Source organism: Heteronotia binoei, chromosome 13 (assembly GCF_032191835.1).
Source record: "Heteronotia binoei isolate CCM8104 ecotype False Entrance Well chromosome 13, APGP_CSIRO_Hbin_v1, whole genome shotgun sequence".
NCBI classification, from domain to species: domain Eukaryota; kingdom Metazoa; phylum Chordata; class Lepidosauria; order Squamata; family Gekkonidae; genus Heteronotia; species Heteronotia binoei.
This window is the reverse complement of record NC_083235.1, coordinates 39,738,965-39,811,053: the sequence shown is the minus strand read 5'-3', so window position 1 is coordinate 39,811,053 and position 72,089 is coordinate 39,738,965. Positions and strand designations below refer to the sequence as shown.

General features: G+C 43.8%; 1 protein-coding gene across 1 annotated transcript; it reads right to left on the bottom strand.

The window, feature by feature from the left end:
* Positions 1-18,792: 18,792 nt before the first annotated feature.
* Positions 18,793-68,456, bottom strand: LOC132581046 (uncharacterized protein K02A2.6-like; the record flags this gene model as incomplete). The annotated part of the gene is made up of 6 exons (XM_060252084.1): positions 67,883-68,456; positions 23,318-23,460; positions 21,799-22,128; positions 20,134-21,246; positions 19,565-20,004; positions 18,793-19,405 (listed from the first exon to the last, which is right to left on the bottom strand). Coding segments are annotated over exons 1-6 (3,213 nt in total), but the record flags the coding sequence as incomplete, so codon positions are not given.
* Positions 68,457-72,089: the final 3,633 nt, after the last annotated feature.

Here is a 72,089-nt window from a genome sequence, read left to right as displayed (position 1 = left end):
AGTCTTTTTACATATGTCGACCTAAAAACTTTTTTTTTTACAGCTGGGCTGTAATTAGTTGAAGCAGACTGGAGGAGGGGGGAGACAAATCATAACACACATGTCTTTTGCGTTTCCACCTGTGATGGATGTTTTTCAAAGCTCTCATTCCTGCTTGGAATGCTCAAATTATGTTTGCCCAGCTAAAAAATTTCAACCGCCAGCCTACTTTTGGGAATAGATTGGCCTACCATTGTTATTGCACCCTAGCTGGGGGGTTTGTTTTGACTTCTGTCTGGCTTGAGGTATTTAGGTTAATACCCTTAATGTGTGCCACCAAATGCAAGTTATACAAAAGGCATTTTCTGCCAGCTCTCCTGTGTCATTCAGGTTGAGTCTCAGCAATATGGATTTAACTCCAATAAAATGCAAATCTTTAAGGGCTGAGGCCTTCCTAAAAGCTTGGTTGTACTCTGTACTCACTTTTAGCCATATTTTTCTCTTTTTCGGGACCTAATAACAATTCTACTATTTGGGTACCTGTAGTTTTGCCAACCAGCCTGTATTTTGCCTAATGAAACTGCATTTTTGTTAGGTAACCAGAAGTACTGATATCTGAAAAGCCAGTGAACTGAAGAATTTCACAAGCATCCATCCTGACACATTAGATTCCTCCAGGTTCAACACGGCATTACATTCACTGTGGGATATAAACCCTGTGGTAAGTATCTCAACCCCTGTCCCCTGGCATATTGTCCAATCGAACCCACATCAGCAATCCTGCCCATTACATGTTGAGCAAGATCCACATGATGAGTTCCACCAAGCAATACCCCAGACTGGGCAGAGGGACTCGCTACAGAGATTTATTTGCTTATTTGAGGTTAGCTGTGACTGTTTCCACACTTGTTATATGACTTGTGGGCCGGTGCTGTTAGGAAGCAGGTGTTTTCCCTTTTCCCCAACAGCACTGTGCTGCATTTGTGCACCTTCCGGGGTTTCCTCACCATTTCTCTGATCTTTCCCAAACCTGCTTTGCTGCAACATTTTGGGAAAGATGGCAACAAAGCCTGGATGGCTGCTCTATGGGTGGAAAAGTTTGAATTTTCCCAGTCCCTCCCACACTAGGGCTGAGAAGCTTGCCATGTGCTAGCCCTGTTGTCCCTGATCTCTATCCACAACTGCAGAAGCAAAACTATACAAGCCTGTCAGGGCTTTTTTGGTAGAAAAAAGCCCAGCAGGAACTCGTTTGCATTTTAGGCCACACCCCCTGATACCAAGCCAGCCGGAACTGTGTTCCTGTGCATTCCTCCTCAAAAAAAGCCCTGCCTGTCCCCATGGGGAAAACATCCAAATGTTGCCTTTCTGCTTAAAAGTACATTTGGGATACTTACATGCCTCTTTTCCATTTAAAAATGCTCACAACCACAGTGAACGCAAGCATCATCATTAAGACAATGGGATTTAAGAGATTAACATAATTTTATTAGAAACTAGGTAAGAATTATAGGTCTGAAAGACTTTCCGAATTAAAAAAAGCAGGCTTTCACTGGCACTGGATGGTCTGTAACAGGGGAAACGAAATATAGTTTCTGATTGAAGGATTCCACAGGTTGGGGGTCTGACCTGCCTTGAGACCTTAGGTCAAATGACTTGACCATCAAAGGTAAAGTTAAGGTTGGGGGGCCCTGAGAAAAAAAGATCAACTGAATCATGCCCCCCTATTGAGCTTCTCAAAGCTATCTCACTGTCCACTCTGAACAACTTTTGGTCTGATTGCAGTTAAAGCAGTGTCTGGCTTCTTATTCCATAGCTTGTCTGTGCCCAGAACTATTGTTGGTGTCATAATGTAAAATGCCATTTCAGTTCAACTGTGAGTCAAGCCACTGTCAGCTTTAGACAGCTGTTGGTCTCTGCAGGCCTTTAAAAAGAATGAAGATGGTTGGTGTTGTACAAAAACCTTCACAGTTGTGGTAAGGGATTACATTCAGCTCTTCAAAGCCTCAGCAGCTGTGCGAAAGACAGATCTCTGTGGATGGTTAAATGATGTACAGCAGAACACAATCACTCTTCTGGCTTTATCCAGCAGATTTCTAAAACAGGAGGGGCCAAAGCCTCAAGCTGAAGTGTGGAAGTGACAGACTCTGAGGCTAGTATACTGTGGTGGCTAAGACAGTGAGCTTTACTCTGGTTCAGCCTTGTCTGCAACCTTGTCTCTGCCATGAGCTCAGTAGCAGTGCAGAGTTATGCCCTTCTGAACACCTTACCTCCAATGTGCTTAGAAGGGCGTAACTCTGCTTAAAATGGCATTGTAAATAGGCAGGCAAATCGCTCTCAGCATCAGCCTGCTGACTGCAGTAATAGAACAGACTCCTGTTACAAGGCTGTTGTAAGGGTATGTTGTACCCTTTGAACACTGAAAGTGCTATATGAATTGTAGGTAAAACATTTGCATGCCTGTTTTTCTCCCAGACAACTAGTACTCAAGGCTGTAATGTCAGTAAAAGCAGTACAAAACATATTTCTTAAACAACAAAATTAAAACAGCCATTCAAATAAATCTTTTTTTTTTTTTCCAGAGTTTATTTATTGTAAATTTTAGAACTTGTTATATAAAGAAGACACATGAATAATACAGAACTAAGCATATATCTAGTTAGAGAGTGAATTGAGTTACATGATTCAACCATTCATTAAACTCTATTATATTTAATCAATAATTCTATATATTCAACTATTTATCTTCAAAAGCAATCATATTTCCTGTCCTTAAATAAAATTTTTCCCAAATCTTAATGGCCTCACATTTTGATCTCCCTCTTACCATATTTGAGAGGATATCCATTTCTGCTACATTCAGAATCTTTTGTATTAACTCATCACGCCGTGGAATTATTTTTTGTCTCCAAACTGAGGCATACAAAATTCTCGCCGCCGTTACCATGTATATTACAATATATTCATCCTCATGTGGTACTTCATTTCGAACCATCGACAGTAACATTATCTCTGGTTTAAATCTAATATTCTTCTTTAAAACTTCTATTAACAGTTTATGTACCTCAATCCAATATCTTCTGGCCTGCTCACAACTCCACCACAGATGGAAGAAGGAACCTGTCCCTGAATTACATTTCCAACATTCTGGAGGGATGGAGGGGTTTATTTTGTTCAATTGTATCGGTGTGACATACCATCTATGAAAAAGTTTAAAAGCATTTTCTCTGAAATTTATCGGTTTGATGATTTTATAGCTGTTTCTCCAAAATAGACCCCATTGCTCTAACGTAACAGATCTCTTCAAATTCTTAGCCCATTTTAGCATTGTTTCTTTAATTATTTCATCTTCTAATTTAATTTGCAAAAAATAATTATATACCTTCCTAATTATTTTATGTTTTCCACCCATTAAAATCTTATCAAAATCAAAATTCTGTTTCGTAAAGCCTAGTATTTTATCTTTGTTATATTTAGATGTGATCTGAAGCATGCTCCACCAATCTATCTTGACCCCTCGGGTCTCTAATTCCTCTTTTTCCCTCAATTTGTCCTTGTCGTCCAATAAATCATTGTATCTCATCACTTTTGCTGATTGCCAAAGTTGTGGTAAGATTGCAGCCTCTTCAGGTGCAATCCATCTTGGTGTCTTGTCCCCATATATCTTATTCTTAATTTTATTCCAGCCTTCATACAAGGCCTTTCTAATCAGATGATTTTTAAAGTATGTCTGTGGCTTTTTAACATACCATAGATTGGAATGCCAACCCGTTTGCAGGTCAAATCCTTCTAGTGCTAAAATACGTCTGTCTTCTAAGGTTACCCAATCCTTTATCCATACAGTCAAACATGCCAAATGATATACTTCTATATCAGGCAGGGCTAGGCCACCATTCTGTTTTCCATCAGTTAATATTTTCCACTTAATTCTGGGTTTTTTCCCCCGCCAAAGAAAGTCTCTAAATTGTTGATTAAGTTTGATAGAAAAGGGTTTCTTCATCGCAAAACCAATCATTTGTAAAAGAAATAAAGCCTTTGGCAGCAGCCCCATTTTAATCAATTCTGCCCTCCCCATGAAGGACAGTCCTAAATTACCCCATTTTTTAACCAACAACTCTACCTCTTTAAGTAAAGGACTATAATTATTTTCATAAATGGAGCTGCATCTATTAGTCATTATTATGCCTAGGTACTTAACTTTTTTTTCAACTTTGAAACCCGTTCTTCTGCCTATATCTAAAGTTTCTTGTTGAGTCATATTTTTCGTTAGAATTTTTGTTTTTTGTTTATTAACTTTTAGGCCTGACAACTCACCAAAATCACTTAATTCTTTTAAAACCTCTTCTATTGCTAGCATTGGGTCTTGTAAAATTAGCACCATATCGTCCGCATAGGACAATATCTTATATTCTTCTCCTCTTGTTTTAAGACCAGTTATTTTCTTGTTATCACGTATAACGTTATTCAGGACTTCTAAATATAAGATAAATAGTAGAGGGGAGAGTGGACAGCCCTGTCTAGTCCCTTTAGCTAATATTATATCATCTGTTTGTTCTCCGTTTACTATTATCTTAGCAACTTGTCTGTCATAAATTGCCTGAATGTTATTAATAAAATCTTGCCCAAAATCCATTCGCTCCAAAATTTGAAACATAAAATTCCAGTCTACGTTGTCAAATGCCTTCTCTGCATCTATAAATACAAAGGCCACTTGCTTATCTCGATTACTTTCATAGTATTCCATGGCATTTAAGAGCATACGTATATTGGTTCTCATAAATCTCCTAGGTAAGAAGCCGGCTTGGTCTGTATGTATTAAGGTAGACAATATTTTTTTTAATCTATTAGACAAAATTAAAGAATATATTTTATAGTCAACATTTAGTAGAGATATTGGGCGGTAAGATCTAACATCTTCCGTTTCCGCGCCTACTTTGGGGATAAGACTGATATTACTGTATCTCCATGAGTCCGGCAACCTAGCAGTATTCCAAACTTCTTCTACTAAATTTTTAAAATAATCTATCAGGTTGTCCTTAAATGTGATATAATATTCTGCCGGTATGCCATCCGGACCTGCTGCTTTATTTTTCTTTAATTTGGACCAGGCTTCTTCTATTTCAAATGCCGTAATCGGTTCATTTAGTATCTTTTTCTTGTCTTCTGTTAATTTTACCAAAAGTCTATTAGCCAGATATTCATTCTGTTTCTCCTTATTTATCTCCCCTTTTCTATACAAATTTGTATAAAATTCTTTAACAATTTTCTTTAAATCTTCAATTCGTGACTTATAATTCCCTTCATTATCTCTTAGTGCCTTTATTATTTTTTTTTCCTTTTCCTTTCTTATTTTATAGGCTAACCATTTTCCTGCTTTATTAGCGTGGTCAAAATAATGCTGTCTGGAGTATGCTATTTTCCTCTCCATTTCCTCCAATGCTACTAAATGCAGCTTATGCTGTAAGTTCCTAAGTTCATCTTTAGTTTCCTTTTGTAGGGGGTTTCTTTTTAATTGAGCTTCTTTTTGTCTTATTAAATCCGTTAATTCTGTCATCATTTTATTGTCTTCTCGCCTCTTATGTGCCATAAAGTTAATAACTAAACCTCTAAAATAGGCCTTACTTGTTTCCCATACTGTCGTCATTGATGTATCTTTTTGCAGGTTAGATTGAAAAAAGAAAGTCATCTCCTTATTTATATAGTCTACAAACTTCTTATTTTTAGTCAAGCCCGGATACATTCTCCAGCTTGATTTCTTCTTACTACCCTTCAACACCAGAGAAATAGGGCAATGATCTGCTATGATTGATGGTAAAATATCTGCTTCCTGAACTATTTTCATCAAAGTAGTCGATATCCACATCATGTCTATTCTTGACCATGATTTGTGCCGACTAGAAAAAAAAGTATAATCTCTGCTACCTGGGTTTAATATTCGCCATATATCCACTAAAGCTAATTCTTCCACCATTTCTCCAAAAATCTTCGGCAACACATTACTTCCCGTACTTTTTTTTTCATTTTTTTTATTATTCATTTTAGTACTTCTATCTAAATCTTTAAAATTCACTGCATTGAAATCACCGATTATGCAAAAACTTTCATATTTATAACTGGTCACCTTGCTACATAAATCCTTGTAGAAAACTCCCTGGTTAGCATTAGGAGCATAGACATTCACAAATAGAATTTTCTGTTGTTCTTTAACAATTTCTATTCCCTGGTATCGTGCATCCTTGGCTTCAAAAATTAGTTTTGCCTGAATCCCTTCTCTAATATATGTTACTAATCCCCTTTTTTTCTTTTTCTCTTCCGACGTTATTATGGCCCTTCCTAAACCTTTATTAACTAAAAGATGTTCATCTCTCTTTCTCATGTGGGTTTCTTGTATACAGATAATGTCTGCCCTTAATTTTTTGAGTTGAAGGAATGCCCGTTTTCTTTTTTGTGGCGAGTTCAATCCGTTAATGTTTAAAGAAATAATCTTCAATTTATTTATCATCTTTGCTTCTCAATCTATCTATCACTCTACCAACTGAGCTTTCTTTCTTTTCTGAAGTCTTGTTTCTCTATATAAGTTCTCCTCCGCTTGTAATGCTTCCTCCTCCTCCTGTTCACTTAATCTTGAAGGGTCCACTAAACCCTTAAACTCTGTTTGTGGTGATTTATCTCCTCTCTGATCTGATTTCTTTAGTCTCTCTTTTCTTTGCCAATTCTCCCCATGAGCCTTCATAAAGTCATCTAATTTAACCATTGAATCAATTCTATATCTAGTATTCGCATATGTGAATAACATTCCTTCAGGGATTAGCCATTTATATAAAATACCCTTCTCCCGCAATTTCTCCGCCAATTTCGAATATTCTCTTCTTCTACTCCTTATTGACCATGGAACTTCTTTCACTATCTTAATTCTATTACCTCCAATTGTTAGTTGTTTATCTCTAGTTTCCATCCATAACCTTTGTTTCATTACTCTCCGTACAAATTTTACATGTACCTCCCTAGGGAGGTCATTTTTCTTTGCGTACAGGGTATTAACCCTGTAAATACCATCTATTTCTTTTTCTATTTCTTCAGTTTCCAGTCCTAATATATCTTTTAAAGCAACCACCATTGTTTTCAATAAGGGTTCATTCTTTTCCTCCGGTATGTTGAGAAACCTGAGGACATAATCGGCCTGCTCCATTTCCATTTGTGCTATTTTATCATTTTGTTGCACCTGTTTTTGTTCTATCTCATCAACCCTTCTTTCAGTCAGTTTTAATTTGGTCTCTATTGACTTACTAATTTTCACCACTTCAGTCAAGTCCTTCCTAGTATCTTTAAGTTTACTATCTACATTTTCTAATTTGACTGCTAGACCATCCATCTGGCTAGAAAGTTCACTCTTCATTTGATTTAACGCTTCCATAAAACTTGACTGTAATTCTTTAACGCCCTCTTGAGATATAGAAGCTGCTACAGTTTTAGGTTGTCCAGGTGACGCCCTAAATTTCGCTTGTTGAGACATAATAAAGTCGAGCACTAAATCAAAGACCAAATCTTAAGGTAAATATTTCCCACCACAATAGATTATATTCCTAGTTTAAGGAGCAGACATAACATAAACAGCCTTTAACTTTAACTTTAAACTTTTTTTTTTTTTTAACCTATTCAACACTCCAAAAGAGCTCTTTGTCTCTTTGCCTCTCTCTTTTGACTTTCCATATAATATCTTCGCTTCCCACAGAACTAGTAGTCCAATGTCCTCGCGTCTATTTCTTTGTTTATGATGCTGTTTGAAGTCACTCCCAAAAGCTGAGTCAAATTCCGCAGTCTAAATTCTAAGCATTATACAGCATACAGTACCCTACAGAGTCTTACTTGAAGCTGAGCACTTATCTGCTTTCAAAACTTCCCTCTATCCACCTTCTCCTTCTGCAATGCCTCTGGCTGGTCAGAAAGGCTTCCCGGCCACCGTCCAAACCGCACCCTTTCACTGTAGTCCGTCCTTAATACACACCAATAGAGGCTTGTGTTTCTCTCAATTTTGTGTTTGACGGCCTTCAGTCTTCATCGGCAGACCACAATCCATATACGAGCAGGTAAACAGAGAACAAAGAAAGAAACTTGTCCCGTCGCTGCAGCTGCCTCTCATTAACAATGCCTGTGCCGTTTACGGCTCCTCTTCTCCTTCTCTTCACCTCCTCCCACCCTATACGCTAGGGGGGGGGGGGGAGGCTCTATCTCCGAAAGTCCAAACTATCCGTAGCAAACCAAGAAAAACCAAGGAAAACGAGAAAAACAAAAGCGTGTGCCAACGTCCCGTGCCCAGAAAAAAAAGCTGGATTAAGGTTGCTGTCTCTCACCGTCTTCAACTCACCACCCTCTGTGGTCCGGTGGCTGGAGCTGTAACGCCCAAAGACGCCTTCTGCCTCCGGGATTTGAGGGCTGAAGGCAGCTTCTTGGGGGGGCTGGGCACTCTCACCCCTTCCCCTCGCCCCTCCTATGCACCTAAACTCCACAACAGAGTCGTGCGGACCCGTCACGATCCCCCAGCAAGGCAGAAAATCGGCAGGTCTTCGCTAGCAGCTGAAAACCCTGCCGCGTCGCTCCGCCGGATACCGGAAGTCCCCTCAAATAAATCTTTAACACTCAAGCCGCGCACAGGATAATTATCTAGAAGAGCCAAAGCCATTTTACAAGCAGTGTTCCCTCTAAGCTGAGTTAGCATGAGCTAGCTCACAGATTTTTAGCCTCCAGCTCACACATTTTTGTCTTAGCTCAGGAAAGATGACCCCAGAGCACACTAATGTCTGCAGTAGTTCACAATTTTAATGCCAGTAGCTCACAAAGTAGAATTTTTGCTCACAAGGCTCTGCAACTTAGAGGGAACATTGCTTACAAGCCCTTGGTAGTTCACTGAATCTTGAAAACAGGTCCCAAGGTTATACCTTTGTATCCCCTCGCTTAGATTAAACAGTTTTGGCTGGCAGCTGTGGAGTATACAGATATGCAGTGTTTTGCAAAATGTTTTGCAATGTTTGTTAGTCTCTTGTCCTGGCATAGATTTTTGCAGGGTATATGTGTACTTGTTGGTTCCTCCAGGAACCAAACTGTAAAATGACTGAAGACTGTTCTTCCCATTTTAGTGCCCCCCCCTTCCAAAGTGTGTGTTCTTCAATCCACTTGCCTCCTTCCTGTGCTCATTGTCAGGAGTCATTTTGTAGAAAAAGAGGTGCCAGAGTTCATTGGCACAACTCATTTGCATATGCCACACACCCCTGGCATCAGCGGAAGGTGTACTAAATTATATTAGCTCAGCATCTACCTTAAAATGCTCGTTGAATTAGAATCATCATAATAAAACCATGCTCCCATCATACTTTTTAAATGACTTTCTCCTATGTGGTCACAGTGGCATGATGAAGATTTCCATCTGTCTGCTTTATATGTTTTGGTTATGTTCCCATTTTTTGGTGGGGAAAATATTAGAAAGTTTGTCAAATCTTAGAGTTCAGCGAAATTTTCACAGGGGGGGGGGGGGTTGAACAATGGAACCCAGAAACAAGTATGGGGGGGGGGGGGTTAAGAAAGAAAGAACACAATAAAATGTAGAGGTTCTGGAGCCCTGTTCCTGTGAGCTCCTGCCCAAAAGGAGGCCTGCTCATTGTACAGTCTGACACATGAATGCAAGGGCTTTTTTTTGTAGCAGGAACTCCTTTGCGTATTAGGCCACACACCCCTGATATAGGCAATCCTCCAAGAGCCTTCAGGGCTCTTAGTTCAGGGCCTACTGTAAGCTCTGGGAGGATTGGCTACATCAAGGGTGTGTGGCCTAATATGCAAAGGAGTTCCTGCTACAAAAAAAGCCCTGTGAATGGCACATGAATGGGAAGCATGAATGACACAGCTTTGTGTTATCTCCTCCAAGGCAGGATACTTTAAATGTTCAGGTCCACGGGAAGCTGCACTATTTCACAGCTGCGGCAGCTGCCTTGACGTAGCTCCGATGCTCTTCGTAGAATACCACTGACAACACTGTAGCCTGAATTTGTGCCTTTGATCAAAAGTATCAGTGTCTTAACTACATTTGCTTTCCAAATGGCTTAAACAGCTGGGACTGCACTGGGGAAACAAAGCTTTGGCATTTCCAAAAATTCTCAAGCATTTCTTGAATGTATGTACTTGCTTTACACCAAAGTATGCCAATGTTGTAGATTGCCAATCCGCTGCTTTTCTGAACAGATGGAAATAGCCCTGATACCCAAGATCTTTCAACTGATAACCACAGGGACTAAACTTGAAACATTCTGTATGTGAAGGCAGTGCTCTGACGCTAAGCAGTGGGACATTCCCCTTCTGTCTGACTTGATCCTTGTGTATCCCATCCTGGGAAAAAAGAGGCTCCTTTTCAACCTTGTTTGCAAAGAATAAAAAGTTATGCTGTGTCTGCTGTCACCTCATGCCTAGTGGGAGTGCTGTGTTCTATATGGCTTCTCCCTCTTGCATCTTGTTTTGCTAAGGAGTGGCCTGTTGGACCAAACTGAAACAAAGAAAGAATTCACATTATCCATAAAGCTACAGGACTTTTTTTCATGTGCAAAGAAAAGCAGTAACCACTCTTTTATGGCTTATCTCACACTTCTGTTAAGTCTGGCCAGTTTTATTGATTCTCCTTGTGATAAATATGGTGTAAATAAATAAAGCTAATGAGGATGGAATTCAGAAGATTGGAAGTGAATATGTTATGTGTTTTGGGATTCACTTGGAAGTGGTTGGCTATAGGCTGCCAACTCTAATCCTGTACACCATATGTTGTCTGCCAGTGGGGGTGGGAGAAAAAGCATCTGTGGTTCCTTCATGGCTTCTTCTACTCTTTCCCACTATGATCCTTTCATCTGTTCCCTTTTCACCTGTTCTGATGCACCTGGAGATTTGCTCGCCACAGCCATTGAAGGAGAGGAAAAGAGCTGTGAAGAAGACTGAAGAGGGGGCTGAAGATGCCATTTTCTGCGCTTTAGTTGAAGATTTAAAGAGGAAATGCTTAAGATTGCTAATAATCATGGATAAGGTATCTGCAGCTGGGGTGTTCCAGCTTCCTGTTTGGCGGTGGGATCTGTTGGGCCATGGGATGCCCAATCAGTCAACCCCTTCTGGGCAATGAAAGACCATGCCCTGTGGCTGGCAAACTAAGTTTGGAGTTCAATGTCCTGGCAACATTATCAGAGTTATTGTACTGCCAACTGGCTAGGATGCACAGGGGGAGAGAAGCCATGGGTTTAGCTATGAAGGTGCCGGATTAACAGAGGAAAGACTGAGAGATCATTCTACACTTCTGGGGAATGGAGCTGCAAGGACCATGGGTATATTTAAACTTTCTCAGTCTTAGGCCAAGTGGAGTCTCCTGCTGTTGTAGCTTACCTGCCAGAGATACAAAGGAATCTGAAGAGAAGGAACGAGGAGGAAGAACCAGGTGCAAAAACTTCCTCCACCTCTGAGCTCAAGCGGTGGAGAATGATCCTTCGTCCCTCAGTAAGCAGTGAATCAGCCTTTCAGGTTAGTAGCTCATGAAAATTGTGAGTCTACACATACCTTTGTTGTTTGTGGCATATTGATGGCCTAAGAGAAAGGGGGGAGGGAGAAACCAACTAATTTCCAGTATATAAGACTTCTCTATCTGGTTGTCTATGGGTGTGACCTGGCTGGTGTCTATTTACAAGACTATGCTAAGTGCTTCAGTGGGCACATTGCATCTGATGTATCGATTATACCAGTTTGATCCTGGCCAGACAACTTAAGCAACCTACCAGACATCGTGACCAAGCATCATGTCCTGTTCTGAGTAGAATTATCAGCCTAAAAGAGAATTTTCCAGTAGGTTTTCAAATTGAGAGCTGGAAAAAACAAGTCCTGCTGTGAAATTGGCTGTCACATCTGTTGCTTCTACTCTCTGAGTACCAGAAAGCATTCAATGTGATGCATCACTATCAGACACATGCACTTTATAAGGCTGTGTGACAGCAAAGAATGAGTCTGCTGGCATTCTCATGCTGCAGTGTGCAATATAGGGAAGAACTATGTCTGAAACACTGGCGGCGATGAAAGGTGGTTCCTAAAGAAATGGAGAAAAGTATTTCTTACAGTTGGCACAAGTTCAGCTTGCACAAGTCTGGAATGCTTTTCTTTAAAAATAAATCCCATGCTTTCCTACAAAGGCAATTTTAATATGATTTTTACCTAGCAAAGTTGATTAATGCACATCGTGCATTGACCTGAGCTTTGTCTAAGGGTGCTTGACTCAACCTCAGCTTGTGTTAAGTATACTGGGAATCAAAATCCTCTAAGAAAACCTTTTGCTCTAATGTTGGTGGAGGAAGCATAGTCCATTGATCAAGGCATGGCATAATCCATTTTGGCCTAAATTGAGCACATAAGGACACTGCAGGAGAATACGTACACGAGAGTCCACTGATTGGAGGGGACAGGGACATAACCGATAAGGAAAAGGGATCCTTAGCAGATGACACAGCAATACAATTGAAAAGGGGCAGCTGAACTATGAAAGCATAAAGGTCCTACATAAGTTGGGCTAACCAAGGAGTCTAAATAAGAAGGGAGTTTACCCTTAGGTGGAAGGCCCAAAGTAAGTGGAAAACATGTCTACCAAGGATCAAAATGAGTATAGCTCTTATCTCTGGCCACATTTTTTAAAATTGATTTATAGAGGACAAAAAAAGATCCTCCACCTTAAGATTTACAAGAGATAACTTCTGTTCAAAAGCTGGAACCAGGGAGCCTTATAATAGTCCCTGAGAGGTAAATTTACCAAACTACTGTCAGGGGCCACACAAAAAAATAGATGAAATAAAAAAATTAGGCTCGTACCTAAGTGCAGGCTTCTGTAGAACTAAGATCAATTCACATTGAAAGGCTGATGATTAAATGCACCTTGGGAGCCCTCCGATTGTCCAAAGGAATGAAGACGGTACTGTATTTATAGAATCATCAGCAGAAATGCATATAGGGACACCATACAAAAACTGTGAAATCACCATTGAGTTAAAAACTCTAATAGCAGATGGAATATAATGTGCCCCATTAGAAAAAAAATACATGGAAAATTGCTTTCATAGTGGCTATAAAACACAACATCAGGGTGTTTAGCGTTTGTGTCACACTATTGTTTAAAAAGTCGAAGCAGAGTGGAAGAAGCAGGGTATGTTTGTCAATATCACACAGGCTGTGGTAGGAGCAATGAGTCAACAACTTCAAGTAAACTTTAATTAGAGATAGTGGGATGGAAGTGGTTTTAATAAATAAACAAATTGCAATGTCTGTGGGAACTCTTTTTATTTCTAAGATGAGTGAGAAAGGCTTTGTATGTGAAGTAGAATCTTGTGAAGTCTCAAGCAAAGCATTCTCTGTGGTGACTTTGGAATCATCTCAGCGACTTTGGACATCTTCTCTGGGATGGCAACAAAGCCATAGAAATCTGCCTTCTACTGAGTTAGTCTGTCTCAATATAGTCTATTCAAGACTTTGACAGCACCTCCTCAGGGTTTCATGCAGAGTTCTTTCATAACTCCGCTACCTTATTTCAGAAGTATAGACCAACATTATTTTGTTATATATTTGGTCTGTTTTTTCTTTTAAAAACCCAGCATTTTCTCCCATTTTCCTTATTGTCTGTATTGTACATTCTGAGGTGCTTTGTTTCTATTGCATTCAATGAGGGACAAATTTTTAGCTGTAACAATTTTTAAAAAATCCACCCAATTGGGCTATACTTACATCCCTCACCAAAGGAATCCACCTTTTCAGATTTCAGGCAGGTAGTACAAAGAATCCCTGTTTGATAGGAAATTAAAATTCTCACTTGGAGAATATGCACAGGGAGGCATTTGGCATGCCTAGAACAATAGATGCAGGTTACAAAATAGGCAGGGTTGCATTTTGCCAATAAGGCAAGAACTAAATCATGCTTTCCCAAACATACAGCTTAGCAATAGCCCTACAGAGTAAATGGAGGACCTGTAAAAAAAAAAGTTCTCTCTGAGAATTATTCCAAAGGGGCAGGCAAATGGCAACACTGCTGTGCCCTTCTAGGGTATCCCCAAAGCATTCCCCAGTGGAACAAAGATTGGTAGAAATTCTGTGCATAGAACTCTATTGGGATAATCCTTTTTGGTAGCAGGATAAATATACCCCTCATGGTTGATAGATATGTCTGCCTCTCACTGTTGGGTGTGGTGTAATGAATGGACTATGATCCAGGAAGATCTGGGTTTGAACCCCCACTCTACCAGGGGTACTCACTGGGTAAGTTTGGGTCAGACTCCTTCTCTTAGCCTCACCTATATCACAGAGTGGTTGTTCTGAGAAAATGGAGGGAGGGAGAATGGTGTTCTGAGCCCATCCTTTGTCCCCATTGGGGAAAAAGCAGGAAATAAATGAAATGCATAATGCTTTCAGCTTCTGTGATTCACTCTCTCCTTTGTCCTCTGTCTAATGCCCTTGCAGAACTGAATCAACATCAGCAAAGCACCAGCATATAGAGGATGAAGTACTATTCAGCATTATTTGAGAACAGGTGTGTGTGTGTAATTCCTTCCTCCTATTCTGTTCTGGCTGTGATCCTCCCCCAGCCATCTACCTGGTTTTTCTCCCTTCCCTCCCCCTCAGCTACCCATCTGGTTCTTCCCCAACCTGTCCAGGCTTCCAGTTTGCCCATCCTTGTTCACCTGTCCACCCAGGCTGCAGTCAGATGACAGGCACATTTAGTTCGATCGGGTTTTCTTGTGCTAAAGATTTTGATCCAGACATCCACCCTTAACCTGCATCACCTCACGTTCACCCCATGGTTGATTGCTCAGATTTTTGCTGCTTGGAAACCACGTGGAGTGTGGCTGGGCAGAATTCTTTTTTTTGTTGGTTTTCGCACCTGCACATAAGCACATATTCAGAGCACTGCTCTCTTTTTTTACAGTTCTGCAATTCCTCTGCCAAATAGGTAGGATGGTCCCCTGTGCAAGCACCAGTCATTTCTGACTCTGGGGTGATGTTGCATCATGACATTTTCGCAGCAGACTTTTTAACGGGGTGGCTTGCCATTGCCTTCTGCAGTCATCTACACTTTCCCCGCAGCATGCTGGGTTCTCATTTTACCAACCTCAGAAGGATGGAAGGCTGAGTCAACCTTGAGATGGCTACCTGAAATCAGCTTCCACCTGGATCGAACTCAGGTCATGAGCAGAGAGTTTGACTGCAGTACTGCAGCTTTACGATTCTGTGCCACAGGGCTCTGCCAAGTACTGGGATCTCATTGGTTCCTATACAACTCTTTTCTCCACTAGAAATAAACTGCCTTTCTCAATCATTTCTTTTTTAAATGTTGTCTGTCAGATTAGTCAGAAGCAGAAAAATGGATCCCCTGGAGAAATTTTTCGGACCTCTCATGCTCACCCTGCACCTATGTTTGGTGCTTCTGCAGTATCAGCACCAGAGAATGACACTTGCACGAAGAAGGAGGGTGATTCTTCAACAACGGTACCTGGCTCGCCGGAGAGTGAGACTCCAAAATTTCCTAGCCAGACGTTCCCTTGACAGGGCATGCTTTGTCTGGTTGGCAGGTAAGTGTTACCTCAAATGCTATTGGTTGCCCAAAAGGGGCACTGTCTTCTGTCTTTGTTGGAGAAATTAGCCAGGAGACAGAGAGCTTCTGGGGGCAGGGTTAACTAGTGAGATTCCCACCTAGAGAACTCTCAGAAATAAACAGTCTGTTACTTTAACCAAGAAAGGTTGTTTTATCAAAATAAGGGGAAATGGTATCAAAATAACACACATACAGAAGACAAGAGTACAGCGAACACTAACGTACAAGACAGCAGAAAAATAGCAGTGAGAGGAAGTATGACAAGAGGTTCAAAGGGTGATAGCTACCTGTCCAGGAGAGCAGCATTACATGGAGAGAGGCTGTAAAATGTCTCACAGAAGACCCAAATGGATTTTTTTTTGGGGGGGGGGGGAGTTGTCACTAGGTGCCCAAGACACACCTCAGTGGGACTGCACATGCCTAGTTATAGGGCAAAATGCTACCTGGGGGCATGGTGATGCAATTGGCCGCTGAAACAATGTACTGATGGGATTAAAATAATAAATACGGGAGTAAAACAATATGTTGGGACTATGCTGAATGGAGTTCCCAGTAATGGACAAAAACAGGAGATGGCTGGGAGGATTTTCAAACGTAAAACAAAGTTTTAATTTAAACTCATAATTGCTTCCTCTGGCAATTTGGTGTGTTAATGGCTCACCAATTAAACTGAAAGTAGTGCTTGGCGACCCTTCTTTTGTGTCCATGTTTGTGGTAGTCTTTGTGAAGTAAAGTGTGGGTAAGGAGAAGACGATAGGAGGCTGATAGGATTAATGACTCAGGTAAATAATGATAGCTCTGGGGTGAGGCAATTCTTTTGTTTCATCTGATGCATACCTTAGAGTGAAGGGAGAGGCAGCAGCATGGTCAGACCAGGATTTTACACCTTCCCAGGGTCCCTGCCTAGACATGTTAGTGAGGTCTGCCAGCCCTGGCATCCATCTTGTGTGCATACAGTCCAAACTGCCTGGTATTTGAACTTCAGGGAGGCTATAAATGAAGGGTACTTGTTTCCAAACAACTAGGGTTGCCAAGTCCCTCCACTGTTATGGCAGGGGACTTGTTCCTTGCATGCACTTTGTGTATGCAGTGCGATGACATCACCTGGAAGTGACGTCATCATGCCGGGGACATCGCACTAGGGACACTTTAGGACTCACAATAAAACTCTATGGTACCATAGAGTTTTACCACGATTCCTAGAGCGTCACACCAGAAATGCTCTAGGATCTGCAGTAAAATTTTGGTACCACAGAGTTTTTAGTATGAGTCCTAGAGCGTCCCTGGGCTCATGGTGAGTTGGCACCAGCAGGGAGTGTGACTTTGACTGAGGAAACAATTTATAGACGGGAAGTCAGTGGTGGGATCTCCTTCTTGGGAGATGGCATCTTAGTGTCCATGAGATGGTTGGCAAGGGACTGTAAATCCAAAGCGGCACTGGGAAGCCACAGACAGGCAAGTTCAGACTGGCAGGGGTCTTTGCTGGACCTGGAGAAACAGTTGAAAACAGGGAGACAGCTTGAGTATGGAACAGAAGGCTCCCAGAAAGGTGACCTTGGCAAGATGCTGGACTGGAAACTGGGCAGGAAGGCCATGGTGTAGTCTCCTGTATTTGAAATGGGAGCAATGAAGCTGGATCAGCTGACAAATTCCTGCTTGAATGACTGCTGGAGGATTGAGCCTTCCTGGATAGTTGCTAATGGCTGAAGGAGCCTTTGGGAGCCAGCAAAAACAGCCAAAGCATTGATTTCTTTGAAGTGAAAAGTTCGGAGGCTACAATGTCCCGTCAAAAACGGGTGAAGTTTGAAGGCCCCACTAGGTCTGGAGACTTTGAGATTGGGGTTGGTGCATAGTCTGATGGTTATGCAAATATGGGTTCATGTTCAAAAAACATGAACAGAAATAGTAAAAATGGCAAAAATAAAACCTTGGAAGGAAAAAGTAGTAGTATTGGGGAGTGATTCCTTCCAGCTATACAGGAAACTGGTTATTGTTGCTGGTCACCATATCCCATAGGTACACAGTGAGAGCAAGGGACCACAGAAAAAGGGATTGTTAGATTGAATTTCACGTATTCCATAGTTTTCAACATTTTCACGGCATGCGCCACTATACCCGAACCCTTCTTGTCTAGTGACAGCAAGAAGAGGAGGAGACTGGATTTATACCCCGCCCTTCACTCAGCATGGCTTACAATCTCCTTTCCCTTCCCCTCCCCACAACAGACATCTTGTACAGTAGGTAGGGTTGCCAAGTCCAATTCAAGAAATGTAACGTACTCGAAGCGGAGACGAGAGTAGGGCAACATGGTTTATTAGGAGCACGTTGCAAGAGAGAGAACACGCGGGCCGGGTCCCGCTTATGTACAATCCCGGGTACAGCCTACTGGGTTGGTTGGACCAATCCAGCCCCGTTGAACTTCCCGCCACAGCTGGAGATAGGCGGGGACAGTTGCCCCCCCCGTCGGGTCGCATGACATTTCTTGATACACTACACCCCTCCCCCCCTGGTTAATGTACAAAGTCCTGTAAGTATGCGGGGGGCCGGCGCTCCCGAGTGGACCGTCTGGGGGGTCCCGGTGGCGGCGGCGCGGCCGCCGAGGATGGTGCCTCGGTAGGTCCTGGAGTGGACGGGGGCGGCCCGTCCGGTTCCGCGGATCCCTCGGTTTCGGTCGGTTCCGGTACCTCCGGCGCCCGCATCACGGATGTTGGGATCGCGTCATCTAGGCGGTCTCCGTTAGGCTCCTCGCTGGATATAGCCTCGTCCGTGTCCGTGGGGGCCTCCGGAAGGGTGCGGCGCCTCAACTGATCAATGTGCCGCCGTAGTACCTGGCCCCCCTCCGTTGATATGTCGTAGTGGCGGGACCCGGTTACCCTCAGTACCCGCCCCGCCACCCAATCGGGGCCCCTTGCATAGTTTCGGGCGAAAACTGGGTCGCCCGCGAAGAAGCCCCGGGCGGCGTCTCGGACTTCGGGGCTCCCGCGGGTGTCTGAAGCCCGGTCGGGATGCAGCCGGTCCAGCCGGGTTATGAGTTTGCGTCCCATGAGGAGCTCAGCCGGGCTGACTCCTGTGACCGGGTTAGGGGTGATCCGATTATCGAAGAGGAACGCGGCCAGCCTGTGGTCCCAGTCCCCCTGTACAATTCGGCCGAGGGCCTCCTTTGTTGTGCGGACCATCCGCTCCGCCTGGCCGTTGGTGGCCGGATGGAAGGGAGCCGACCTTATGTGCCTGATCAGGTATCTTTGCAGGAACGCCTGGAAGTCGGCTGAGGTGAAGGCGGCCCCGTTATCAGAGACTATGGTGTCCGGGATGCCATGTGTGCATAGGACCCTGCGCAGAGCTCTGATCGCGGCTGTGGACGAGGTGGACCCTACGGGGATGACCTCCAGCCATTTGGTGTAGGAGTCCACTATTATGATGAAGGTCTGCCCCTGGAATGGGCCCGCAAAGTCGATATGGAGTCTCGACCATGGTTTCCGGGTGGACTCCCACCTAGTGACGGGGGCGCTGGGCGGCTCGGGCCGGGATTCCTGGCAGGTCTGGCACCCGCGGACCCAGCCCTCGATCTCCCCGTCCATTCCCGGCCACCAGACGTAGCTCCTGGCCAGAGCCTTCATTCGCACTATGCCGGGATGAGTCTCGTGTAGGGATTCTAGAACACGCTTTTGGAGCGGAGGTGGAATCACTACCCTACTGCCCCAAAGTATGCAGCCCTTGTGTGCGGCTAATTCCTCCCTCCTCGCCTTGTAAGGCTTGAATTCTTCCCCCATGTTTCCCTCTGGCCACCCCCTCACCACCCAGTCGAGCACCCGTGCCAGTGTCTTGTGTTTCTGGGTGGCCTTGGCCACCTCCGTTGCGTGGAGGGGCGGCTCTGGGAGGCTCTCTATCATCATGACCTGGTGTGCGGGTGCGGGGTCCGGACCCGTCTCCGGAAGCGGCAAACGGCTAAGCGCATCCGCGTGTCCCATAGCCTTGCCGGCCCTATGAACCAGTGTGTACGTGTATGAGTTGAGGAATTGGTTCCACCTCAACACGCGCTGTGAGAGTATTTGGGGGGTTTGTCGGTCTGGGGCCAGTAGACCTAAGAGGGGCTTGTGGTCCGTGGCAATGGTGAACCTTCTCCCATATAGATACTCGTGGAACTTTCGGACCCCTGCCACGATTGCCAGGGCCTCTTTATCTATCTGCGCGTAGTTGCGCTCGGCTGAAGTGAGCGTGCGGGAGTAATATGCGACCGGTACCTCCCTCCCGTCCGGAAGCTGGTGCCCCAGGACTGCTCCCACCCCATACGGCGACGCATCGCAGGCCAGGATGACGGGGAGGGCCTCGTCAAAATGGTGGAGCACCGCATTGGACACCAGGACGTCCTTGACCGCCTGAAACGCCGCGGCCTGTCGTTTGCCCCAAACCCAAGGGGCTTTTTTGTCCAGCAGCCGGTGAAGGGGCTCCGCCAGGGCTGCCTTGTGGGGGAGGAAGGAGTGGTAAAAGTTGAGCACCCCCAAGAAGCTTTGGAGCTCCGCTTTACAAGTGGGAGCCGGGGCTTGCACGATGGCTCGGGTCTTTTCTTCCGTGGGGTGGATTCCTGCTGCGTCAACGGCGAACCCCAGAAACTCTACCCGTGGAACCCCCAGCAAGCATTTCTCTCTCTTGACCTTGAGCCCCGCTGCCTGGAACCGGCGGAGCACCTCTCGAAGGCGGTTGCCGAATTCCTCGGGGTCCGGGGCGGCGACTAAAACGTCGTCGAAAAACGGCTGGACTCCTGGGATCCCTTTAAGGAGAGCGTCCATTAGGCTCTGGAAAATCCCCGGAGCGACGCTAACCCCAAACTGAAGCCTCTTTACCCGGAAAGCCCCCCTGTGGGTCACGATCGTTTGGGCCTCCGCCGTCTTATTGTCTACTGGGAGCTGCTGGTAGGCCTGGGCCAGGTCTAGCTTCCCAAATATCCTAGCCCCCGCTAGGGCGGCCAGGACATGGCTCACCACCGGCACTGGATAGGGGTTGTCCTGTAGTGCCTTGTTTATGGTGCATTTATAATCGGCACAGATCCGCACCTCCCCGTTTGGCTTGATGGGGGTAACGATGGGGGTTTCCCAGGTGGCGTAGTCCACCGGCTCCAGGACGCCTTGTGCCGTGAGGCGGTCTAACTCTGCCTCGATCTTAGGTTTCAAGGCGAACGGAACCCTCCTGGCCTTGAGCCGAATCGGTCTGACCGTGGGGTCTAGGGGCAGGGAGATGGGCGGCCCCCGGTAGCTCCCTAGGGACCCATCGAATACCTCGGGGAATTCCTTGCAAATCTCCCCGAACCCCCGGGGCGTTATGGTCTGGCCCACCCCCTCCACGCGGATTCCCAAGGGTTTGAACCAGGCTAGACCTAGCAGGGTGGCCAGCTGGCGCTTAACCACCAGGATGTCCAGCGGGCCGTGGAAGGACCCCCGCTCGACTTGTACCCGCGCCCACCCCGCAATTTGCACCGGGTTCTTCTGGAAGTCCCGGAGTATGAAGTCTGCCGGCCGAAGTTGCAGCCGCTGGCGGGGACACAGTTCTCTTAGGGTTTCTTCCGCAATAAGGGAAATGGAGGACCCTGAGTCCACCTCCATTTGGCAGGGGTTCCCCTCTATAAGGACCGCCACTTTGATTTTATTGGGGGAATCGTGGGGCAAGTTCAGTACCTGTAGGGACGTGGAGTCTACCGCGTGGGACTCCGCGGACTCGTGGTACGTGGTCGGCTTCCTGCGGTTGGGCTTGGCTCGGCAAGCCCTGGCAATGTGGCCGGTCTTTCCGCAGCTCCTGCAGTCCCAGGTCCGGTATTGGCAGTCTCTCTGCTCGTGGGGGCCGCCGCAGCTGGCGCACTTGGTGGCCGGGGCTCTCTCCGACGCTGGTGGTCGGTCGGTCGCTCGGGGGCGTTGGGTCGCTCTGTTGGGTGGCCCGGCTGGGCGGCGTAGCTGATGGGCTTCCTCCTCCTCGGGGCCGTCTTGGTCCAGCTCTCCGTGGTGGGCAGCTTCCATCTTGGCCCGGGGAAACGTTCGTGCGGTTCGTTCCCATGCCACCGCTTCGCTGAAGGCGGCCTGGAGAGTAAGCTCTTCTTTGGCGAAGAGCTTCTGCTGGAGCCTCTCGTCGCGGAGGCCCCACGTGAATCTATCCGCCAGGGCTTCCTCCAGTTGGGGGAGGTTGCAGTTCCCGGCGAGTTTACGGAGGGCCGCCAGGTAGTCTGCGGCGGACTCGCCCGCGATCTGGTCCCGTTTGTGGAACAGGAACCTGCGAGCCACCCGCGAAGGCTGTGGTGAGAAGTGTCCCGTGAGGAGTCGGATGATCTCGTCGTAGGATTTCTCTGCCAGACGGGCGGGTGCCGAGAGACCCTTGGCGATCTCGAACGTGGCAGGCCCGCAGACGCTCATGAGAACGTCCCTCTTCGCTCCGGCGTCAGTGATCTTGTTGGCCCGGAGGTAGAACTCGACCCGCTCCGCGTAGGACTCCCATCCCTCTGGATTGGTTGGGTCGAAGGGCTCGAGGTAGCCGGTGATTCCGCTTTGGTTGGCCATGATGGCGGCGACAGTCGCTTGTTGCCCAGATCTCCGTCGTAGCCGCTGCGGCTAGGATCCCATCCTCGTCGCCAGTGTAACGTACTCGAAGCGGAGACGAGAGTAGGGCAACATGGTTTATTAGGAGCACGTTGCAAGAGAGAGAACACGCGGGCCGGGTCCCGCTTATGTACAATCCCGGGTACAGCCTACTGGGTTGGTTGGACCAATCCAGCCCCGTTGAACTTCCCGCCACAGCTGGAGATAGGCGGGGACAGTTGCCCCCCCCGTCGGGTCGCATGACATTTCTTGATACACTACAAGAAATATCTGGGGACTTTGGGTGTGCATCCAGGAGACTTTGGGGTGGAGCCAGGAGATATTGGGGGTGGAGCCAGGCCCAAGGGTGTGACAAACATAATTGAACTCCAAGGGAGTTCTGGCCATCACATTTGAAGGGGCAGCATACATTTTTAAATGCCTTCCTTCCATAGGAAATAATTAAGGATAGGGGCACCTTCTTTTGGAGCTCATAGAATTGGATCCCCTGGTCCAATCTTTTTGAAACTTGGGGGTATTTTGGGAAGAGGCACTGGATGCTATACTGAAAATATGGTGCCTCTACCTCAAAAAACAGCCCACCCTCAGTTACCCGCAGATCAATTCTCCATTATTTCCTATGGAAATAATACTCCATACAGAATACTAGAGTTCCCAGCAGACATTTCCCTCCCTTCCCCTTGCTTTTTGATGACCCTAAAGCCATGGGGAGGGCCTCCAAACCGGGAAATCCCCTGCCCCTACCTGGGGATTGGTAGCCCTAGCTACGCTGCTCTCTCTCACACACACTCATACCCACCCACTTACTAGCTCTAAAACGAAAGCAAAATAAATGGAGGGGCTGTGCTCTGAAGAGCTTCTGCTACTGACCCTTCCCCGTGAAGTACATCCTGCTTCCTGCTCAACTTTAAAGGCACACACACACAGGCATTTTGAAATGGGGCCTGTTTGTAGGTTTCTAAACCTGCCTGAGATCTATAGGTACATGCAGGGTTGACTCGCCCACTAGGCAAACTAGGTAGCTGCCTAGGGCACTGGGAGGTGGGGGATGCCAAATTGGGCTCCCCCCCACCTGGTACCCATGGCCTGCCTGTCTCCCTCTTCACCACCACCCTCCCTCACTTACTCCCTTCACAGCGCTGCAAACCAATGGCTCCATCATTTCCGCCAGCCCACGGCTGCTCCTTACTGGCCTCGATGTGGATGGTGCGGCTTCTAATTCTTTGAAGAGCCTGCGAGAAGAGACTTCACTCCCCCTCACTTCTGCTTCTGGGAAGGAGGGGAAGCAAACTCTCTTCCTGCAGTGTCTCCAAAAGATAAGATACTGCACCAGCTGCATCGAAGCTGGGAAGGAGGGTGGCGGTGAAGGACCAGCTTCGTGGGAGGGGGCCCAAAGGAGCGTGGGGAAGGGAAGGAGACCGACGGCGGGGGGTAAAGACCAGCAGCGGTAGCAGGGGGAAGGGAAGGAGAGCAGCTGTGGCGAAGGACCAGCTGCGGTGGTGGGTGGGGGAAAGAGGGTGGCAGCGGGGGGGGCGGGGTTAAGGACCAGTCTCGGTGGGTGGGGGCAAAGGGGAGGAGGGCAGGGGGTGGTGGGCAAAGAGCCTGCCTGGAGCGTCACGTGGCCATGGGCCGGTGCTGGGTACATGGTGTCTGTGGGGGTGGGGAGAAGCCTGTAAATCCAGGGGATCCCCCTCTGGGACCTCAGGATTGGGAAGCCTAATGGTAGGTGGGGCTAAGAGAGTTCTTTGCAGAATTGCTCTTGGGAGGAACAGCTCTGTGACAACTTGTAACTGTCCCAAGGTCACCTAGCAACTGCATGTGGAGGAATGGGGAAATCAAACCCAGTTCTCCACATTAGAGTCTGCCACTCTTAACCAGTATGCTAAACAGGCTCAGCAAGCAGCCTGACAAGGCTTAATTTTTTTGGGAGGGGGGCAGCGGTTCCAAAGTGAAATATTAAAAAAAAAAAAGGCACAAGGAAAAATAATAATTAACAATACATATCATGGACAAAGAAATGCAAGTAGTCTGCTAGTAGCTGGGGGAGGGAGGGTAGATGACCCATGAGAGTGTGAGGCTCAGTACAAAGCTACTTTCTTTGTGATAAGTTTGGAGTAGTATTATAAAAATCTTTGGCTTTGGTCTTGGAATCTTTGAGAGAACTAGGAGCAAAACAATGGCTTAAGGCCAGCTGATGTCATAGGAGATTGACACAAGTATGAAATTTGTCCATGGAGCAGAGCTAGAAATTGACCCAACTGATATAAATTGGAATATAAAAAGTTTTTTGGATCTAAATGCGTTGATACAAAGACTCTTAGAGTGCTGTATTGTCCCTTATTGCCAGAAAAAGGAACCTCTGTTCTGCTGCAGCGGCTGTAGATTTTTTAAACTTTGCACATATGAATTGTTATAGAATATAATAGAATCATAGAGTTGGAAGGGGCCATACAGACCATCTAGTTCAACCCTCTGCTCCATGCAGGATCAGCCTAAAGCATCTCCAACAAATCATCATCCAGCCGTGTTTTGAAGACTGCCAATGAAGGGGAGCTCACCACCTTCCTACCCAGCTGGTTCCACCTCTGAACTACTCTGACCTTCAATTCCGCCCCCCCCCCTTAATATCCAGCTGATACTTTTCTGCTTGTAATTTGAGCCCATTGCTTTGGGTCCCATCCTCGGCCACCAAATGGAACAGCTCCTTGCCCTCCTCTAAATGACAGCCTTTCAAAGAGAGCAATCATGTCACCCCTCAATCTCCTCTTCTCCAAACTGAACATTCCCAAGGCATTCAGCCTTTCCTCATAGGGTTCTTCCTCCAGGCCCTTGATCATCCTTGTTGCTCTCTGCTGCACCTGCTCGATTTTGTCCACATCTTTTTTGAAATGAGGCCTCCAGGAAATTGTTATGTGTTATGGACATAGTTTGTATTACATTTTGCACTGAGTGACATTTTGAGCACTTTAATCTCTTATATATGAACTGGGTTGATGAAACGATTTAGTAAATATTTTGCATTGTATAGAGAATCTTCATTATAATGATGCTGTGCAGATACTCATTATAGGCCTTTGATTGAGGCAGCAGATGTCAAGGAACATTGGCCTCCCCTGCCTTAATTCCCTCAATTACATGACAGTGTTATTACCTCTATTAGGAGTGGTTGAGTTATTCCACCAGAACAATCCACCACCTTCCCTGGCATAAACTCAGTGCATTCTATAAGTATTAACCACTGAGCTGCCTGTTAGGTAATTTTAAATTCATTATTTAAATCTGAAATGGTTGGAATTAATGTTTTTATGGAACTGTTTATTAGATATGATCTGAGCCACTTCTAAGCCCACTTGTGGGGTAGGGTGAAAATATAAATAAACAAATAAATCTCAAAGTGTAGAAATGTTGCAGTAATATTCTTTCTTTTTTAAAAAAATGGGGGAATGAACACTTTTGTAAGCCTCCCTCACTTCAAAATTTAGTCTGAAGTCCACTTGAATGCTGTAGAACATGGACATTCCTTCAGAACACCATTCTCGCCCTGACTGCAGTAGCTTGATTTTCAATGTCAGCTATATCATGAGGTGCTCAAAATCTCTCTCAATGTAACTGTTATTCCATTTTGGGAAAATTTATTCACAGTGTAATATTGATATTACTGGCAAACATGCAGTTGTTAGCAGTTGGATAACATTGCTGGTGTGGAACTGTGAAACACAAAACATGTTTAAGATCTTGTAACTTGTAAATATTAATCACTCATTGCAGGCATGCTATCAGAGGGGGAGGGGTCTTTGCATGAGGAACATGAGCCCGAGGCACACGCTCCCCCTGTGGAGTCCGCTAATGGTGGGTACTGCATCCAAAACCTGAGTTTCCATGCAATCACTGTGCACTGACAGGAGACAATCCTTTTTGACCAGGGGGAAGAGAAACATGTAATCGGCACTCTCAGAGGGAGTAACTCAGGAGTTCTTAGCAGAGGGCCTAGGCAGTGTCAACTGGATTTGTAAGTGGATTCCTCCAGTGTTATGTGCTGTATAGCTCGCAGCTTGGTAAAAAAATGTGCTACAAAATTGTCAGATAGTGGAGCATAACTACTGGGCAGGAGGTGGTTGTGGAGGTTTTAGAGATAGTCTCAGTATCTTAATAGTGGTATTGGAACCACACTCTATATCTGTGTGCAGGTGTGTCGGGATCTGAGAAGTAATTTAGCTTAACAGCTACAAAAATAGTGTGCTGATATGCCATATATTGTCATTATTTCAGTCATGTTATTACTGTTTACTGAAGTTTTTTTTGGCTTATAGGACTGCCACCTTGTTCTTTGCCCAAAAGGTGGAGTGCCATGCATACCAACTCAACCTAATAGAGAAATCAATGATTAGACTAAGAAGAGAATTTATTAGACTTCAGGTAGCAATGGAACCCATGGACAATGAGGAGGAAAAAGAGGAAAGGAGGGGAAGAATAAGCAGGGAAAGAAGACGAATGACTCTATAATATATTTTATTTTTAATCCAGTTGTTTTGGGTGTGGGTTCATTGTTAATAATATTTTCACAATCATATAAGTTTACTACACATTTGTTCTCAGAATCACAATACTTGCAGTAAAGGTTAACAAAGTTGAAAGGTTACGTGTATCTGTCTCATTTTGTAACAAGGTCAAGTTTACACATATGTCAACATATGTGTCTGGATCCAGTTTGTCACACACACCCCTTCTGAAAATGACGTTATCTGGGTTTCTGTCCCCACCATCAGGAGAGGACTAGAAAATGGATGGTGGTGAGAGAAAAACAAAACATGCATGCTCAAATATCCATGAGACATACTGGTGCCCGTGTGCAGCTATGACCTTAGTGATCTCTTCATATTTCTATGACACTACCTCAGTGCATCCTGCCCCATTTTCTCTCCCCATGGAACCAATAGATTGAGAGTCTTCTTGCATTGCCATGACACACCATGAACAGCCATTATGAAGCTTTCCCACCAGAGAAGTACAGTGATGTCACTTGGAGTAAAGTTCCAGTCCGGAATCATGCTCACTGATATGGAAGCCTAACTAGGAACTATTTCCACCATTGTTCCACCCCAAGAAGTGGCAGAAGGGCTCTTTTTTTCTTGATTTTGTCACTCAGAAACACACACAATCCTTTAAAAAATTGTTGCAAATAAAGACATAAGCGGTGATTCACAACTCTTGCGTGAAGATGTGCATGTCGCTGTTGAGTGAAAATGGTATGGAAGATTCAGAGTTCCCAAATGGCTTAGGTTTGCAATGGAGAGTTCAGACATCTGAAAATGTGGGGTGAAGGAGACAATTTTACTTAATTCTCCCTCATTGTTGCAGCTTCCCATACTCTGGTGCATTTTGTTTGCCAAGTTCTCCCATCCCTTAGAAAGGATTTGGTGGTTAAACATCAGGCTGTTTGAGGAAGGGTAATATGAAGAAATATCTGATCTGCCAATGCCTTCTGCAAGCTTTTCTGCTGGATCCAGCCCAATAACCTCATGGTTAGCCTAATATATACACTGGCTCCATTCCAGGTTATGGTGAGGTACAGGCTGGCCACCTGACAGAAAATATCAGAGTAGTCACATACACAAATTGTCACTGAGCCTACATCAGAGAGTGGGAGAACTGTTGTATTGCTTCTGTTGAAGAGGACTGTGTATAATTGAGCTTTGCTGAATGTGTGTGTGTGTGGGGGGGACCTAGGAAATATAGAAAAAGAACCACAAAATGGCTCCGTTTGACCAAAGAAAGCAGTTACTCCAGGACAGTGATCGATTTCCATTTTGGCTTGGGATTTGCGCTCAACTTCTTTTTACTGTTTTTACAAGGGGGTTCACTAGTTTCTGAATCGTAAGAGAAACAATACAGGCAGGGGAGGAAGTTGAGGGTAATGCTTTAAGTGAACAAGGCCACAAGGTAAGTATCCTTACATATACATTAATAAATTCATTAAAGTGCAGTTGCATTCCACTGAAATTTGCTACTATTAGATATGGGGCTAGCGTGATTTCTTTTGCTTGCCATATTTTTCCCCCTGTAGAGAGGTAGTTAATTTTATTTTGAAAACAGCAGTAAAACCTAAGGTGTTGCTGGCTCATACTAGGCATTTTTATTCTAGCAGTGTTGTTTTGCATGGCAAGTCAATGACATTTAATGACTTCTACTCTAGCATTCTATTATTTCTCAAACTTAAAAGCAGAACTGTTATCCAAAGATACATTCATTTCTGGGTTCCTGAAGATCAGCTGCACTTTTATGTCCCCAATTGGCTCAGAGAGCCAGTTTTGTGCCACAGCTGTGAGGCCTACCTCTGTAACTCACAATGCAGCTCTAAGAAAAGTTTGTAGCTTTATAAGCCCATTGATTTCAGTGGAGCTAAAAGAGTGTAACTCTGTTTAGGACTGCACTGTCAATCAATTACCATTCTCTGCAGACTCCAAGACAATATTTGAGCAAAAGATTACGTCACCTTCACTACTCCTTGTGTGGTTTGATAGGCCTATAGAGAAAGCAAACAACTTTTGTTAGATTAGCTATTAATCCTGATGTCTTGCAGCCTTAGGCATGTAAGGGTTGATTGAAAGGACCAAATAGTCATAAACTGTGTTATTCCCTGGGTTTTCTCAGGGTTTCCATTTTTTTAATATGTGCAAGCAAGTTCCCCAATGGATACTCACTTCCCAGGTCTTAAGGGCCTGATTCACATCAGGATCATAGTACTTGAGGAGAAGGGGGCTTTAGCCTCTCCCCTTCTGTTTTCTAGGGTTGCCAAGTCCAATTCAAGAAATATCTGGGGACTTTGGGGGTGAAGCCAGGAGAATTTGGGGGTGGAGCCAGGAGACATTGGGGGCGGAGCCAGGAGCAAGGGTGTGACAAGCATAATTGAACTCCAAGGGAGTTCTGGCCATCACATTTAAAGGGACAGCACACCTTTTAGAATGCCTTCCTTCCATAGAAAATAGTGGATAGGGGCACCTTCTTTTGGGGCTCACAGAATTGGACCCCCTGGTCCAATCCTTTTGAAACTTGGGAGGTATTTTGGGGAGAGGTACTAGATGCTATACAGAAAATTTGGCACCTCTGCCTCAAAAAACAGCCCCCCCAGAGCCCCTGACACCCGCAGATCAATTCCCCATAATTCCCTATGGGAATCGTTCCTGGAGGTGCATAATGGCTGTGGGGGTGGAGCTTCCCCCGCCAGCCAGCTGGCTGGGGGAGGGGGGAAGCCTGTAAAACCAGGGGATCTCCCTCTGGGACCTGGGGATTGGGAAGCCTACTGTTTTCCCAGCCTTAAATGACTGGGAGTGGGCACAACTTATATTAGATACTTATGGGATACACAGCAGTTTCCCACAGAGCAAATAATACTTCCCTAGGGCCATTTTGCTGGGGTGGGGGAAGTGTAGATGACTGGCAATGGCAAACCACCCCATAAAAAGTCTGCCATGAAAACGTCTTGATGCAACGTCACCCTAGAGTTGGAAACGACTGGTGCTTGCACAAGGGACTACCTTTACTTTTAGCTTTAGGGTCATTTTGGCTTGGGAAAATGGAGCAGAGGGAAAGGCATAAGTACCCACTTCCCATGAGCTGTTGTCTTGCTCTGAATTGAGCCACACCCAGTGTGAAACTCACAAACACAGATCTGACTAACAGTCCTCAAGAGACATAAGCTAAGGAATGTGTATCATATGCAACAAACTTTGAGACCAGTGGCACCTTTTGAGACCAACAAAATTATAGCTTTCATACGCAAATGCACTTCTTCATATACCTGTATCATATAGTTAGGCTGTAGTAGTGACTACAGAACAAAAGTGAGTGGTTATATCTGTTCAGGTTCTGCCCACCCCCCATGATGTAATACCAGTGTAGCAGCAGCAAACATACATGTTACAGGAAATACCACGTGACCCTTTTCCCTGTACCAGATGCCAGTAACAGTTGGACTTTTCCATCATCCATGAGCAGGTGACTTAGAGGCTAAGTAGCTACATGTCTCATGCAAGTAAGGAAAGCTTAGCCCTGATTTTAAAAATGAAAAATAGTTTTGGAACATAGGAATTTAGAGGTAAGAAATGTAGGGAAGTCTGTACTTAGCACCTGTTATTTTGTTGCTCCAATTTGAACCCCATATGCTGCTAAGGTCTTATGGGGAGAATGGTTTGATGCAGAAAAATAGGTAGGATAAGGTTAAGCAAGAAGCAAACGTACTTTGAATCTTGAAAGGAGAAAGCTGCTGGGGGAGATGGTTGGAGAAATTGTGTACAAGGAAAAAGTTAAGATCACCCCTTCTCCTAAATTTGCTTTTCACTTAAAATTTTTTTGCTGAGATTCAGTTGTGCACATTTACATCAAACCTCTTGCTTGCCCACAAGAAACTTTTCACACACAAAGGCAGTACTCAAAGTGATTGACATGTCTGCTATGGGTGGCAGCATAGCAGAAATATTACTTAACATTTTTTTTCACTGTTCTTTCTCCACCCTGCCTTTATTTGAAATGCTTTTCAGGACACATACTGACAGTTCTTGCAGTAATGCCTCCTACAATATTTTATTTAGCCTGTAGCACGTGTCAGAGGGGTTCCGTACCACAGTGCTTCCTTTCTGAAAGGTTAACGGTACTTTTTAATAACAGTTCCTTAGGTCTACAGCACGGAAGGTGGAGATCAAGCGGCCCCCAGCAGCTGTGCCATTGTTTGAATGCACAACTGTAGAGGAAAATACGGGGAGGGGGAAGAAAAATTTAATTGCATCAAGTTCACTGATGAGTGATGGCAGCACATTGTGTCACCTTGAATTAAATTGCTTCTTGCCGTTCAAAGGGGAGAAACTGCAGGCAGAGTATTTTTCTGCTGTCTTGCTCACCTTTCTTCGCTGCCTTCCCCTCCTTCAATTTACTAGGTGCCATATTAGTTACAGGGACAGAAACTGGACTGTAATTGGGTTGAGTTGCCATCTGAATTAAATACCTCAACAGACACTTCTGTTCTCTATGCAGGACAAGCAAGTTGGTCTCTATACAAAAGAATAGACAAATAAATGTTATTTTTTTTTAAAAGGCGATGTTCATTGTCATTCAGTGGGAGAATATTTTCATTTCCCCAGGGCAGTGTGTTACTGATCTCAAAGTTACCATTCTCCAGACAAAATAAAATAAAAATGTCAAAGGCCCACTGATAACATGCCCCAAGGACATAACAAGGACCTGAGATCCCTCAACTATTACAGGTGTTCAGCTGAGCAAATTAGATTGTGTTATCATCGATTCTTGCTCTTCTGAATGGTCTCTAAGAACACCTCTACCTATACTTCCTGCATTTCATTGCCCTTCGACTTTGCTGCTTACAATTTTTCCTTCCTAACCTTGTTGCTGGTGTGACAAGATGATGCTCTATGAGTTGGGCAAACCTCTATAGTATTATAGAATTTTGCCCAAATCCTAGAGTGTTGCCACGATGTCATGCTAGTGACATGATATCACTTCTGGTATTTGTCAGAAGTGATGTCATGTTTTCAGTCTGACACCATTTCCCCTAATCCTGTGCCCCCCACCTTCCTGCTGATAGCTGGCAACCATACTTTATCTGCCCCCTCCCGGTCTTTTGCTTTCCCTTCTTGGAGAGCCAGTTTGGTGTAGTGGTTAAGTGTGCGGACTCTTATCTGGGAGAACCGGGTTTGATTCCCCACTCCTCCACTTGCACCTGCTGAGATGGCCTTGGGTCAGCCATAGCTCTGGCAGAGGTTGTCCTTGAAAGGGCAGCTGCTGTGAGAGCCCTCTCCAGCCCCACCCACCTCACAGGGTGTCTGTTGTGGGGGAGGAAGGTAAAGGAGATTGTGAGCCGCTCTGAGACTCTTCGGAGTGGAGGGCGGGATAGAAATCCAATATCTTCTTCTTCTTCTTCTTCCATCCCCCTGGCAGTCTCTACCTAGGAAAACTATGGCTGAGATGTGGTGCCAGCTGCTGGACTTAACTACATGGTGGTAGACTGCAAGGACTTGCACTTTCCTCTGAACCCCATTTCCAACACTCTTTCCTCTTTCCCTCCTGACAAGCTGCATATTGTTACCTTTTCCTGCTTCCTTCTCTCTTTCCTACCTACCCACCAACCAACTTTTTATCCCCACCCCCCTCAGTCTTTGGGTATATTTATTATTTACTTAATTTCGGTCTTACCCTTTTCAGCAGTGGGAACCCAAAGAATCTTAAATTATTCTTCATTTTATCCTCATAACAACCATGGCATGTAGGTTAAGCTGATAATGTGTAATTGCCCCAAGGTCATTCGGTGAGCTTTGACTGTAGAGCAGGAACTTGAACCTGGATCTCTCAGATCCTAGTCTTAAATTCTAAACACAACACATTTAGCAAGTAACTGGGCCTGGATCAGTCATGCAAGTTGGGGAGCAGCAAGCTGCCTGGTGATTGCTGGGGGGGGGGGGGGGGGGCTTGCTCTGACAAGTGCTCCCTCAAAGGCTAAAACACACTCAGAAATGGCACATTTCCCTGCCTTTTACTGACAGAAACCCGGGGTTGAAGACATAAAACTGGAGGTTGCCTAGCAGTGTTCACAACGATGACTTTTTTAAAGCTAACGGTGCTGTTTCTGTTATTTTGAAGAGTTTGAACACATACCCACTGTACTTCCCCCCTCCCTCCCCAATTTCAGACCTTTCTGTAAATCTAGAGCTTTTTACTTTCCACTTTGGAGAAAAATTGGTCTTGTCTGTTCATGGCTCTAGTCTCTGGAGTTACATATCCACATATTTGGCCATGTTGAGAATTAGATTCATTGATTCCCTAAAATATGGGTAGAACACAGGTAGACACACAGACACTGCTATGGGCAGCAAATCTACATCTCAGAATTCCTAAGAGAAAGTCCTGTTCCATCGAGTTGCTTCACTGTTGGGAGAGAACTGTTTGTTCTCTGTCTGATTTTTTCTTCTGCCTAAAAACTAAAAAAAACCTCACACATGAGCATGTATATGCATATACACACATACAGGGCTCACCTCAGGGCATCTGGTGGTGCCACCCCCACCCTGCTGCCTTCCTCTGAGCCCCTGGTGAGGGAGTGCCACAGCGGTGGCAGTGCGGCACCTGCGCCTCAGAGTGTGTATGCTGCCCAGCTGCTATCGCCCAGCCACTGTCACTTCTGGAAGCCTCCAGAAGCGATGGCAGCCAGGTGGTGTGCACACTCTAAGGTGCAGGCACTGCGCCACCACTCTCGCCCATTTCCCTCACTGAGGAGGTGAGGGTGGGGTGGGGGCCCAGCCTGGTGCTCCCGAAGGCTGTGCCCTAGATAGCTGCCTACGGCTTACTAATGGATGGGCTGGCCCTGCACACATATACTCATCTCACCTCACCTTCTCCAACCTCCCAGTCAAGGGCTAAGCTATCATCTCATAATAATTAGTGGCCACTGAGGAAATGGCTGTGACCATTAAGAGACATTAGCATTCTTTTGAAATGACTCCAGTGCCTAGGTGAAAACTATTCTGATAGACCCAGTCTATTTCCTTATTTGCCCCAAGTTTGATGCTGTTAGGAGGTAGGATTTTTTTTCCTGCTTCCCCACAGCATTGCAGTGCATCTGTGCACTTCATGCTGTTTCCCCTGCTTTTTCCCAATCTCTTCCAAACCTGCTTTGCTGTGAAGTTCTGGGAAAGACTGCAGGAAAGCCTCAATGGCTGCCATGTGGGTAAGAAATTTGAAATTTTCCCATTCCTGCTCACGCAACAACCATTTTCCCTGTACTTGTCCCCATGCTAACTATTTCTTCCCCCTTGCCACTGGGGTGCCTCCCCGCCCCCTTGAATTGTTGTAGTGCTATTATTTAATTGCCAATCTCTGTGAATAGTGGTCTGATCTGCTACCATATGAATAATCGGTGCAAGGAGACCAAGTGTGGGACCTGCTGCCATGTTCCTGCTTGACCTTCCATGCACTGATTGTACAGCTCTGAATTCCCAGTCTCTGTATAGCCTAGGGTTGCCAAGTCCAATTCAAGAAATATCTGGGGACTTTGGGGGTGGAGCCAGGATACATTGGGGTGGAGCCAGGAGCAAGGGTGTGACAAGCATAATTGAACTCCAAAGGGAGTTTTGGCCATCACATTTCAAGGAACCGCACACTTTTTAAATGCCTTCCTTCCATAGGATATAATGAAGGATAGGGGAACCTTCTTTGGGAGCTCATAGAATTGGACCCCCTGCTCCAATCTTTTTGAAACTTAGGGAGTATTTTGGGAAGAGCCACTGGATGCTATGCTGAAAATGCGGTGCCTCTACCTCATAAAACGGCCCTCAGAGCCCCAGATACCCACGGATCAATTCTTCATTATTTTCTAAGGGAATAAGTCTCCATAGGGAATCATGAGTACCCAGCAGACATTTCCCTCCCCATCCCCACCCCACCTCCCGCTTTCTGATTACCCTGAAGCGGGGGGAGGGCCTCCAAACCTGGGGATTGGAAACCCTAGTCTAGCCCCTTTCATTGTGGAGCTGTAAGAGAAAAGGCATATCTCTGCAACAAAAGGGCCAGAGACCTTTTAAAAAAATTAAAGCTGAAATCCTATAACCACTGCGGCAGCTGTGGCAGAAATGGAGAAGTGACACAAGGATGTCTCCATGTGGAAAGCACACTATTCTTGGAAATGAGACAGTAGTTTCATGACAATTTTAAACCACTCTGTGTGCTGCTTTAAACACTGTGAATAGGGGAGGGGGGAGGAAGTGGTCTGATCTGCTATCAGATGATGGACACATTTTCCATCATCTGGTATAGCCAGAAAAATGGTTAGATCTTCCTTATTTGGTTTGGATGTGAAAGCTGGAGAAAATTCCATTTGAATTATAGTTATTCTTCTGGGGTTAACAAAGAGGTCAGGTCTGGATCAGATTTTCATTAGTTAATTTCCAAATGTACGTTCCTGACCTTTTCCAGGTTTGATTGCATGTCTAAATTGCTCAGTTTTTCAGTGATCTGTCTATAAGACACATGTAAGCCTAGTTCAAATAACTTCAAACAAGACAAAACTATGAATGGAAGCCCCTGACCACCAGTCAGACTGCATAATCACGTGCATGCTGAACTTCACACATTCAAACTCAGGGCATATGAATAATCAGTGCAAGGAGGCCAGGTGTGGGACCTGCTGCCATGTTCCTGCTTGACCTTACAGGCACTGATTGTACAGCTCTTTGCAGTTGCTTGCATAGAGCCAAGCCTTTTTTTTCTTTTTTCTTTAGCAGGAACGCACAGGAACACAGTTCTGGATGGCTTGGCATCAGGGGGTGTGGCCTAATATGCAGATGAGTTCCTGCTGGACTTTTTCTACACAAAAAAACCTGCAGAGAGCTATAGTATTAAAGAGAAATTACCACACTGCCATAGCTAAACAGTTAGGTGAGGACATGCTGACTTTTGTTGTCTTGACAGTGGATTTGAAGTTGACTGTGTTATGGTGACAAGATTCATTGAATGGAACTATGTTCAGGCGTGCTGCTTTGATCTCTTAAATATGCCACCTCCTTCCTTTGGTCATGGTGGCATCAGGTCTAGTCTGTGAAAGTTGCTGGGACATTTATCATCATCTCAGTAGACAAGGAGAAACCTGATGCTGACTCCATCGAATGCAACAAGCTTAAATACATGCTACACATTCAGTAAAGGGAGCCCTGAACTTTTATTAGAGATGAAAATGTACTCTCCTTAGGATTGTGACAGGGATTTCTTCAGAGGTAATAATGTCTCCAGAGATACTCTGATAGGAACAATGGATTCAGGTAAAAAAATGAATAATGTATACTCTGTCCAATTTGCATCTGAGGCAGCTGAGTTTATTGTAAAGTTGAAAGCTACAAACCTGCTCTAAGATTTCCTTAACATTTGTGCCTTGTCAAATATGCTTCTCCCCTGCACCTCTGAGTCTGGAGATAACAGGACAAAAAGAAAACTCATTCCAAACCCATCCAATGAGCCTCTGTTTGTTTTACCACATTAGAACTAACGAAATGGCTTAACCTACAGAGAGGTCATTTTTTAGCAAAAAAATTGCATCTTGCTGACAGCTCGCATGCCAAGCTTCAGGCCAATTCAATTGAAGAACAGCTGTATAATAAATCAGTTGGGAGAAAAGGAGTTTTGACTGAAATGGCAGCCCTTGCTTAAGGTTACCGCAATGGCAGAGCTGTATGTTCTCTCTCAAACACACACACATTCTCTGTCATATATGGCTTGTTGAAGAAGGTTTCTTACGGCAAGATGGCTGTCTTTGGTTTTTGTTTTACAGAACTGCTCATCTGTGGCTTTACAGAACCGAGACAAATTGGTTCATTCCAGAGGTCTGTGATCCAGTGGATATCATGTTGACATGGGAGGTCTGTCCCCAACCTTATACAGATGTTCAAAAGCTACCTCTCTGTCATTATTGGATGAAACCAGAGGGTAGCTGCATCTGTTTTACTCTGTTTGGGAACTTTGGGCTAGCTGCTATCAGAGACAACCATACTGGGTTAGTTGAATTCAGTGGGCTAATAATAACAAAAGAGTTTGTACCTTCAGGTAGTGCCTGGAGATCCCCTGGAATGACAACTGGAATTAGAACTGGTTAACTCTCCACCAGTTTGAAGAAAAAATGAACCTACCAGACTGACTGTTTCCAGTCCGTTTTTCATTACATAAGATGAAATGAAATGCTACAATGAGGATTTGATTTGAACTTCGATGTCAAGTATTGCTATGAATATAAACAGTTTAATAAAACAGGAGTCCAGTGGCCTCTTAGAGTCTGACAGAATTTACTCCAGCATAAGCTTTCATGAGTTATGGTGGAATAAATTCTGTAAATCTCTAAGGTGCCAATGGACTCCTGTTTTATTTTGCTGCTACAGACAAACATGACTACCCCTCTGGAATTATAAACAGCCTAGCTACTGAATGGAAGAACTGTATCTCTTTTGGAAGGTTAGTGTCAATCCCTTTTTAGTTGTGTTGCTGTACAACAAATAGTGTGCATTTCTTTTTGCTTTCATTTCCCAAAAAACTATTTGCTTTGTTTTCATTTATGTGGCATATATATATCTCGGCTTGGCTTCGCGAACGAAGATTTAAGAAGGGTGCAGTAGTCCACGTCTGCTGCAGGCTCGCTGGTGGCTGACAAGACCAATGCGAGACAGGCAGATCCGGCCACAGTGGCTGCAGGGAAAAGTCTGATTTGGGGTTGGTGCTGTAGCAGTGCGATTCTTCCTCAATCTCCTTTTGTCCTCGAGACCAGCTATGCGTGCGTTCTCAAAGGAAGAGACAGCCTGGTGGATGGTGTGCCTCCATGCTTTGCGATCTGAGGCTAGGTCAGACCACTGGTGATGGTTGATGCGACAGGTGCCAAGGGATTTCTTCAAGGAGTCCTTGTACCTCTTCTTTGGTGCCCCTCTATTTCGATGGCCGGTGGAGAGTTCGCCATACAGGGCAATCCTGGGAAGGCGGTGGTTTTCCATCCTAGAAATATGCCCTGCCCAGCGCAGCTGCATCTTCAGCAGCAGTGCCTCGATGCTGGTAACCTCTGCCCGCTTGAGGACTTCAGTGTTGGTCACAAAGTCACTCCAGTGGATGTTGAGGATGGTGCGAAGGCAGCGCTGATGAAAGCGCTCAAGGAGTCGCAGGTGATGACGGTATAAAACCCACGATTCGGAGCCGTAGATGAGGGTGGTCATCACAACCGCTTTGTAAACATTGATCTTTGTGCCTTTTTTCAGATGCTTGTTGCTCCATACTCTTTTGTGCAGTCAGCCAAATGCACAGTTTGCCTTTGTCAGCCTGTTGTCAATCTCCTTGTCGATCTTGGCATCTGAGGAGATGATGCACCCCAGGTAGCTGAACTGCTGGACTGTCTTCAGAACTGATTCACCCACAGTGATGCAGTGATGAAAAACTATATACAGTGATCACCCACAGTGATGAAAAACTATATATATATATATATATTTCATTCAAGTTGTGATGAATTTTTTAGAAACTGCACTCTGTACTCATGGAAACATTCCTATCAAAGTTTAGGTAGCTAGAAGAAAATGTCACTGTTTCATGGACAACTAAGGCAAGTATTTCTGACTATAACATTTATTTTTCTATTCTATTTGGATAAAATATGCCCCTCATGTAAAAGATCCACCCTGGCCAATTTAGGCCTATAGGCTATAAAGTACAGATTTTTATAGGCAATTAAATTCTCACATGACAAAACACAATGAGGCATTTGGTATCCCAGGAGGGCACGCAGAGTTACCGAACAGGCAGAGGGAGTTGTTTGGTATCCTCAGGGAAGTAGTGTGGGCATGGAGCACTGCATGTGCTAAGGGGGTACCATCTCTGCCTTGATTTTAGGCATTATGTCCATCTGTTCCTTGTTCAGCCAGGGAGTGTGAGTGCTTGGTAGAATGCAAAGTAACACAACCTCAAATAAAGCAGCTAGCTCAGGTGAAGGGATGCTGGCCGAAGGGTTGCTGCTTTTATATAATTAAGAAAGCCCTCCTCAAGTCACTGCTGATTGATGGAAACACTGCGGGAAGCAAAACTTACCAGCAAGAAGACTCTCTCTCTCTCTCTCTCTCTCTCTCTCTCTCTCTCTCTCTCTCTCTCTCTCTCTCTCTCTCTCACACACACACACACACACACACACACACACACACACACAGAGTCTCTTCCTCTCCCTATGACCGCTTTTAATAAAGAAATGCACATCTCTATGTATGACGTGATGCAGGGCAGTAGATATCGGGATGAATGAGTTTATTCAAAGTTACCAGTGTTTTAGCTCGATGCAGGATGCATCTGAATGAAGATTTGGGAGAATGGTTGATGCAGATCTAATACACAGTTGGGCCTTATGGACTCTATGTTCTTTGGGGCTTTGACTTTCACTTGTCTTCCACCCATCGGTGCAACAGGCAGGTTGAAATGTTCGGTATGATCAGTCACGCACATCTGGTTCAGTACAACATAAAGGACCACTCTAACTTGGATTTGAAAGCTGAGCTGAGTCTCTGCACAGAGGACTTCTATAGTCTGACTGCTTGAGCAATAACTTCATACTTTGGCTTGTTCCTTAGAAAAGAAATAAAAGTTCTTTATTGTAGGAGAAATGGATAGGAAAAGCAGAGTAAAGGTTTTTAGTTAGCTGTCTAAGCTAGGATGGAGAGAGATTGTGGAAAGCACATCCAGCTCTAATGGTTGACAAAGGGGAAGGGGGGGAAGTGACTGGAAGGAAGGAACCCTGAAGTGTAGCATTCTGGGTAACAAGGGGACAGAAGCAGGAGTGGACCAAAGAAAGGTCAAAGAACACTCTACTCCTGTATGTTAAGCCAAATGCCCTCAAAATGAGGAATCTTTTTACCAATTTATACCAGGCTCAACCATCCAGAGGGTAAATGCTCAATAAAAAGGACTCTAATTTAATAAAAACCAATTGTAATTTATTTAGAATAATAGTTCTTTCACACAAGATAAAAATACAATACAATCACACATTCACACAGGCCTAAGAAACACAGATAGATTGATAGGGGAACATATAAGGGTAAACAGACAGGGTAATATTTACCATCGTAGTCTTCGAGGAAGGTTCCAATGGCGACATAAGAGGACAGGGGAAATGGACCCAAAACTGTGGCCAGAATTGGGGATGGATCTAGACAGCGGAACTGGGATACTGTTAGATGCGCACATGAGTGGAGTTGGGTCAGAGGTTAAATAGGCTCCCTTAGGCCCCTTAAGGGATGGGAGGTGATGGGGAGGAGGGATGGGAGGCTCTGTGATGACCATGAAGGCTGGACATTAACAGAGCCAATGGTGAGTCCTTTGGTGACATCCAATTGGGTGTTTGCTTTGACCAATGAACTTCACCTTCGTCCTGGACAACCAGGAAACTTCCAGGTTGCGACAGGGCCTGGGGCGGCTCCAAAGGTGTCAGTATGGAAATGGTTAGGTACTTGGGATTAAGTGGGCTTATCTGGGAAGGTGACAATAGGGAATCAAATATTGACCTAGGTATCCCCGGTGGAAACAAAAGGACTTGGTTGTGACAGGAGAAGTTCTTCCTCTTTTCTCATCGTCTTCTGGGCAAGAGTTATTGTTTAGGGTATTGCTAGGCAATCAGGACTAACAGTTGAGCTATTAATCCATTCATGGAGCAAATGGGTTGCTTGCGGGCTAAGGGTGACTCAGGGTGTGTACGTGAGTTTCCCACTATGAGGGAATGAAGTCCAGCCTGGCAGGAAGATGGCTACGAGTGGTGTTAGCGAAACACAGTGGATTCCATGCTCAGCGCTTCAACACCGGTCGCCTGGAAAGCTCCGTGGCGGTGCAGCTTCTTCCCCACCAGGGCGGACCCACGCATTGACGGGGAAACGTCCGTGCATGTTGGCAAGCACTCCGTACCTGTTTAGAATGCCTGCACACTTAGGCTGTTTGTACACACGAGTCCCTTTTGGTTCCTGGATGGGTTTACTCGCACTCTCTGGCCAGACGGGTGTAAGCTCACTTCTCCAGGCGCCTTGGCAACCATGCTGGTGATTATAATATTGGGGAAGGAGGGGTCATCTCCTCACATGTATTAACTCTCTGCTGCGCTCTGCGTGTTAGCCTTAAGGGACATTGCACAGTCCATTTTTTCCAACAGGATTTGGGCCCATAAACTGATCTGCCAGATTCGCTGTAGTGAGGTCTTCTTAAAGAAACAGTTCCTCACCAAACAGTAGCAGGTGTAGTGCAGCAAGGACAGGTTCTAGGACCAGTTTGCCAGGTATGCACAAGAACGTCCTGGAAGAAAAGTGGTTGGGTTTCCTCCAGTTTAGTGCTACAGCACCTAACATAAACAGGCAATTCTTCATTGATTTCAACTGACATTCTGATGCCAGAATGTGTTCAGTTCCTTTCTCCAGTTGGAACAGTACGGTTCCCATAGATGATACAGACCTGCTTTATCCCACTGTGCGTTATCATGGGATTTGTGTGTACAATGCAAGCCTATTTCTGTTACATCATTCTATAGGGCAGAAGAGATCAAATGCTTACAGTCTGTTCCAGTAAGAGATCTGGTTTTTCAATAACAAAAAGTAGAAGAAGAGTAGAAAAAGCACACCTCACTCTCTGTATTATTATTATTTTTTTCATTTTGGCAGGAACACTATATTCCCTGTCAGTGTTTCTCAGCCATAAAAATCCTTGCACAACCTTGCAGTATTCAGGCACATCAAGAGGGTCAAGAGGATTAAAAGAAATAGCACATGTGCCATTACAAAAGCAGCCATGCACTCCTTATTTATTCCTCTCTGTTTGATTAAAGCCAAAAGAAAAAAAAGAGCCCACCTCCTGAACTAATCAGTTCCTTGTTGTGCTCCTTCTGTTTGTCATGTCTTAAAATTTTTAGTTGGCTGCCAAGATTTTCCTTTCTAAGTTTAATGTAGACTGCAGGATAGAATTTCTTCTGTGTTCAAATCTCCCTTGCCTACCTTTTGCTGAATACAATTTGCAATACAGTTTAAAGCCTGTAACATTCAGCACAGACATGGTAAATATGCCCCAAGGGCAGATGTGAAGGCTTGGACATAGCTTGCCAGCCACAATGCCCCTAAAAACACCTCACACAATATGGTCAGGTTTCTCTAAGTCTTGAGGACCTGTTAAAAGCACATTTAAATAGTGCAGCCAACAGGACTAGTTTCTGTGGTGCAGTGATTACACCTCTGACCTGGATGACCCAGGCTAGCCAGATTTTGGAAGCTAAGAAGGGTTAGCCCTGGTTAGTACTTGGATAGGAGACCACAAAGGATGTCCAGGGTTTTTATGCAGAGGCAGGAAATGGCAAACCACCTCTGATTGTCTCTTGCCTTAAAAAGCCTATGGGGTTGCCTGTCGGCTGCAACTTGATGGCACTTTCCACTACCATCAATGGCTTAATGTAAGGACTAGCATAGGGGAAAAGCCCCCAGACTGGCCGGCATTGGGGGAAACTGCAGAATTCCCTGCCCCCCTCTGTGGACTGGCATCCCTAATATCTTAATAGCATGGTGGTCACTGCTCCCAACTGGTGCAACATCTACATCTCTCACTGGCCTTGAGCCCTGCTCAGAACCAAGTCCAAGATCACTGCCCCTCTGGTTAGCTCCGTGAGCAACTGTTCCAGTGCACAATAATTCATGGTGTCTAGGAATCTAATTTCTACAGCATGACTCAAGCACATGTTTATACTGTCAATTAAAGGATTGTTCAAATCACCCAGTATCACAACATTAACTGCTTTAGTCAAGTCCCTTATTTCCTTTTCCATTTCAAGATCAGTACCAAGGGTTTGATCAGGTGGGTGATGAAGGGAGCTTTGACTCTCAAAAGTTTATACTCCCAAAATCATGTTGTTCTCTAAGATGTTACTGGACTCATATCTAGTTGACCAACATCGCTACTCTCTGAAACTATCTCCATAAGGCCCAGTGTTTCCACCCATATAATTTCTTTTGGGGGTTCATTAACCTGATTTTTCTAACATTTGATTCTATGCCTTCTTTGGTATGCAATGCAACACCTTGCCCAGCACATCCTACCCTGTCCTGCCTATAGATGGTATACCCAGGGCTGTGTCGATGCGCTTAGAGTCCAAGAGGGTGATTCTTAGCGAAGCAAGAATGAAGGCTGTACACGGTAGCTGTAAAACCACTATATACATTTATTTACAACACCACTCACTCTTCTGACTGACAATATGCTCCGCTGCACTCCAACTCCATTAACCCACAATCACCATAGTTGCTCTGTACATTTATACATTGGACAGCCAATCAGCAACTTGCTGTGTCATGCTGACTCTGCTGGCTGATGCAATCCTTCTGGCAGCCAGCCACCTGCTGTCAGGTAGATCATCTAAGCCTCTAGATCTACTTTCTGTTCTGCAGCACATGCTATAAGCTGTCTCTTTACATATAATAGTGACAGGCTGACCATATCCCATTGATTTTCCCCATTCTACCATGTTTCTGAGACACTTTTTCTATTGAAATTGTTATTTAATACCAAGCACTGCAGCTTCCTCATCTTGGCTCAGAGGTTTCTGACATTGTTAGACACCTATACTCTATCCAATAGCCCTCATCTCGCGGAGACCCTTTGCCTGCACACATGGCCCTCCTTTGCCATTTTGCTCCCATTCGAAAGTTATTTTGTCCTCCCACGGCAGGCCCTAGATTGTAAGGCACCTTAGGCAAGGCTAACTTCTGGCACCCCCCCCCCCTGCACGGATCATGTCACAAGGGGGCACCCAATTTGGTACCCCCAGAAGGCTGGCGCCCTATGCAGTCACCTAGTTTGCCTAGTGGCAGGGTCAACCCTGTGTCTTCCTACCAATATTACCCCAAGTGTTTACACTATCATTCCTTTGGACTGAGTTGCTCTGAACCAGAGGATCCACAGCTGCTGTCAGCTTTTCTCCTTGCAATTCATTTTAAAACTGCTCTGCTTCCTTTTTGATATAAAGTGCCAGAAGTGTGGTGCCCTTTTGGATCAAGAGGAGATTCTCAATTCCATGACAGCAGAAGAGCTGTCAGCACAAGAGTGGGTCCCTGAAGGTCTCACCCACAAACCTCTTTCTCTCTCAGCTTCTCCAGGTCAGCAATCGTACCCTTGAGGGAAGAAACTTGTTCACTGAGATCCAAGGCCCAGGAATCAGGCACACACTCAGTCTCTGCCCAGTGAGCAGATAATTTAATTTAATTTTTGAATGTATATCTTGCCCTATTCTGCAAGTGGGCTCAGGGTGGCTTACAGCAGCAATTTCAGAACATTTTACCGATTAAAAGTTAACATAATAAAACAGATAATATAAAATCTAAAGCAGTACAGTATCTCAAACACAGGTGGCAGAACAACACAATAGCGTATAGGCTGATGATGATCGACACAACACAATCACCATAATGGTGAGATAATGGGGAGTACCAGTAAGTATCAAAGGGGCATCCACTGGATCAATTAAAAGCCTTCATAGGGAAAGTGTTCCAAACCTTTAATCATTCTAGTTGCCCTTTTCTGGACTTTCCCCAATGCTATAATATCCTTTTTGAGGTGCGGTGACCAGAATTGCACACAGTACTCTAAATGAGGCCGCGCCATCGATTTATACACGGGCATTATGATACTGGCTGATTTGTTTTCAATTCTCTTCCTAATAATTCCCAGCATGGCGTTGGCCTTTTTAATTGCAATCGCACACTGTCTTGACGTTTTCAGTGAGTTATCTACCACAACCCCAAGATCTCTCTCTTGGTCAGTCTCTGCCAGTTCACAACCCATCAACTTGTATTTGTAGCTGGGATTCTTGGCCCCAATGTGTATTACTTTTTTTTTTTTAACTTTAAACATTTTATTAAGGCATAAAAGTAGCTTACAATCCATAGCGCAAGAAGTTTACCATCAAGATTAACAGAAATAACATCGTAAGCTTAATAGACAGAATACAGAGCAAAAACAACCTTTAAAAACAAAATACAAACGGAAGGTAATAGTAATTATAATCATAATAACACAGTATTTGAAAATAAAATAAGATCAGGGAAAGGAAAAAGGAAGATATAATACACTTTAAATAACTTGAAATTAACTTGTTAAGAGAATTTTATAGCAAAAGGAAATCCTTATACATTTTATTTTTAGAATAAGAGTTAGCATAAAATGGATCGGTGGCAAGCTTTTCTAGAATGGGAAGCCAAGTTGCCAGATATTTAGCGTAGGCTTGGTATGGGTCTTTGTGGTCTATGGCTGCCTGAATTTTATCCATTACAATGTGTTCCCAGACTTTAAGTAGCCAGTTGTCAAGTGTCAAATTCAATGAGTTTTTCCAGGACTGCGCAATCGTGGTTTTAGCAGCTGTCAGGAGTTTAACTATCAAGGATTTTTTAGAAGATGAAAGACGGGTATCAGACCAATGATTGAGAAGTATCCTTGTTGGTTCATCTGGGATCAACACCCCAGTTAGGGAGGAGAGATGGGCACAAATTGAGGTCCAGAATGGTCTGATTTTGGGGCAGTCCCACCAGCAGTGAAAATAAGTTGCATTTGGCCACATTGAACCTAATCTGCCACGTTGACGCCCACTCACCCAGCCTCAACAGATCCCTTTGGAGTGCCTCACAATCCTCTCTGGTTCTCACCACCCTGAACAATTTAGTGTCATCTGCAAACTTGGCCACTTCACTGCTTACTCCCAACTCCAGATCATTAATGAACAAGTTAAAGAGCATGGGACCCAGTACTGAGCCCTGAGGCACCCCACTGCTTATCGTCTTCCACTGTGAAGACTGCCCATTTGTACTCACTCTCTGCTTCCTATTAATTAGCCAGCTTTTGATCCACAAGAAGACCTGTCCTTTTACTCCTTGACTCTCGAGCATACTAAGGAGCCTTTGATGAGGAACTTTATCAAAAGCTTTCTGGAAGTCAAGGTAAACAACATCTATTGGGTCCTCTTTGTCCACATGCTTGTTCACCCCCTCAAAGAACTGTAACAGGTTAGTGAGGCAAGATCTTCCCTTACAGAACCCATGCTGAGTCTTCCTCAATAACTTGTGCTCATCAATGTGCCTACTCATTTTGTCCTTGATAATGGTTTCTACCAACTTTCCTGATATTGAAGTCAGACTGACTGGCCTGTAATTTCCCGGATCTCCTCTGGAACCCTTTTTAAAGATGGGGGTGACATTTGCTACCTTCCAGTCTGTTGTGTCTTGCATTTCAGTCCCGAAATTACAACACAGAGGACGCTACGGAGGTGAACAGTGGAAGTCCACTGGTCTCCGGATGTAGCTCCGCAAATACGCTCCGCCAATCAAGATCTGTGGTGGGAAGTTAAACTGGCCAGGATTGGACCTGGCCAGACTGAGGGTTGTTCCGGGGTATGTAGATATTCGGGACCCGGCCTGCGTTGCCTTGCCTTGTGATGTACTGGCTAATAAAGCATGTTGCCTTCAACACGTCTCGTCACTCAGTACATTACAGTGGCGACAAGGATGGAATTCTAGCCAGGTAACTCCCCAAGCAGGACTTTGCTGACCTGGCTGGAGACAAGGAAGGCATGCATTCGAGGGAGAGGGAAGCGCCCACTGCCACCATGGCTAACCCAAGTGGGACGACAGGCCACCTTGCAGAGTTTGACCCCGCCAACCCCGATATGTGGGAGACCTACATGGAGCAAGTCGACTGCTACCTACGAGCAAACATGATTACAGACGAAAGCCGTAAGAGAGACGTGCTCCTGAGTGTCTGTGGGGAGGCCACATTCAAGATCGCAAAGGGTCTCTCGGCCCCTGCAAAGATCATGGAGAAAACGTACGAGGAGATAGTCAGACTCCTGACCGGGCACTTCTTGCCCCAACCTTCCATCATCGCTAACCGATTCCTCTTCTACAAGAGGGATCAAGGGGCGGGAGAGACAGCTGCCATCTATCTGGCCGCCCTCCGCTAAATCCCAGGGAACTACAGCTTCAATAAGCTGGATGAAGCCCTGAGGGATCACTTCGTCTGGGGCCTCTGAGACGAAAGACTGCAGCAAAAGCTCTTTGCAAAGGAAGAGCTCACCCTCCAACTCGCCTTCAATGAAGCCACTGCATTCGAAAGAGCAACCAAAGCTTACAACAACCTACAAGCGGAAGCCGTCCACCAAGAGGAGATGGCACTGGGCAACCCAGAAGAGGAGGAAGCAAACCAGCTACATCGCCAATCAGGAAGGGGGCCGAGAGCGCCCACGCGGCCACGAGTGACAGAGAGACCAGCCAACACCAAGTGCTCCAGCTGTGGGAATCCACACGAGCGCTGGGACTGCCCCTACCGCAACGTGGACTACAGGAACTGCGGAAGAGTGAGTCACATAGCGCGGGCTTGCCAGGCCAAGGCCACCCGCAGACACCAGTCCACCAACCATGACTTGACCGATGCCTACTCGACCGCATCGACTAGCCTGCAGGTAATGAACTTGCCCCTCACCACCCCAGATAAGGTCAGGGTGTCGGTCCTAATCGAGGGCACTCCATGCCTAATGGAGCTGGACTAGGGCTCCATCATCTCCATAATTTCAGAGGAGTCTCTAAGAAAACTATGTCCCCGTGGCCGGCCCCGGCTGCGACCAGTGGACTTCATACTGCGGGACTTCCAAAAAAACCCTGTACAGATTTTGGGTTGGGCCACTATAAGGGTAGAGTTTAAGAACTTTAAGGGCAAGCTGAACATTTTTGTGGTCAAACGCCAGCTCACCACATTACTGGGGCTGGCCTGGTTTCGACCACTGGGTATTCAAATAGTGAGGGTGCAGCAGATGTGAACACAAAATTTCAAGCACGTGTGCCGGGAATTCCCAGAAGTGTTTGATGGGTCCCTGGGGTGCTACAAGGGACCTCCCATCACCTTACCCCTCGATCCCCACATGAGACCGATAAGGCTGAAGGCCAGGCGAGTTCCGTTCGCTCTTAAACCAAAAATAAAAGCGGAGCTGGACTGCCTCACGGCCCAGGGAGTGCTAGAACTGGTATCCTATGCTGCACGGGAAACACCCATAGTGAAGCCGAATGGAAATGTGCGTATATGCGCTGATTACAAGTACACAATAAATAAGGCACTTCAGGACAACCTATACCCCATTCCAATGGTCAGCCATGTACTGGCAGCCCTAGCAGGCTGTAAGGTTTTTGGGAAACTGGACTTGGCCCAGGCGTACCAGCAACTCCCAGTGGACGCCGAGGCAGCATAAGCCCAGACCATTGTGACGGTTTTGGGTGCGGCGGTTGCAAATTGGGGTTAGTGTGGCTCCGGGGATTTTTCAGAGCATAATGGATGCTCTTCTCAAAGGGATCCCTGGAGTACAACCATTTTTTGATGATGTTTTGCTCGCCACCCCGGACGCTGAGGAGTTCAGCAGCCGTCTGCATGAGGTACTCTGCCATTTCCAGGCGGCGGGACTTAAAGTAAAGCGGGAGAAATGTTCCCTCAGGGTGTCGAGGGTAGAGTTCTTGGGGTTTGCAGTAGACGCCGCGGGAATCCACCCGACGGCTGACAAGACCAGGGCTATTGTCCACACCCCGGCCCCCACGTGCAAGATGGAGTTAAAAAGTTGCTTGCAAATACGCTCCGCCAATCAAGATCTGTGGTGGGAAGTTAAACTGGCCAGGATTGGACCTGGCCAGACTGAGGGTTGTTCCGGGGTATGTATATAATCGGGACCCGGCCCGCGTTGCCTTGCCTTGTGATGTACTCACTAATAAAGCATGTTGCCTTCAACACATCTCGTCACTCAGTACATTACACAGTCCTCAGGAACGGAGGCAGATTTCAATGAAAGATTATATAATTTTGTCAGGAGATCCACAAGTTCAACTTTGAGTTCTTTCAGAACTCTTGGATGTATGCCATCCGGTCCTGGTGACTTATTAGTTTTTAATTTGTCTATCAGTTGTAGGACCTCCTCTCTTGTCACCTCAATCTGACTCAGGTCTTTCCACACTCCTTCCAAAATTAGTGGTTCTGGAGCAGGCAAACACTTCTCGTCTTCCACAGTGAAGACGAAGGCAAAAAATGCATTCAGCTTCTCAGCCATTTCCCTATCCTCCTTCAGTAATCCTTTTACCCCTTGGTCATCCAAGGGCCCCACTGCCTCCCTGGCTGGTTTCCTGCTTCTAATATATTTGAAGAAATTTTTATTGTTGGTCTTTATGTTTTTTGCAATATGCTCCTCATAGTCCCTTTTTGCCTGCCTGATCACAGTCTTGCATTTGATTTGCCACAGCCTGTGTTCCCTTTTATTAATCTCACTTGGACTAGCTTTCCACCACTTAAAGGACTTCTTACCTTTTGCAGCTTCCACTACTTTGTTTGTTAACCATGCAGGCCTTCTCTTATACCTGTTTGTGCCATTCCTAACTTGTGGTATATATTTTATCTGAGCTTCTAGGATTGTAGTTTTAAATAGCCTCCAAGCTTCCCCAAGGGTTTTGACTGTATTTACCTTTCCTTTCAGTTTCCTCTTCACATGCCTCCTCATGTCAGAGAATTTACCCCTTTTAAAGTTAAACATGGTTGTGCTGGTCTTTTTGGGCAACTCCCTATTTATACAAATGGTGAAATCAATAACGTTATGATCACTGCTCCCAAGTGGTGCGATCACTTTTACATCTCTCACCAAGTCTTGGGCATTACTTAGGACCAAATCCAGGATTGCCCCACCCCTGGTAGGTTCTGTGACCATCTGCTCCATAGCACAGTCATTAAGAGCATCTAGAAACACAATCTCTTTCTCTCAACCTGAACACATGTTGACCCAATCAATCTGCGGGTAGTTAAAATCACCTATTACGTTTAGCCACTATCTTTAATCCTTCCATCATATTATAATCGTCCTCTATCTTTTGATTTGGTGGGCAATAACAAACTCGCATAGTTAAATTTCCTTTTGGGCCCTCTATTTCGACCCAAAGAGTAACCATTCTCAACATTTATTCATTTGCTCCGTGCTTTTCTCTCCAATGGAAACATGTATGCCTTCTTATAGAGTCTGACCTCTGATGAACTCTGAATTACAGCTTTGAAGATCAGATAAACTGTGAGGTATAAATGGAAGAGACGAGAACAGTGTTGTACATTGATTTGGGTCCCCATTGGAGAGAAAAGCAGGGAACAAATGAATAAATGTTGAGAATGGTTACTCTTTGATGTTAAATAGCAGACAGCTGACTCAGTGGCTGCAGCAGTAGAGTGTAATGGTATGAAGAACAGGACTCAGGAGAGAAAGAGGGGCAGCGAAAGGGCAAGGACAGGATGTGCAAGGTAACAAAGGAAAGAATAGAAAGGAGAGTATGAATGGGGAAAAGGATGACAAAGAGAAGAAGGAAACTTGAAGAGATGAGAAAGGAATATAGAAGAGGTCTGGACATTGGGCCCTAACCTGGATGGCCCAAGCTGGCACAATCTTATCTGATCTTGGAAGCTAAGCAGGGTTGACCCTGGTTAGTACTTAGACGAGGAGCCACCAAGGAAGTTCAGGGTTGCTATGCAGAGGCAGGCAATGGCAAACAGCTTCTGTTCATCTCTTGTCTTTTTTGTGCATTTTTGGGGGGTTTTTTGTGTATGTGTGTGTCTGTGTCTGCACCTGGAAGTCATGTCGACCTCTAGTGATTGACACCTATTGGGGGCCTGGAGGATATTCAGGGAGGTGGCTGAATAAGCCTGCCCTGCCTCCCAACTGAGTATTTAAAGGATGGTCTCCCTTCCAAGTACTAACCACAGTTGACCCTGCTTAGCTTCTGAGATCTGATGCGACGGGGCTGTTCATCTCTTGTCTTGAAAACCCATAAGTCAGCTGTGTCCTGACCACACTTTCCACCACTACCAGGAAGCCAGACAGCAAGTGGTATCAAGAAACATACCAGCAGACATCATGGTGCTAGCATGGTATAGTGGTTACAATGTTGGACTAGAATCTGGAAAAACCAGGTTGAAAGCCTTACTCTGCCATGGAAGGTCACAGGGTGATTGAGGCCACTCACTCTTTTCAGCCTAACCCTCCTCATAGGATAAAATGGAAGAGAGGAGAACAGTGTTTCATGTTGATTTGGGTCCCCATTGATGAGAAAAGCAGGGGACAAATGAATAAATGTTGGGTATGGTTACTCTTTGATGTTAAAAAAAAGCCTTTATTTCAGTCTTCAGATCACAGAGCACAGTCACCTCTTCAGAAAGCCAAAATGTTTTGCAGTGGAACACACACACACAAGCAAACCCTCCCATCTCAAGCTAAGCTGCCATTCTGCCTCCTACATCTGATGAAATTATGATTCATCTGCAAAGGTGCTTTAGGGACTCGTTGATGAGATGGCAGTGACAGAGCCACTTACTCTGGCGTTGGTGTGATTTCCTTTTAATTGTCTTGGGAGCTACTCTGCTACTCTTCATCAAATGAAACAAATTGTCTCATTGCTTCTAACTGCTCCCAGGAAAGAAAGAGCAGTGAGAGAGATATTAGAGGGTAAGAGAATTCCTTTGGGTGTTTCTGGCCTGATGTGCTGTACAAATGTGGATATAAGTAGGCATCTGTCCTCCTTGTTTTCAAGATAATTATTTCCTTCCTTTTTGAAATCTATTAAACATCCAGAGTTTAACAATGCTGTTATCTATTGGTATGTGGATGTAGCAAATCATCATGTTGTTTAAAAAGGTTGGGTGTTCCCTGAAGGGTGTTAAAGCTATAATGATGAGTTGTTAAGTTAATTGGGAAAAAATGCTCTATTTTGTCATTTGGTGTCCTGTTTCCATCACACTGAAAATTTTGCTGTATCTTTCTGGAAGTGATTGGCCCTGATCCAGTTGAAGTCATAAGCACTTAGACTTACGTAGCAACTGGTGGCAATGAATATCTCCATTCATATATGTACACACCCACACAAAACTTACAGTTCATTGGGTCTCAGATGGGCATTGTAATGTGTGTGCACCTAGATGAAGAGGTAATGTGCGTGAATTTCTGTGGCTGGACAGGGGAAGCGAGATCACAATATTTAATTGGAACTGACTGCTAAGCCTGAAACCATTACAAAAGCATATTTGGCTTCTCAGAAGTGCATTTTCCCAACTTCCATTTGCTGTACTGTCTCTTTCCACACTTGTTAGCTGACGAAGGGTTCTTCTAAGCAATCAGCAAATTCCCTTCCTTTCACTAATGACTCCAAGACAAGTAGGTCACACGTCATTAGCATTGACAAATATCAGATCAAGAGGTATAGCATCTGGACTGGCAAAGAAGTGGTATATGTGAACATTCATCTTGAAGAAGCACAACACATTATGCAACACACACAGTTAATGGAATTTGTTGTCAGGCAACTTGACAATATTCAAAAGACTTAAGAGTTAATATACATAGAGAAATAATGGAAATTCTTTATGAATGTTGGCTTATACACATGATTTATGACCTGTACAGGTCTTTAGATAATCTTAAAAGATGATCAAATGAATTTATGGAGGATAAATAGTCACCATAATAGAATCATAGAGTTGGAAGGGTCCTCCAGGGTAATCTGGTCCAATCCCCGGCACAATGCAGGAACTTCAAAAGTACCTCCCTTCCCCCCCCCACACACACATCCCCCAGTGACCTCTGCTCTATGACCAGAAGATGGCAAAAACCTCCAGGGTTCCTCACCAAACTGGCCTGGAGAAAAATTTCTGACTGAGCCTAAAGTGTCAATCAGCATTTCTCTGGGTGTGTTAGAAAGGGCCACAAGAACTAAGCACTTCCTGCTCTCCATCTGTTGTAGGGAGGGGAGGGAAAGGAGATTGTAAACTGCTCTGAGTGAAGGCTGGAGTATAAATCCAATCTCCTCCTCCTCCCCCTCCCATATGGCTGTGCCAAAATATGAATGCACAAAATAATGTTAATTACAGCAATTTAGTTTAACAATATATGGTAAGATTTAAAAAAAAAATAAGTGTTTGAAAATTACTGGCTGGTTCAGTCATAATTTGACCAATTAGCTGTAGAACAGCCTGCAACAGTGATAGGTCCTTGGGAGGGAACACTAGGACTTCCATTAAGCTGTGTGAGATATATGAAATGCTGTGGGTTGCACCACACTGTCCTGTTTTGACTATGTAAATAGTAACTGACTGAATAAGCTCAGGTTGTAGCCAACGGTGGGGGGGGGGGTATCAGGGCAATACCTCCTATAGAATCTGCAGCACCCCCACCCAATATTCCCCAGTCCTTGCTCATGATCAGCCAGATGAAAAATCTGCTCCTGGCTCACAATCAATGAGCAGAATATAAGATGAACTGGTGGGGGCTCAAGAATCCCTGGAAAGGACTTTGGACTAAATTGGCTTTTGGTCTGATCCAGCAGAGCTTTATGTTTTTATGGGTATGTACACAACCATCACACAAATACCTTCTCTCTCACCCTCCCCCCTAAATCTGGCATGATAGCTAACTATGAATATCTGCTCAGGGCTGCAAGTTTTCTATACTACCTATAAACAAGTAAAATTCTGCACCAAGAACTGTCCAACCTGTATAAATTGTGTAAACTGGACATCTGTAAACATTTTTCCCATTTAGTTATCATCCTTCTGGCTTTGCTAGTTGTGGGTAAGAATGATGAAGACTGTTCCCCTCCTACACACACACAGTTCATTCCTTCGCTTTGGCAGCGAAGTTCCCACATACTTTCAAGCTTATAATCACAGGACAAGAAGATTCTCAGGAAGCTGAATTCTGTGCCCAGCAACCTCATTCTGAGTTTCTCCTTTGGTGCTGTGGCAGACATACCGTCTGACAAATGCTACTGCATGTCAGAGCAGCTTCAGACATTATCAAAGAGGCCATAAGACCGCTGGATTCTCACACATTGGCTTTCTGTAAACTGATGTAATAACAGTGAGTCATGCGTTGTCACTTTGGGCATTGGATGCATAGAAAGATGATAGAGTACCTTATTTGGGGGACTTGCCATTGATTCAGAGCAGCCCAGTATATTCTAAGAAGGGGGAAAAACAGAAGTTCTAAGGCGAGAGGAGGCCTTTTACTGGACTCCAGCTTGGTCCTGCTTCAACTTAGCTTAGAAAATGACAAGGGAAAGTCTGTTGAATTTTAAACCTAGCTATTATTGTGCAGCTTGTGCCAATCTTGCTCTTCAGGAATGTGTCATTGTGAAATGAGATTTCCACACACCTAAAGGAATGAGCAGAAACAGCATTTATTAGCCTAGTAAAAATACAGTCTTATATCAATAACACCCAGACTTTGTCTCCATTTCCTCCTGTTTGGTCTGCGTGTACCTTGCTGTGAGTCAGTGTTGCCAGATGCACCAGCCAGGTCCTATTCAACTGGGGCTACCCAAACCCTAGTGGCATTGACAAATTGCTTCATGTAGTAGTTCTGGGAGAGCTTTGGGAGTGAAATAGCCAAATGACTGGCGATCGGTTCACTTCCAACACATCGCTGCCAGACAACCTTTCCCAGAAGAGCTGAAGGGCAGCATTGAAAGGGGCCTGAGGTGGAAATCATGTGGATATCTAATGCCCCTAGATAACTCTGTGTCATTTTCAATCAGCTTACATTAGTAGGTGGCTAAGCATAACAAATGGAGCCATCATAGAGTTTAGAAAACAGAGTTGTACCAGAGAGAAGAGCCATGAAGAGAAAGAAGGAAAATGTGAGTGGGAATGCTGGGATTTTCCTAAAGAACCTGCTCCAGCAATTGATGTTGTCTGCTTGCAATGCCCTGTTTTTCTCAAGTCCGTGAGGTCTAATTGTGGACATCTTTGCAGTTTAAAGCAACATTTATTTTGAGTTTCCATTATTTCTGCATCTGTGTAGTCATCAGTGGTATTCATCATCACATGATTGATCATATTTTTACCTCATCCTTTGTGTGAGAATCTCAGGACAGTGTGTGCGATTCTCTCTTCCTCTGCCTTGTCCTTACAACAATCCTGTCAAGTAGGCCAGGCTGAAATAGTGAGTGGCTCAAGGTCACCTAGCAAGTTTCATAGCAGAGATGACACCTGAACCTGGATCTCACATATTTTAATCTAATGCTCTAACTGATAGGCACTGCTGTAGGTGCACACTCAGAATCAATAGGGTTGCTGGCAAAGTTGCATAATGCCCTAAGGCCGGGTCATCCATTTTTATTTATTTAAATGTATTTGCTAGTTTTCTCCTAGCAAGGGACCCAAAGCACCTTACATTGAAACACACACACAAACTCACACAGATACACACACACATTAAATTGCCCCTGTGCGAATTTATGTTAAGTTCTTATTTGGAATGCTGTGTACCCTTCTGATCACCATATCTCAAAAAGTTGCTGCAGAACTGGAAAGAGTGCAGAAGAGAACAACCAAATGGTTAAGGAGTAGGAGGAGCCTCCATACAGGGAAAGGGTCTGGGGCTGATGAGTTTAGAAAAATAAACTAAGGAGGGAAATGATAAAATATTATACAATTACAAGTGAGCAGCCCGTGAGACTCATGGGGGGATCCTATTTAATCCCCCTCCCCTCACCAAGCCTTAGGCAGCACCAAGCCCTGCCCCCACCTTTGAGCTCAGCAGCAGCGGCAGTAGTGCCTGGAAGCTGCTTCAACTCGTGTGGCTCCTGGCCTCCACTGCAGTTAGGGTTGCCAAGTCCCATTCAAGAAATATCTGGGGACTTTGGGAATGGAGCCAGGAGACATTGGGGGTGGAGCCAGGACCAAGGTTCTGACAAACATAATTGAACTCCAAAGGGAGTTCTGGCCATCACATTTGAAGGGACCCCACACCTTTTAAATGCTTTCTCTCCAGTGGAAATAATGAAGGACAGGGGCACCTTCTTTCCCACAGATCAATTCTCCATTATACCCTATGGTCTCCATAGGGAATAATGGAATGTCCAAGTAGACATTCCCTCTCACTCTGCTTTCTGATGACCCTGAAGTGGGTGGAGGGCCTGTAGTGAAAGGTAGGCCCAGAGTGGCTCCTGGGGTCTTCTGTGGAAACAGCCAGACCCATAGTCTCTCTCAGGATCCATCATGGTGGTGGTTGGGCCCAGAACCTCTTCCAGGGTCCTCCCACCATGGCCAGGCCCAGAATGGCTCCCAGCATCCTCTGTCTGGGGAGCTAGGCCTGCTGTGGCTCCCTACATTTGCTATAACTGGCTTGAAGTGGCTCCCTGTCAGCTATATGAGTAAGTATAATCAGAGAGGCAACTTTCTCCATCTCCCAGAATTCTAGAACTCAACCATATATTCATGACAGACAAAAGGAAGTCCTTCATTCCGCAAATAATTAAATAGTAGACATACTGATGCCCACTAGGAAATACAGCTTTAAAAATGGATTAGACACATTCCTGAAGGAGAGGTCCATCAGTGGCTACTAGGTATATGGAGCCTCCATATTCAAAGGCAGCAAACTGAGTAATACCAGTGCTAGAAAACAACATCAGGCCTTGGCATCTGTTCCCTGCTTGTTAGCCCTCCAGGACAACTGGTGGGTGGGCTGTTCTATGAAAGGGCATACTAGACTAGATTCTATGAAATGAGTATGAGCCAGCAGAGCTCTTCTTATGTTCTTTCTTCTTAAAGGACATTTGTACTTCAGCCTCATTCACCTGGGCAATTTCAAAATTAAAACAAGGTTAGATAAGTACACTGAAAGCTGTTCAGCATTTAGCTAAATACATTCAATTTACACAGTTGTTTCCTCACAAAGCCCCTAATTAGATTCCTGGAACTATTCCCACGTATCAGCTGCAATATATAGCCTAATAGCACCTGCCTCGCTATGGACTCTAATAGTGTTGAGCTATTTATCAGTTTTCCAGGTAAAATTTCCTCCCATCTCCCTCAATAGGGCAATTGCTTGCACATGATGTTCAATAAGAGATTGCTATAATGGGCAGACTGTTTCCAGCATCCTAAAGAAGAAATGTAAAGATTAATTTACAGCCAGTTCTGTTATCCCCCCTCCCCCTATGAAAGAATAGATATGAAAGGAAGCCTGTGAAAATGGGATAGCCATGGCATAGATTCTGGGCCAAACTAGACAAGTAGACCTAGTTAGCCCCAGGGATGCACTACCGTTTTAGAGAGTGAGTTGTGGAAGCCCAGTTCTGGTCAGGACCAGCCTGTGGTCGAGGGATGGTGAGGATCTTGCCTTTCCCATGTACCATTTTGCCAACCTGAAATAATCCTGGGAGGAATATGGACAAATAATGCCCTCCCCACTGTTTCAGGATGGAAAAATGGCAGAAGGGGGGGGGAGCAGGATCCTCTCCCTTCAAGCTGTAGCAATCCTGACCAGAATCGGGACCCCATTAAGCAGTTTCAAAGCATTCCCATGTGATAACTCATTCTCTAAAATGGTGCTGTATCCTTGGGAGTGCCTGTCATGTCAAGTCTTGACCCCTGTGCCTTCAACAAATGCTGTTTGGGCAGAATATTTACCCCCTTCAGTGGGCATATTGCACCTCTGCCCAAGCTCTGATGGCCTTAAAAATCTTATACAGCCTCACTGGGAAGCCTGGTGGGTAGGAGCCCTCCTCAGGGACGCCTGTTCCAGAGGCATGGAGCAACCACCAAAAAGGCTCAAGCCTGAACTGTTGCCGAGCTTGCCTTTGTTTGGGGAAGTGGGTGCTGATACTAGGTAGGCTAGGTAGAAAGTTCTGCAAAATACAATTCCATCTATTTCTCCTAAATGGTAGAAGAAGGCAGCAATCTAGGGTAGGAGATAAAATGATGCATAAAGGCACACATCTCTCTCCTCCCCTCTCTTAGGACTTTGTATTTTTATATTCTATAGTATATTATGGTATGTTGTTATTTTCAATGATGTGCTCTTTATGAGTTTGCTTGATTATAGCATGCTTTTTGATGTGTGGTTTCTGTGGAATGAAATATAAAAGATTTAAACAAGTAACAACAGATAAAGGTGAGACTCAGTTAGAAATAAAGGTGGATCCATGCTGATTATTTTAATTTTTTTGAGATGAGAAGCTAAATTAAACACACAGGCAGTTTAGGAGGGTTGCAAAAATTAAAGATTTTAGTGGATTCCTAGATTGATCTCAAAAGTTGAGTCAGATTCTTTAATGTGGGTAATTGTTTCCTTTGGTTTCAATATATTTCCTGATGTAGCTTCTTGCCTTCCCTCTCACTAAATTAAGATAAAATTCTCAGAGATGGCATCATTTGCCCAAGAGATACCCTCTCCAAATGAAACTTTTTAAACATCTTTGTGATGTTTGTTCAGATTCAGACTTTCAGAGGATTTATAAATTAGCATGTTTCAGCTCAGATTAGTAAAGTTCCGACTGCACATCCCTTCTCTATTTGCCTACTGTAGTACCCAGTGTTAAAAGTTTGTGTAGAATATGGGATGCATTGTCTAGAAGTTAGGTTTTCTCAGAGCTTTTTTTTTTATCAGGAATGCACAGGAACGGCTGGCTTGGCGTAAGGGGGTGTAGCCTGATATCCAAATGAGTTCTTGCTGGGCTTTTTTGGGTAGGTTTTCTAGGGAAGATTTGGCTGTGAATGGATATGGAGAAGGGAAGGATGATTGTCAGCCAGGGCAGTGCAGTTCCACTCAACAACAGGGTTGCTAGATGTTACCAATTAAGACTTGATCAATGAGGCATTAACGTGGTTAACAACGAAGCAACCTTACACTGAGTCATACCGTTGGTCCACCAAGGTCAATATTATGTAGCAGTGATCTTGGGCAGAGAAAGGTACTTTCTAGCACATATTTCTTTAGAGGCATTAATCAGAGATGCCAAGGAGTGAACCTAGGACCTTCTGCATGCAAAGCAGATACTTTGCCACTAAGTCACAGCTTTCCTCCTTAGGCCCATTATGCCCAATAAATTTCAGGCAGGAACATATGAGAGACCATGTGATTGAGGATTTATCATTAGCATAGTTGTTTGATCATTTTTTCTACAAATTAGTCTAAAGAGTTTTTGAAAAGTTTCATTTTAAAACTGTATCACTTGTTAGGCTGCTTCTTTCCCATTGTTTGCCATTGTGCTTTTGAATGTTATCTTCACCATGGAAAACTTTAATTTGCATTTAAAAGAGGTAAGCTCCTAGAAAGGCTGTGGTAGCTAGATACCAAATTCTGTGCAGAATTCCACATAAACTGAATTATAGAAGAAATATATGTCTCATTTTTACAATTCAGCATAACAGTTCAAATAAGAAACACAACTAAATTGTGGACACAGGCAGTTCTGTGTATAACCACAAATAAATGGCACTGCCAGTTAGAACAACACTTCAAACTTGACTGAGCCAACATGCCTTTACAGAAAATATTAGCAGAAGTTTTCTGCCTTATGGAAGGTGAATTGTGAATTATAACCAAAGAGGGTGAAAGAGTTTAGAGATGCCCACTTGAGAAGCAACAAGGGACCTTTTCAAATTAGGCAAATAATCAGGTTCTACCCCGGAGCCAGTATGGTGTAGGGGTTAAGTGCACAGACTCTTATCTGGGAGAACCAGGTTTGGTTCCCCATTCCAACACACACACCTGCTGATGTGACCTTGAGTCAGTCACAAGTTCTCACAGAGCTGTTCCTCTCAAGAGCAGTTTCTGTGAGAGCTCTCTCAGCTCCACCCACCTCACAGGGTGTCTGTTGTGGGGACAGCAAGGAAAAGGAGATGTAAGCTGCTCTGAGACTCCTTCCAGTAATGAAGGGTGGGATATACATCCAATCTTCTCTTCTTCATCAGTTTTGATGTAATGGCCGAAGTGCTGGTCTATGACCAAATAGACTTGGAGGTGAAGATCATAGATCACTCAACATCTTTGGACCATGCAAGGAAGGAAGAGGGAGGTTAATCCTTCCACCCTTAGTTTCACTAATCAGCACCCTTCTTCCCACACTGTTATTAGCCTGAACTGAGGGGGAAAAAAGATGGTTGCCCTTCTCTTGCCCATCATTTTCCTTTAAAGCAGGGGTGTCAAACTCATTTGCTATGAGGGCCAGATCTGTCAAAAATGAGACCTCTTGGGCCAGACCATGTGTTTCATAAAATGTAATGCCAGGCAGCAGAGACATAAGCATTATAAAAGATACAAACACAATTAAAGATTTTTTTAAAAAAGAAAAATTAAATAAAACATTCTTTAAAGATTAAAACTCTTGCAATATTTTATTTAACAGCTGAAGGAAGCAAGAAAGATGGAGAAGGAAGCAGACTTGCTCGCAGGCCTGATAGGAGCCCTCTGGGAGCCTGATTTGGTCCCCAGGCGACACGTTTAACACCCCTGCTTTAAAGGATGTGTGAATGTGGAGAGTGGTTTAGGCATGAAGCTGCCTTCTAATGAGACAGAACATTGGTCTGTCAAGGTCAGTACTGTCTACTCTGACTGACAGTGGCTCCGTGGTAGCAGTTCTCAGGAGATGGTGCCAGGGATTGAACCTGCATAGAAAGCGTATATTCTACCACCGACTGAACCATGGCTCCTCCCAGCCAGTTTAGTTTCAGTTAGTGACACTGTGTAGGGGGAGATGTTTCAAACCCCTATGCTTCTCCTTGTGCAGCCTTAGGGCCTTTTATGGTTATAACTGCTAAAAAGGATTCTTGGAAGATCAGCTAGCATTGCAAACTAGATAAATTAGACTGGAGAGAGATTAATTCCTGGAGATTTCTTGTAACCTCTTGAGTAGTCAATTATATTCATGTATTCTGAAGTGAGCCCTACAGTATTCAGAGAAGTTGTACCTTGGTAGGTGTGTTGAATTTCAGCCTTAATATTATTGGTCATGCTTTAGAGCATAGTTAGGATCTGGCTTCACACAACACACCAGTTATACCTCGCAGTAGTTTCTTTAGAGTGGTTAGTGCATGAAGGGCAGGAATTAGGAAACAGTGAAGCCATAGTAGGTGCTGTGTTAAAGGACTTAAAGATCATCTGCTTTTATCTCTCCAGGAACTTATGTAATAAAGATGGACCAACAAGCTGCATCCTTTCTGCTCTGTACAACAAACAAGGACCATGGTCTGTACAGCACAAAGCCAACAAGAAAGCCAGACAGAATAGCAATCCTCTTAAAGCAATACAACATTTATTGAATAGAATAGAAGTACACACTATAGTAGAATAGAAGTACACATTATACACATACCCATAAGGATAATGCATAATACAGCAAACATGTTCACCACTCAACAGGTAAAGAGAAATAGTCTCAAAAACTAAGTCCCAACCACTCCAAACTAATAATACAGTCTAATGTCCCTGTATTATTAGGTGCTTGTTGACTTCTCTGGACCTGGAGACTCTTCTCCCAAAAATGGGGGTGCAAGAACCTTGAGCTCAACAATAATTTTGTCTCTTTTTCAAGAGCCCTGGTCCACCCTGCTGTACATACTCTTTGAAAATGTTTACAGTTGTTTCAAAAACAGAACAAGATAAAGCCTTCACTGTTTTCAAATACTGCAATGCACATCCTTCTAGTCGGCTCCTTGTTGTATGCTGCACAACCTGAATAAACTCTCCACTTCTCTTTTTAGTATCAAACATTTCTCTTTTTAGTATCAAACATTTTTATTTTGCAATATATTGAAAAGTATTCTACTATCAAAATTTAAATATAATTCTTCAATACATTACATAATTTCCCACCCTCCAATTTATGACCTCCGCCGGTATACAAAACAAATTAAAAACTTTTTAAAAGTAAAAATTCACATATATAGAATCTTAACTAAAAGTTAGCATTCACTTAACTTTATCTTAACTCCAATATAACAACTATTCTTGTTCCTTAACTTAATTCTTATTCATCAATATTACATATTTAATCAGATAACCATAATCAATTCTTCTTTTCACTTTAAGAGTTCAATTAATACTTATTAAACATTAAACATAAAATTCATAGTCATGGAGTCATCTCTAAAAATTATTCAAATCTTGATCATACCTTAACTCACGTAAGTTTACTATATTAACTCAGCTACTTATATTTCACTACTAAAACAGTACTCAATAATCACAGTCCTTCTTTCTCTTTTAGAGTTCAATTAATGTTATCAAAAACCACTAAATGACTCACCTTCCATTGTATCTCCACATAATTTTGGAATTTATTCCAGTCTTCTTTATATTTCTCCAGATTACAGTCTTTTAAGATTCTAGTAAGTTTGTCCATTTCACTCCAATTAAGAACCTTTAAGATCCAGTCCCATTTTTCAGGTATTCTGTCTTGCTTCCACATTTGCTCATACAATGTTCTCGCAGCTGAAAGCAAATACCACAACAAAGTCCTATCTTGCTTCGGAAAGCTTTCTATTTGTAATCCCAGCAAGAAAACATCTGGAGTTCTCTTAATATTATATCCCAAGATTTTTGATATCTGTTGTTGAACCATAAGCCAATATTGCTTCGCTTTTTCACAAGTCCACCACATGTGATAGAAAGAACCTTCATGTTTTTTACATTTCCAACACATACCAGAGACTTTTTTTTCATATTTATTTATTCATTTTACACTATATTAAGACATACAACATATAACACCCAGTGTCACTTTTCTCCACACCTCGTGCATTTCGCCATTCGTAGACCTTTAGTTGTCCTTCTCATATCCTAAATGCTATTAACAAAAACTGACCACACTCGCTCGAATTTCGCCCCCTGTCCTTGTCGTACACAAAATACTTTTTCATGACATGCCAGTTGTAACATTTCATCTTTCCATTGTAGCAGAGAGCCAGAAAAAGGACCTTTCCATTGTCTTAAAATGATTCTTTTAGCTGTTATCATTGCCCGACATAACAACATTTTCTGTTCCCTTGTTAACCCCCACAGTGCCGGAACATAATTTAAAATATATAATGTCAAAGGAAACCGACACTGTAGGTTCAACACACGTTTAACATATCGAGTAATCTGATACCAAAATTCTGATAATATTGGGCATTCATATAACATGTGTTTTATGTCTGCCTCTAAGTTATTACAGCACCAGCATCTCGAATTCGGTTTCATACCACGTTTATATAGCCGCATCGGCGTCCAATAAGTTCTAAAAATAATCTTTTGATGTATTAATATTAATCTTAGTTCAAATGCCGTTTTCTTTACATTTTGACAGATCGCTTTCCATTGCTGTGGCAATAAGGCGCTATTCAGCTCCACATTCCATTTATGTCTTAATTCAACCAGCTCATGTACATTTTTTATTAACAGCTTATTATAAATCTTTTTCCGACCATCCTGTTCATGTATTTTATCAATTACTGCCTGTAGTATCTCTGGACACTCTGGAGCAGCCAGTGCATCTGGTCCATATTGTGCTCTTAATAAATGTTTCAGTTGATAATAACACCAAAGCTGGTTATTCTTCAAATTAAATTTCTGCAAAAATTCCTGATTAGCTAGAAACTCATCCTGAGAATTTTTAATTTGATCTAATGTAAGTATACTGGCATACATCCATTGCTTCCATTTAATTTTCTGGCCCCCAATTTTTACTAAAGGATTGTCCCACAATGTCATTTTTTCATGTGCAAATCTTTCAAACTGTAATCTAGCACTTAATCTTTCCCAGGCCGTCCTAGTTGCAACAATTGCAATTGGTATTTCATTGTCCCTATTTACAAACTGAGACCCCAGAGCTTGCCAACCCAATATTGGATTAATAGCCGCAGTTTCCAATTCACCCCAACTTGTTTCGGGTAATCCAGTTCGCCAATGCTTAATCATAGATATCATATATGTCCAGTGATATAACTGTAAATCTGGCAGCCCAAAACCGCCCTCTGAAATCGGAATCTGTAATCTCTTTAAAGAAATTTTCACACTTCCTGCACCCCATAAAAACATTCTAATTAACTTATCAATTCTCCTAAACCAGTAAGCGTTAATTACCACATGTAAACCCCTAACTATATAAAACAGACGCGGGAGTACATTCATTTTTAAAGCATTAATCCTGCCCCATAATGACAGTGGTAGCTGTCCCCATCGTTGCAAGTCCATCTCCACAGCAGACAGTATATTTTCCATGTTAATTTGAACAAACTTCTTAACATCCTTCGGGATCTGTATACCCAGGTATTTTAAACTTTCCGATTTAATTTGAAATTGCACACTAATTTCTTGTGATAATGGGGTTCCCTTACCAATTTGCAATAGCTCTGATTTATTCCAATTAATTTTGTACCCTGCCACTTTACCAAATTGGTTTATAATTTCCATAGTTATCCGCAGTGACTTTTCTATGTTAGTAAGCATTAATAAAATGTCATCTGCGTATAGCAAGATTTTATATTGGTACTCCCTAAACTTAAAACCCTGAATCAACCCATTCTGTCTAATTGCTAAGGCTAGTGGTTCTAGGGCAAGATCAAATAGAAGTGGTGAGAGCAGACAGCCCTGTCGCACTCCTTTTTGCAGTGAAATCACCTTAGATATCGCACCATTAACTTTTATTTGCGAGGTAGGGTCATGATATAATACCCGAACCCAGTTAATAAAATAATTTGGAATAGCCATTTGTTCCATTATAGCTATCATATAATCCCTAGGGATTTGATCAAATGCTTTTTCAGCATCTAGGGACAGGATTGCCACTTGCTCCTGAGTATCATTATATAAACTAATCAAATCCGTAACTAACCTAATATTATTAGTACCTTGCCTATTTTTAATAAAACCTGCCTGGTCGCGATGATTCAGTGTAGGGATGACACCTTGCAACCTCGTTGCCAAAATAGTAGCAACAATTTTTAAATCTACATTCAACAATGAGATTGGTCTGTAGTTTGTACATTTTGAAGATTCTTTCCCAGGTTTTAAAATGAGCGCTATTAATGCATCACCCAGGTGATTTCCAGGTTGATTCACATGAATCCAATATGTATATAATTTGAGGAGTTTTGGAGCTAGTATATCACTAAATTTTATGTACAAGTTAGTCGTGAACCCATCGGGCCCCGGGGAGGTCCCTGGGGCCAGTGCGCTAATTGCAAACTTAATTTCTGCTAACGAAATTGGGGTGTTCAGCACTTGTTGTTGTTCCTGTGAAAGTCTAGGGATTGTTATATGTTGTAAAAAATTGATTAAGATTCTGCTCATTTATTGGTATTGGGGCTTTATAAAGCTCTGCATAGTAGTTTTGAAACTGCTCTGCTATTGTTGAGGGGGTTTAATAAATCTGGCCTTGTGCGTCAATAATCTGTGGTACCCAGTTACTTTCTATCTGTTTTTTCAGCTGAGCCACCAATATGCGACTAGGTTTCTCTGCTAATTCCCACCTTGTCTGTTTCATGTTAAACAGAATGCTTGATGCCTTATAAGTTCTGAGGGTATTCAACTCTAAACTGACCTGCTGAATCTTCCTATATTGATTAATAGTTGGAGCTTGGTACATAACTTCCCAAAGGTTATTCAGTTGTGCCTCCAGAGTTACCTCTCTGTTTGCTGCTTCTTTCTTTTTAAAAGCAGAGTAGGCAATAATCCAACCTCTCAAGGTTACCTTTAAGGCTTCCCACAATGTAATGTAGCTTGATACTGCACCTTCATTCAACTCCCAAAAGTGTTGTAGTTCCCTTATAAATTGTAAGCAAAATTGTTCATCATTCAATAGCTGGTTATTAAACCGCCATATTGCCTGACTTTTAAATTGTTTGTTGGTTTCCATTTCCAAAATAATCATATTATGATCTAAGAAGGAGCTGGGAACAATCTCACACTTCTCTACCATACCTCTCAATACTTTAGGAATAAAAAAAAAGTCTATACGACTTGCCGTGTTATGCCTTGGGGAGTAATATGAAAACGCTTTCATATTTTTATGGGTTTCTCGCCAAGGATCTATTAAATTCAATTCCTTCATAGCACTTAATATTGCTTCTCTATTACTCCTAAGGCCTGCACTCATATTATTACTTTGATCTAAGACAAGATCTAAGGTTACGTTAAAATCACCAGCCATATAGAGAAACATATATGATTTTCCTAACAAATATCCAAATATTTTATGAAAAATGTCTGGGTCCTCCACGTTCGGCCCATATATATTGATCAGAATGATCCTCTGTCCTTGGGCATACCCTTCTACTATTACAAACCGCCCATCTTTATCTATCTCCACATGTTCTTTTACAAACCCAACTTTCTCACCTATTACAATAGCAACCCCTCTAGCGTTAGTGCAATAGCTTGTCATGAATACCTGGTCTGTTTGTTTTCTCTTAAGCCATTTTTCTTCCCCTGTGACCAGATGTGTTTCCTGGAACATCCGAATATCTATAGTTTCCATTTGTGGTAAGGCTGCTATCATAAAACGTTTTTTTGGGGAGCGCATTCCCCTAACATTTAAAGATAATAATTTAAGCATTTGGGCACATAAGCTTGTAATTATAACATTGTCTCGGTATAGCGAAATGTGACATATGTGACCCACCACCCATCTTTACCCTCACCCACACTATAGGCTCCCACAGGTCAAACGTGCTCTTTAATTCGAACCTCACTCCGTATCCTAACTCTCAGATAGCAGCCGCTGCCAAGTCCGCGTTTTTTCATCTTAGGCGGGCAAGGCAGCTGGCCCCCTTTTTGGAGCGCGACGACCTAGCAACAGTGATCCACGCTACGGTCACCTCGAGGTTAGACTACTGTAATGCCCTCTACATGGGGCTGCCCCTGTCCCGAACTCGGAAATTGCAGCTGGTGCAGAATGCCGCGGCCCGGCTGTTATTAGGTCTCCCAAAGCGGGAACACATTCAGCCGGGTCTTCGGACCCTGCACTGGCTTCCAGTAATATACCGAGTCCGGTACAAGGTGCTGGTTATCACCTTTAAAGCCCTATATGGCTTGGGACCTGTCTACCTGAAGGACCGTCTTTCCCCGCACGTTCCCCAGAGAGTACTGAGGTCGGGAACACAAAATCTCCTTACTATCCCTGGGCCGAAGGAAGCCCGGTTGAAGTCCACCAGAGAAAGGGCTTTCTCTGTTATGGCCCCTACATGGTGGAATCAGCTGCCGGAAGAGGTGAGGGCCCTGCGGGACCTTGTTCAGTTCCGCAGGGCCTGTAAGACGACCCTCTTCCGGCTAGCCTATACTTAGCTTGAGAATTTTACTGTAACTTGCTGGATTCCTTTTATATATAGCTGAAATATTTATGTGTATTAATAACTAGGGTTTTATCTGTTTTATCTGTTTTATCTGTTTTAAATATGGATCCCTTTATATGTGTAATTTTGATGGATCTACTATTGGAAGCCGCCCTGAGCCACTTGTGGGAAGGGCGGGGTATAAATCTTAAATAAATAAATAAATAAGGGGTATCTAGATAATTATACCATATTATTCCTATTTATATCTCTATCACTTTACTTCATTATACATAATTCTATAATTTGTAAAGACAGAAAAGAAAAAAGAAGGCAAAAAAACAAAAAAAAATACCCCTTCCCCTCCAAACCCTATCTATACTAATGTATTATTCACTTATATATATGTAGGTGATTTTTTTTTAAACTTTCTATTTCTTAATTTCCTCATAATAATTCTAAATACACTCTAAGCACTACTTATTCCCTCATTAGGTAACACTTCTACAATATGTCCACAACAGAAAGATATAGTACTGAATACACTTTACTCCCTCACCCCCCCCCCCACCCACACACCAGCTGTAATTTGATCCGGTCTACCAAGGCTGTTCCTTAACCATCGCCATCTGCAACAAACTCCGTACTATACCCGGCCATCTAGTCTTTCAACAGTGCTAAGTGTCCATCCTGGAAGGCAAAGTTTTCTCTGGTAGAGGCAGTTTCTGCAGGAATTCCTCCGCCGCACGGGGAGTTTGAAAAGAGTGCCTAATGCTGTCTTTAATTATAATACACACTGCAGGATAATGAACAAAGCACTGTAAGCTTCTCTCGCTTGCCATTCTCTTTGTTTCTTTATAAGCCAGCCGTTTTTTTAATATTGCCGGACTGTAATCTGAGGAAATAGTCATCTTAGTAATAGTTCCAGGGGCAGAGGCAATTGCTCTAGCGGCATGAAGAACCTCATCTCTGTTAGCTGTTCTTAAAAAAACAACCACCAGTATAGTTAATGGGGGGCCATTACGTTGGGGGCGATTCCATTTATGTATCTCCCGTATGTCGAACTGGTAATCCCCCGGCATCTTTAACTCCTTCCTAAACACGTTCTCAACATGAGTAATTAGTTCCTTCCCCCCAATGTTAGGTACCTCCATTCCAATGACACGTAGATTGTATCTGCGTTGCCAGGCTTCAAGTGCCTCCACCCGAGTGCCTGTTTCTTCCATAGTTTTTTGTTGTTCTGTTAGGCTTTTTTCCATGTCAGCTATTTTTGTTTCATGTTGCTGTAATAAGGCTTGGGTATTTGTTGCAGAGTCTTGCAATTGTTGCACCATTTCTGGGAGTGGGGTGAGCGTCTGCAAGCACGCCACCACCTGCGTCACTTTTGACACCAGCTCGTTTAATGTCGCCGCCATTGTCTCCAGTGTTGGAGGGGATGCCGGGGTTGTCTGGGACATGCTCGTACCTTCTCCTGCTGTTGCTGCTGTTACTGCAGAGGCTTCTGCCACGGCTCCTTGTAATTCCTCTCCTTCCTCCTCCTCCGTTACAGCATTTTTATCCGAGGTTTGCTTCTTTCTTTTCCTGTGGGAAGCTGACATAAGCGCTTTCCCACACCGCAGCAGCAGGTTTCTGTTTGTAAGACCACTTATCAGAAGAATGATAAATAGCTCGTTAACCCCCGCGTTTTCTCGCTTTCCAGTTACTTAGTAATTCATCTTATATATAATCTCAATTGCAAGCATGCGGCGAGGAGCTATATTTTCTAAATAACGGGTTTCGCTTGAAAGCTTGCCGGAGCGACAGCCGGAGACTGCTTACTCACTCCATCACGTGACCGGAAGCCCAACACATACCAGAGACTTGATTACTCATTTTTGCTAATTTTTTTAGGCGTCATATACCATCTGTACAGCATTTTGAAACAGTTCTCTTTTATATTATAACACGTTGAAATTTTCATAGAGTTCTTCCATAGGTGTTCCCACGTCTCCATTTGTATTTCTTTGTTAAAGTTTATTGCCCATTTAATCATTTGAGATTTCACAACCTCCTCTTCTGTAGACCATTTCAGTAACAACTTATAAGTCCTTGAAATCAATTTTTCATTTTCACCCAACAGCATTTTTTCCATTTATGTTTTTTCGTATCTTATACCTGTACTCCTGATATCTTTTTCTATCAAGCTTTTAATTTGAAGCAGTTGGAACCAGTCAAATTTTCCCTGCAATTCTTCAGCCGATTTCATTTCTACTTTACCTCCCTGAAATTTTAGCAGTTGTTCATATGATACATATTTCTCTTCTCATGGACTTTGAGACAATTTTATAACTTCAGTTGGCACTATCCAAAATGGTTTTCTCTCATCACCATATTTATTATATTTTTCCAAGTATTCAACAAGTTCCTCCTTATATAATGGTGTGAGAAAAATCCATCCATCTTCTCTTTCCCATAATACAAATAAGCATGCTGTCACGGGCTGGGGCCAGGTCAGGCGAGGTCCAGGGGCAGTCCAAGGTCTGTAGCTGGTGGACAAAGAAGGTCCAAAGCGCCAAAACCGAATTGCAGTCCAGGTATCGCAGGTCAGAGATTCAGAAGCCGAAGTCAGGAAGTCCAGAAGTCAAAGCCAAAGTCAGGGGGTCCAGAAGCCAGAGTCAGAAGCCGAAGTGGATGCTAGAACGTCAGGTAAGTGACTAGTTGCTTCCACAAAGCCTCCTCCCAAAGCCCACAGCTATATAGCCCTCTGCTGTCTGTTGCCCATTTGGGCTAATTGCTGACTCAGAGGGCGGCCAGGATCCTGCTGAGACTCAAGCACCCTCACTCCTAGAAGGGCCAGAATCCTTTTAAAGCTCAGGGCTCAGGGAGCATCTTGCTCGTGAGCGTGCCACCCTCCTCCGATCCCTGAGGTCCTGACGAAGGCGGTCACGCACATGAGCCGCCCGAGAGGGTGAGGCAGGGGGGCTTAGATCTTCTCCAGCAGGAGGCAGGGGCACAGTTTCTTCTGAAGGCTCAGCTTCTTCTGCAGGGTCCCCAGCACTCATGACACATGCCAACCAAAAGTATTTCCTTGACCTTCTAGAGCCAATAATTTTTTATTAGTCAAAATCATCCAGTCCTTAATCCATACCAAACATACTGCATCATGGTATAGCATTAAGTCTGGTAATTGGAAACCACCTCTTTCTTTTGCATCCATCAGGATTTTCATCTTAATTCTTGGTTTCTTGCCCGCCCATATAAATTCTGAGATCTTTCTTTGCCAAAGATTAAATTGTTTCTTGTCTCTCACAATTGGAATGGTTTGAAAAAGAAACATAATTCTTGGTAGAACATTCATTTTAATTGAAGATATCCTCCCCAACATAGATAAATTCAATTTATTCCATTTTAGCATGTCTTCAATTTTACCCCAAAGCTTTTCATAATTATTCTTATATAAATCAATATTTCTCATCGTAATTTCCACACCTAAATATTTTACTTTTGAGGCAACTTCACAACCTGTAACATTTTGTAGTTCTTTCTGTTTGCCTAAAGACAAGTTCTTAGTAAGGATTTTCGATTTTTCTTTATTGATATAAAAGCCTGCTAACTCACCATACTCTTTAATTTTCTTTAACAACAAGGGTGTCACTTGTAATGGATTTTCATTAATAAGCAGCACATCATCCGCAAAGGCCCTGTATTTATATGAAAAACCTTTCAACTTCAAACCCTCAATCTCCTTATCTTCATCAATTTGAGACAGCAAGACCCCTAGGGTCATTATAAACAACAACGGAGATAGAGGGCAGCCTTGTCTTGTGCCTTTGTTAATCTTCATTCGTTCAGTCAAGTCAGCATTCACACAGAGTTCAGCTTGTTGTTCTGTATATATTGCCTTAATCATCCTTATAAAATCATCTCCTAATTTCATTGTTTCCATCACAGCAAACATAAAGTCCCAGTTGAGATTATCAAAAGCTTTTTCTGCATCAGCAAAAAATAAAGCCACCTCTTTTTCTGGATGCTTATCATAATATTCTACAATGTCTATTACTGTTCTGATACTGTCCCTTAGTTGCCTTCTGGGGAGAAAACCTGCTTGTTCCTCTTGAATAGAAATGTTCAAATGCTGTTTGAGTCGTTCTGCTAGCAAATATCTTATAGTCATTATTCAATAGTGAAATTGGTCTAAGTTTTTTACATTCGTGGAATCACTATCATCTTTCGGAATCAAAGAGATAATGGCTTCTTTCCATGTATTTGGCACCTTCCCATCTTCCCTAATACAGTTCATCAATTTTTGAAGTTTTGGTACTAATATTTCTCTCAAGACTTTATAAAATTTTGCTGAAAAGCCGTCAGGACCTGGAGCTTTTCCTAATGTCATTGAACAAAATGCTGCTTCAATTTCTAATTTTTTCAATTGGATCATTCAGGTTTTTTTCCCCATATTTTCACTTAATGGTTGTACTTTAATTTTTTGCAAATAGGCATTGATTTTCTCTCTGTTTACTTTTTAACCTTTAAATAATTTGGCGTAGAATTTATAAAATTCCCTTTTAATTCCAGCTTGATCCACAATTTCTTTACCTTTTGAAAAAATCTTGTTTATAAACTTTTTCTCCTTTTTTTTTTCAGTTGCCAAGCCAAATATCTCCCCAGTTTGTTGGTGCCTTCAAATGATTTCTGCTGTAGCCTTTTTAAATTCCACTCCACCTCTTTATTCAATAAATGTCTCAGTTGATTCTGTAAAATTATTCTCTCTCGCATTATTCCCTCCCCCCCCCCCCCGGTCTTTTCTTCAACTCATTTTCTTTTCTGCCTATTTCTGCTTGCAAGTCCTTCAATTGTTTTTCCTTGGCTCTTTTATCTTTATTGTTCAATGTAATTAGTAGTCCTCTCACAACAGCTTTATACACATCCCATACAGTTTGAATGTTAACCTCTTGGTCTTCATTCGCCTGGAAGAAAGCTTTGGTTTCTTTTTCAAGAGATTTCACTACTTCAGCTTTTAACAACAGGTCTTCATTTAGTCTCCATCTTCTTCTCCTTCTCGTTTCCTTCACTAACCACATTAATGGATTGTGGTCTGCACCTATTTTCGGAAGAATCTCTATTTTATTAATAATAAGTCCCAAATCCTTCGTAGTCCATATCATATCAATTCTTGAGAAGGAGTCATGCCTTGCTGAAAAAAAAGTATGATCACGTACATTAGGATTATATTTTCTCCATATGTCTTCCAA